Source organism: Ovis aries, chromosome Y, assembly GCF_016772045.2.
Source record: "Ovis aries strain OAR_USU_Benz2616 breed Rambouillet chromosome Y, ARS-UI_Ramb_v3.0, whole genome shotgun sequence".
NCBI classification, from domain to species: Eukaryota; Metazoa; Chordata; class Mammalia; order Artiodactyla; family Bovidae; genus Ovis; species Ovis aries.
The window spans coordinates 24,446,881-24,518,969 of record NC_082741.1 but is presented as its reverse complement, the minus strand read 5'-3'; positions in this window follow the sequence as shown (position 1 = coordinate 24,518,969).

Here is a 72,089-nt window from a genome sequence, read left to right as displayed (position 1 = left end):
CGAAGAATTGAACTTGGTCATATGTCACAGCACTGGACACTGGTTGGTACCACTTATTGACGATGACTGACCTGAGTGGGAAGAGAGCCTTTGAATTGTGCCACACCCACTGCACTAAAGAAATAGAGGAAACAATAGAATGCGAAAGACTAGGGATCTCCTCAAAAACTTAGAGATACCAAGCAAACATTTCTTGCAAAGATGGGCTGAATAAAGGACAGAAGTCGTATGGGCCCAACAGAAGCAGAAGATATTAAGAAGAGGTAGCAAAAATACACAGAAGAACTGTACATAAAAGATAGTCATGACGCAGATAATCACGATGATGTGATCATTCACCTAGAACCAGACATCCAGGAATGTACACTCAAGTGGGTCTTAGGAAGCATCACTACAAAGAAAGCTAGTGGAGGGGATAGAATTCCAATTGAGCTAGTTCAAATCCCAAAGGACCATGCTATGAAAGGGTTGCACTTAACATGGCACCAAATGTGGAAAATTCAGCACTGGCCACAGGACTGGAAAGGGGCAGTTTTCACTCCAATCCCAAAGAAAGGCAATGCCAAAGAATTCTCCAAATACTACACAGTTGCACTCATCTCATATGCTACTAAATTACTGGGCAAAATTATCCAAGCCATGCTTCAGCAATACAGCAACCAGGAACTTCCAGCTATTCGAGTTGGTTTTCCAAAAGGCAGAGCAACCAAGATCAAATTGCCAACATCTGCTGCATCATTGAAAAACCAAGAGAGTTCCAAAAGATCTACTTCGGTTTTATTGAGACTTTGACTATGTGGATCACAATAAACTTTGGGAAATTCTGAAAGAGATTTCAGGGAATACCAGACAACCTGACTTGCCTCTTGATAAACTTGTATGCAGGTCAGGAAGCAACAATTAGAACTGGAAATAGAACAACAGACTGGCTCCAAAAAGGAAAAGGAGTACCCCGAGGCTGTATAATTGCCACCTTGCTTATTTAACTTCTACACAGACTACATAACGAGAAACACTGGGCTGGAGGAATCTCAAGGTGGAAACAAGATTGACAGAGAAATATCAATCATCTGAAATATGCCGATGACACCAGCCTTATGGCAGAAAGTGAAGAACTAAAGAGCCTCTTGATAAAAGTGACACGAGAGAGTGAATAAGTTGGCTTAATGCTCAACATTCAAAAAACAAAGATCATGGCATCGGATGCCACCACATCATGGCAAATAGGTGGGAAACAGTGGAAACAGAAGATGACTTTATACTTCTGGGCTCCAAAATCGCTGCAGATGGTGACTGCAGCCATGAAATTAAAAGACGCTTCGTCCTTAGAAGGAAACTTATGACCAACCTAGATGATTAATTATCATTATTGATTATTGCTGATGATTGATTATTATTGATTATTATATTCATATTGAAAAACAGAGGCTTTACTTTGTCAAGAAAGGTCCATCTAGTCAACGCTACGGTTTTCCCAGTAGTCATGTATGGATGTAAGTTTTGGAATATAAAGAAGGCTGAGCACTGAAGTATTGATGCTTTTGAACTGGGTGTTTAAGAAGACTCTTGAGAGTCCCTTGGACTGCTAGGAGATCCAACCAGTCCATCCTAAAAGAAATCAGTCCTTAGTGTTCGTTGACAGGACTGATGTTGAAGCTGAAACTCCAATAATTTGGCCCCGTGATGTGAAGAGCTGGCTCATTTGAAAGCATCTTGTTGCTGGAAATGATTGAGGGCAGGAGGAGAAGGGGACGTCAGAAGGTGAGATGGATGGATGGTATCACCGACTCAATGGACATGGGTTTAGGTTACCCATGTGAGTTGATGATGGACAGGGAGGTCTGGCTTGCTGCGGTTCATGGGATAACAAAGAGCTGGACATGCCTGAGTGACTCAACTGAACTGATCACCCCTTAAAGAGTGGTTTTTTTTTGTTTCTTTTCCTTTTTCTTTTAAATAATCTTGGGCACATTTGACTGAAGCATGCCATGCAATGAAACGTTAAATGGTCAGTAACTACCAGCTGGGCTTGACATTGGATGGACGGAGAAGCACTGCAGGCATGTCACTGAACTTCAACACTGTATGGTGATAGCCTAGTGAATGCCTTTAAATGGGGAGAATGAACACACCATTGAAGTGGATCTTGGCATTGGAACTGGAGGTGGTGAATGTTATGGATGTGTTTGACGTGCGATAATGAGGAAGACTTGAGGAATGTCACACACAGTAAAACATTGGATGGTGTTAATGTTTGAGTGTGTTTGGCCTGGTGAGGATGGAAACGTCCTGGAATCTGCCATAAAATGGAAACATTCAATGGTCATAAGCTACTGCATGTGCTTCACCTAGAGAGGATGAAGAAGCACATGAAGCATGCTACAGGACTGAAACAGTGGATGGTGATAATCCACTGGGTGTGTTTTGTCTGGGGTTGTGAAGAAGCACTTGAGGCAAGTCCTCGAACTGAGGCATGGGATGCTGATAAACTGTTGGGTACTTCTGAACAGTGGTGTGTGGCAAAATTCTTGAAATATGTTACAGTATGGAAACATTGGATGATGCTAAACTCCTGGTGTGTTTGATCCAGGATGGGCAAGAAGCAATTGATGCATGTCAAAAACCTGAACAGGTGATAAACAACAGGGTGTGTATGACCCAGAGTGCATGGGGAAGTATCTGAACCTTGTCATCAACATGAAACACTGGATGGTGACAAACTGTTGAGGGTGCTTGATTCAGGGTGGACAGGAAGCACATGATCCATTTCACAGAACTCAAACGTGGACGGGGCAAGAGACTTGGAATGTTTGACCCAGGGAGAAAAAGAAGCTCTGGAAGCATGCTGTAACCCTGAAACACTGGATAGTGAGAAACCACTTGGTGTGATGACCTGAGGGAATGAAGAAACCCAGAAGCATGTTGCATAACTGAAACATTGGATAACGACACACTACTGGGTGTCTTTGACCCCGTGTACACAAAGGAGCACTTGAAGCATGTCACAGAACTTGAACACTGGATGGTGAAAAACTCCTGGGAGTGTTTGACTGGGTGGATGACGACGCTCCTCAAGCATGTCTCTGCACTAAGACACTGGATGAGGAGTGTGTTTTAGCCTCAGAAAATGAAGCACTTGACCTGTGTAACGGCACTAAAATAGAGTATGGCACTTATACCACTGGGTGATTAGTCCCAGGTGACAAGGAAACACCGGAAAGTGTCGCATGTTAATGCACTGAATACTCTACGGGGATAAAGTACTGAATGTGTTTGATCCGGGGTTGCGAAGAAGCAGGTAAAGCAGGTCCCTGGGGTGACACAAGGGATTCTGATACACTACTGGGAGTGTAGGAATTCAAGTGGAATAAGAAGCACTGGAAGCATGTCACATCCATGAAACAATAAATGTTGCTAAACTACTGAGTGGGAATGAGAGCCTGGGAAAGACTAGAGATCTCTTCAGGAAAATAAGTGGTATCAAGGGAGTATTTCATGCACATATGTGTATAATAAAGGGCCGAAAATGTGTGAACCTAAAAGAAGTGGAAGATATTAAGGAGTGTTGGCATGATTACATAGAAGAACTATCCAAAAAGTTCCCGATGACCTAGATAACCATGATGGGGTGATCACTCGCCTACAGCTAGACATCTTGGAGTGGGAAATCCAGTGGCTCTTAGAAAGCATCACTACCAACAAAGATAGTGGAGGTGATGGAACACCAGCTGAGCTATTTCAAATTTTAAAAGATGATATTGTTGAAGTGCTGCACTCAGTATGCCAGAAAACTTGGGAAACTCAGCAGTGGCTGCAGGACTGGAAAAGGTCAGTTTTTCGTTTGAAATCCAAGGAAGGGCAACACCACATGATGTTCCAAATATCACACAACGGCCATTATTTTACGCACTAACTCCTTTGAAGACAATTTATGAACAACTGAGATAGCTGGATGACGTCACTGACTCGATGGACATGAGTCTGAGTGAACTAAGAGAGTTGGTGACGGACAGGGAGTCTTGGCTTGTGGCGATTCATGGGGTCGCAAAGAGTCGGACAGGCTGAACTGAATTGAACTGAGACAGCATATTAAAAAGCAGAGATGTTAATGTGCCAACAAAGCTCCACCTAGTTAAGATTATGATTTTTCCAGTAGGCGTGTATGGATGTACCAGTGGAACTATAAAGAAAGCTGAGCACCAAAGAAATGATGCTTTTGAACTGTGTTGTTGGAGGAGATTCTTGAGAGTCCCTTGAACTGCAAGGAGATCCAACCAGTCCATCCGAAAGGAGATCAATCACGAATATTCATTAGAAGGACTGAGGTTAAAGCTGAAACTCCAATACTTTGGCCAACTGATGTGAAGAGCTGACTCATTTGAAAAGACCCTGATGTTTGGCAAGATTGAAAGCAGGAGGAGAAGGAGACGACAGAGGATGAGACAGTTAGCTGGTATCACCGACTCAAAGGACATGAATTTCAGTAAACTGCGGGAGTTGGTGATGGACAGGAAGGCCTGATTTGCTGTAGTCCATGGGCTCACAAACAGTCATACACAACTGAGCAGCTGAAGTGAATCGAACAAAGACATGCTCACAATTCTCCTGGCAAGACTTTAACAGCACATTAACCTAGAAGCTGCAAATGTTCAAACTGGATTTAGAAAAGACAGAAACCAGAGGTCAAATTGGCAACATCCATTGGATCATGGAAAAAGCAAGAATATTATTGAAAAAAAAAAACTATTTCTGCTTTATTGAGTGTGATAAAAATCCACTGTGTGGATCACAACAAACTGCAGAAAATTCTTAAAGACATGGAAATACCAGACTACCTACATGCCTCCTGAGAGACCTGTATCCAGGTCAAGAAACAACCAGTGAGAACCAGGTAAAGAAGAACAGATGGTTTGAAATTGGAAAACAAACAAACAAACAAACAAACAAACTACTACATGTGTCACCCTGTTGATTTAACTTATATGCAGAGCACATCTTGGAAAATGCGGGGCTGGAGGAAACACAAGCTGAAATTAAGAGAAAAATAGAAATATCAATAACTTCAGATATGCAGATGACACCACCGATATAGCATCAAGCAAAGAATAACTAAAGAGCCTCTTGATGCAGGTGAAAGAGGAGAGTGAAAAAGCTGGCTTAAGACGCAACATTCAAAACACTAAGATCTTAGCATCGTGTCCTATTATTTCATGGCAAATAGATGGGAAAACAATGGTAACAGTGAGACTTCTGTTTCCTTGGACTCCAAAATCATGGCAGGTGATGACTGCAGCTATGAAATTAAATGACACTTGTTTCTTGGAAGAAAAGCAGTGACAAACCTAGACTGCATGTTAAAGAGCAGAGGCATCCGTTTGCCAAGAAGCGTCCATATAGTCAGAGCTATATTTGTGTTTTTTTAAGCAGTCATGTGACAATGTAAGTTAGGCCATAAAGAAGGCTGAACATTAAGAAACTGATACTTTTGAACCACAGTCTTGGAGAAGACCCTTGTGAGTCCCTTGGGCTGCAAGGAAATCAATCCAGTCAACTGTAAAGGACATCAATCCTGAAAATTCACTGGAGGGGCTGATGCTGAGGCAGAAGCTCCAATATTATGGCTATCTGATGTGAAGAGTCAACTCGTTGGCAAAGACTCTGATGCCGCCAAAGATTGGAGCAGAAGAAGGGGACGATGGAGGACCAGATACTTGGATGGCATCACCGACCCAGTGGATTTGAGTTTGAACAAGCTCCGGGAGATGGTCAAGGGCAAGAAGGCGTGACATACTGCAGTCCATGGGATTTGGAGAGTTGGAGATGACTGAATGACTGAACAACCCATAACAGCCAGCAACAACAAATCTACAGAGTGCCTTTGACCGTGAGTAGTTTCAGGAGCTCTTGAAGCATGTCACAGATCTGAAACCCAAGATAGTGGCAAACCACTGAAGGTGTTTGACTTGGAGTTAGTGAAGCAGCCATTAGTATGTGCTACAACATTGAAACAATGAATGTCGATAACCTATATGGTGTATTTGTTGTGGAGTAAGTGAAGAACCCCTTGAAGTGGGTTTCATGACTGAAACACTGTATGTTCACACTTCAGATGGTCTGTGTTTGATCTTGTATATAGAAAGAAGCACAAGGAGCCTGTCACAACCCTGAAACTGGATCATGGTAAATCATTGTGTATGATGAGCTGTGGTAGTTGAAAAATCAATGAAAGTATGTACTAGCCCTGAATCAATGGATGGTGATAAACTAAGAGTGTGCTCAACCTTGAGTGGACAAAGGATCTTTTGAAGCATATGCCAGAATTAACACACTGGATTGTGATAAATTATTGGTTATGTATTTTCTGCAGAGAATGACGAAGCAGTTGAGCAGGAAACAGCCTTGAAACACTGGATGATGATAAACTACGGGGTTTGTTTGATACATGTTGAATGAGGAGAAACTGAAAGCATGGCACAGACGAAAACATGGGACCATCATAAACTTCTGAATGCGTTTTATCTAGAATGGCCTAAAGAAGGACTTTAAACTCAGCACAGAACCGAAACAGGAATTGTGATAAGCTACCTACCATATTTTATATGGAGAGGATAAAGGAGTACATGAGGCATGCCACAGTACTGGAACACTGGATAGTGGTAAACGACAGGGAGTGTTTGACTAAATGAGACAAAGGGACCCTTCAGGCCGGTAATAGCGCAGCATCAACGAATGATGAAAATGTACAGGGTGTGTTTTACCTGGAGGGGATGGAGGAGGCTCAAAACATGTCACAATACAGAAAAAATGGATGGTGATAGCTGTCACATTAATTTCTTCTGGAGTGGATTAAAAACCCCTTGAAGCATATCTAAAGTTACACACTGGATGGGGATATAATATTGTGTGTATTTAATGCCAGTAAGAAATAGAGGGAACAATAGAATAGGAAAGACGAGAAATCTTGCCCAGAAACTGAGAGACTGCAAGGGAATATTTCATGAGACATGGGCACAATCCAGGACAGAAGGGGTATGAACCTAGCAGAAGGAGAAAATGTGATGGAGTGCTGGCAAGAGTACACGAGAAGAGCTGTACCAAAGCAAGGTCTTAATCACCTGCTGCCGCTGCTGCTGCTGCTGCTGCTATGTCGCTTCTCTCGTGTCCAGCTCTTCATGACCCCATGGACAGCTCACTACCAGGCTCCTCTGTCCATGGGATTTTCCAGGCAAGAATATTGGAGTGGGGTGCCATCACCTTCTCTGCTTAATCACCCACGTAACCATAATGGTGTGATCACTCACGTAGAGCAGACAACCTGGGGTGTGAAGGCAAGTGGATCTTAGGCAGAAATATCACAAACAATGCTAGTCAAGATGATAGACTTGAAGCTCAGCTATTACAAATTGTAAAAGATAATGCTGTTAAAATGCTTCACTCAATGTGCCAGGACATTTGGAAAACTCATCAATGACCACAGGACAGGGAAAGGTCAGATTTACTCTGATCCCAAAAAAGGGCATTGTGAAGGCATGCTCAAACTGCTGCCCAGTCGTTCTCACTTCATATGCTGGCTGGGTAATGCTCCAAATGCCTCCATCTAGGTTTCAACAGTATGTGAACTGAGAACTTTCAAATGTACAAATTGGATTACGAAAGGCAGAGGAACCAGAGATCAAATTGCCAACATTCATTGGATCATAGAAAAAGCAGGGAGTTCCAGAAAATGACCGACTTCTGCTTCATTCACTATGCTAAAGCATTTGACTGTGGGGGTCACAGAAATTGCGGAAAATTCTTAAAGAGGTGGGTATACTAGACCACTTTACCTGGCTCCTGAGAAACCTGTATGCAGGTCACGAAGTAACAGAATCAGACAGGAACAATGGAGTTGTTCAGAATTGGTAACGGAGTAGGTCAAGGCTGTCTTGTTGTCACGCCACTTATTTAACTTACATGCACAGTATATCACGCAAAATGTCAGACTGGATGAAGCGCAAAGTGGAATCGAAATTGCTGGGAGAAGCATAAATAAACTCAGACATGCCCATGACAGAACGCAGACGAGGGATTAGAGCTCTTTGCTGAGATGAAAGTGGAGATTTAAAACGTTGACTTACACCTCTACATGCAATAAATTCAGAGCCTGTCATCCAGTCCCACCTCTTGATAGCAAATAAATCAGGACACAATGGAAACTGTGAAAGAGTTTTATTTTCATGAGTTCCAAAACTACTGTATGTATTTGAAAGAGGATAGTTGCGGAAGCACTTGTGCATTAATCAGCACTGAAAGAACGGATGTGTGTATTAACCCAGAGCAGTTAAGAAAGCACTGTAGTATGTCACAGCACTGATAGAATAAATGGCGAAAAAACAGGTGTTGAGTTTCACCTCTGGGGATCAAACAAGCGCCTACTAAATGCCACAAGTTACGGCCCTGAAACCTTGGCTAATGATAAAATGCTGGGAATGTTCAACTGATGTGGACTAGTAAGCACTTGAAGCATATCACTGTACTGAATATTGGATGATGATACACTAATGAGTATGTTTTTCAGGAGAAGATGAAGCACATGAAGCATATTACAGCACTGAAGCACTGAAGGGTGGTAAACTCCAAGGAGTGACGGGCCAGGATTGACAAAGGAGCATACGCAGTGATTCACAGTACTGAGATACAGATGTTGGAAAACTATTGAGTATTTGACACCAGGTGGACAAAGAAGCATTCGGAGCATGTCCTCTGTCAAGGCACTGAGCACTGCATGGTGATAAACTACAGAGTGTGTTTTTGCAGAGAGTGGATGAATAGGCACTTGAATCACGTCATAGCACTGAAACACTGACTTTAGTAAAGTACCGGATGTATTTTTCCAGTCTGGATGATACAGCAGTTTGTGTCACAGCTTGGAAGTGCTGGATGGTGATAAACGGCTGGTGTGTTTGATAAAGATGCACTTGAACTTGTGACAGCAGTGAAAAGCAGCAAGGGATAAGCTGGTGAGGCTATTTTACCTGGGGTGGAGAAAGATGTGGCTGAACCTCCTCTCTGAAGTGTGGATAATAAGCGACTTAGTATGTTTGACCTGGGGTGGATGGAGAAACACTGAAAGCATGTCACAGCAGTGCAACACTGGAGGGAGATACACAACAGGATGTGTTTGACCCAGGGTGCATGAAGAATAACTCGAGGTGTCACTGCACTGAAACAGTAGACGATGATAATCTACTGGACACGTTCAGCCAGTAATCAACGAAGAAGCACATGGAATGGCACTACATTGTGATAAACACCTGCTTGTATTTGACCAGTGTGGATGAAGAAGTTCCTGAAGCATGTCCAATCTTTGCAACCCTGGATGCTGATATGTTCCCATCAAGCAATGTGTCTCTTTCATATGAGGCGTAAAAGCAGGCACTTAGAGCATGTCACAGGGCCTCTCCTGGTGGTCCAGCGGTTAAGCATCCACCTTGTAGTGTAGGGGATGAAGGTTCAATCCCCGATTGGGAAAGGAACATCCCATATGCTACAGAGTAAGTAAACCTGCATAGCTGCAAATACTGAAGTTATCACACTCCCGAGACTTCATGCCATGGTTAGAGTTGGCTTGTCTCAAGGACTATCTTACGTGACACAACTGAGACCCAGCACAGCCAACTACATAAATGAAGAAGAATCACGTCTCAGGTGAAACACTGGTGACAAACTGCTGAGTATGCTTTACCTGGAGGAAATGAAGAAACGCTTGAATCATCTCTCTGCACTGAAACATGGGATAGTGATAAGCTACTGGGTACGTTTGACATGGGGTGCATGAAGAAGACTTGTGGGATGTTCCGCAGTTAAGACATTGGATGATGATAATCTACTGAGTGTGTTAGACCTGGAGTGGATAGAAGCCCGTCACAAAATGAAACACTAAGGGTGGTAAACTACTGTTGTGTTTAACTAGGGGAGGATGAAGAAACACTGAACCTGTCACAGCACTGAATACTAGATATGTTTGTCCCGGAGTGAGTTGAACAAGCACTCGAAACAGGTTACAGGACTGAGAGAAACACTGGATGGTGGTAAGCGACACAGAGTGATGACCAGAGATGAAGAAGCAATGGGAACATGTCATGACAGCGAAACACTAGCTGATGATGAACAGTATTATCAGTGGCAAGATGCCTGCTCCAGAGTTCCGGTTCAAGACGCAGCATGCTTGCACTAGAATGCGGGCTTAGTAAGTTTGTGATGCCCCCCCTAAAGTGCAAATTCAGCAGTTACCACAGCCTACCCTGGATCGTGATGTCAGAAGGGGTAAAAGGAGAGCTGGAGGCGGCAAGCTCAGAATGTGCACGACGTGCACTAGAATGAGGGCTCCTTGGTGGCTGATGCGTGCATTAGATTGCAAGTTCAGAAGTTGTGACATGGGTATCCCATATCACCCATGTTGTAAAACCTCACACTGGTCTTCTATTTTTTACATATGGTACCGTACCCATTTAAGTGCGCTTTTCTCAAGGCATCCCGCCTTCACCTTCTCCCACTGAGTCAAACGTCTGTTCTTGAGATCCTTGTCTCTTCTCCTTGCCTGTGTAGAGCCCATCTTTCTAAATTCCACATCTGTGCATTAATATACAGTTTTGTCTCTCTCTTTCTTAGTTCCTTCATTCTGTGTAATAGGTTTCGTGCTCTTCCCACTCATTAGAACTGACTCAAATGCATGACTTCTTATACCTGAGTAATACTTCATATGTATATGTAGCAAAACTTCCTTAACCATTCATCTGCTGATGGACCTCGTGGTCACTTTCACATCCGTGGTATTGCAAACAGTGCTTCAATAAACGTTGGAGTACTGTTTCTTACCATTCTCGTTTCCTTGAAGTTCATGCCTAAGAGCGGGATCGCTGGGTCATATGGTATTTCTCTTTCCAACTTTCTAAGGAGTCTCCATAATGGTTGTACCAGTTTGCATTCCCATCCACAGTGTAAAAAGGTTCCCTTTTCTCCACACCCTCTCCAGCAGTTATATTGTAGACATTTTAATGATGGCCAATCTGACCAGTGTGAAATGATACCTCAATGTGGTTTTGATTTGCATTTCTCTTATAATGAGTGATGCTGAGCAACGTTTCTGTGTCTCTTAGTAATCTGTGTATCTTCTTTGCAGAGGGCTTTTACCTATGTTTTGATTGGTGGTTTGTTTTGCTGAGTAGTATTTGTAGCTGAGTATTGAGATGCGTGAGCACCTTGCATATTTTGGAGACAACTTTTTTGTTAGCTTTTCAGTTGCTATTCAGTTCAGTTCAGTTCAGTCGCTCAGTCGTGTCCGTCTCTTTGCGACGCTGTGAATGGCAGCAACCCAGGCCTCCCTGTCCATCGCCAACTCCCGGAGTTCACTCAGAGTTGCTCTTATTTTCTCCCAATTCTGAAGCTACATATTCACCTTAATTATAGTTTCCTTCAATGTACAAATCTATACAGTTTAATTAGGTTCCTTTTTTCAAACATTTTTATTTCCTTTAGGCAATGGGCCACAGAGGACCTTGCTGTGACTTATTTTGTGGTGGTTATACCTATATTGTACTCTGAGGGTGGTATATTTTCTGGTCTTACTTTTCCACCTGTAATCCATTTTGAGTTTATTTTTGAACATGATGTTAGATAGCGTTCTAGCTTCTACACAGAGCTCTCCACTTTTCCCATAACACTTTTTTGAAGAAAATGTCTTTTTCTGTTGCGCATTTTTGCCTGCATCGTCAAAGATAATGGGGGCAGGAATCTATCATTGGACTTCATATTTGTTTTCCATTGGTCTATATTTCTATATTTGTGCAAGTTTCATACTCTCTTGATATCTTCGTAGTGTAGTCTGAAGCTAGAAAATTTGACTCCTCTCGTTCCATTCTTCTTTCTCAAAACTGCTTTGGCTCTTCGAGGTCTTATGTGTTTCCATGCAAATCATAAAATAATTTGTTCTAGTTTATGAAAAATACTGTCGGTAGTTTGAGAGGTATTGTATTGAATCTATTGATTGTTTTGGCTGGTATATTGATTTTAACTCTATCAGTTAGTCCAATCCAAGAACATGATATCTGTCTCCATCTATATATGTTTTGATTTCTTTCCTCAGTGCTTTCTTTCATCCTTCTGGGAAAGTGAAAGTTGCTCAGTCACGTCTGACTCTTAGCAATCCCGTGGGCTATACAGTGTATGGAATTTGAAATTCTCCACGGCAGAATACTGGAATGGGTAGCTTTCCCTTCTCCAGAGGATCTTCCCAACCCAGTCCTCAAATGCAGGTCTCACACATTGCAGGAGGATTTGTCACCAGCTGGGGCCACAAGGGAAGCCCAAGAACACCATAGTGCCTAGCCTATCCCTTCTTCAGGGGGTCTTCGTGACCCAGGAACCAAACAGGAGTCTCCTGCATTGCAGGCAGCTTCTTTACCAATTGAGCCATCGGGGACGTCCTTTGTCTCTTTATGCAAACTTATTTCTAGTTGTTTTATTCCTTTCATTGCAATGGGGAACAGGATTGTTCCTTCATTTCTCTTTCTGATTTTTCATTGTGAATGTGTAGGACTATAAGGGTTTCTGTGTATTAGTTTTATACCCTGCACGTTTACTGTATTCATTGATAAACTCCAGGAATTTTCTGGTGGCATCTCTTGGGTTTTCTTTGTAAAGGGTAATAGCATGTGCAAATAGACAGTTATACCTCTTCTTTTCAAATGAGGATTCTGTTCATATCTTTTTCTTCTTTGAAAACTGTGGCTAGAATTCCCAGAACGAGTACTGATGAGTGTGGGCACATTGTCTTCGTGCTGACTTTTAAGGAAATTTTTTCAGCTTTTCATTATTGACAATAATGTTTACAATGGTTTTGTCATATTTGGCTTTCATTATGTTGAGGTATGTTCCACCTATGACTACTTTGGCAGAGGTTTGTTTGTTTGTTTGTTTTTTCATAAAAGTTTTGGATTTTGTTGAATTCAAATGTGAATTTTGGTGGTTTTAGCCTCCAAATTTTTTGTGTTTCCTCTAGTTGTTGTTGTTGTTGTCGTTTTCCTGTGGTTGATATCTGATCGAACGACATTGTGATCAGAAATTATGCTTGCAAATAGTATAATATCTTGAAGTTTATTAAGGTTAGATGTGATCTAACCTTGGGTGTGATCTGTCCTAAGATAATGTTCCATTTGCACGTGAGAAAAAGGAGAAAAAAAGGAGAAACAGGTGAAATCTGTTCTTTGGCGGTGGGATGACCTGTAGATATCAATTAGCTCAAACTGGTCTAATGTATCTTCTAAAACCTGAGTTTCCCTTATTTCATTTTCTGTCTGGATGATCTGTTCATGTTATGAGTGAAGTATTAAAATCACCCAATACTATTGGTTAGTGTCTATTTCTGCTCTACTAGTTGTTGGCATTTGCCTCTTGTATTGAGGTGCTCCTACATTGGGTGCATGTAGCTTCTTCTTGGATTGATGCCTTGAATGTTCTGTAATGCAACTTTCTTTGTCTCCTATAGTGGTCTTTAGGTAAAGTCCATTTATCTGATATGAATATCGCTCCTCCCACTTTTGCTCTCCATTTTCACAACATAGCTTTTTCCTGGCCATCACTTTCAGGCTGCATGTGTCCCTAGGTATGAGGTGGTTTTCTTGCAGACAGTATATTCTTGTATGCATTCACCCAGTCTTTGCCTTTTCGTTGGAGCATTTAGCCCATTTCTGTTTAAGGTAGTTGTTGATAAGTATGATCTTCTTACCATTTACTATATATTTTGTGGCTTTGTTTTTATAAGCTTTTCTGTTTCCTATCTAGAAAAGATCCTTCAGCATTTGCTGAAGTGCTGGTTTGGTGGTTCTGAACACTAACTGCTTTTGTTTGTCTGTAAAGCTCTTGTTTTGTCTTTTGAATGAGAATACTATCCTTGTTCGATAGAGTAATTTTGGCTTTAGGCTTTTGCCTCTCAGCACTTTAGGTACATCCTGCCATTCCCTTCTAAGCTGAGGAGTTTCTATAGTAAGATCAGCTGTTATCCTTATGGGGATTCCCTTCTATGTTATTTGTTGTGATTCCTTTGTTACCTTGAATATTTGTTCATTCTGTATATTTATTTGTTTGTTTTCATTTTGATTAATGTGTGTTTTGACATGTTGTGTCTTGATTTTACCCCTGTGGGACACACTGGGATTTTTCATCTTAGGTGTCTTTTTTTTTATTTTTTTTTTCCCATTTCAGGGATGTTTTTAACTATTTCCTCCTCAAATATTTTCTCATGCCCTTTCCTTTTGTCTTCTTTCTCTGAGAAACCTATGATTTAAATATGGGGGCATTTAACATTGTCCCATAGGTCTCTGTGATTGTCTTCATTTCTCTCTTTCTTTTTTTTTTCCTGCTCTGCTTCATTTATTTCCCATATCCGATCTTCCAGCTCACTTAGTCTTTCTTCTGCCTCAGTTACAGTACTGTTCCTGTTGTCCAGAGTGATTTCTATCTCAGTTATTTCATTGTTCATTATTGATTGACTACTCATGATTTCTTCCAGGTCCATTTAAAACATCCCTTTCATCTTCTCAATCCATGCCTGAAGTCTATTTATCTGTCGATCCATTTGTTTCCAAGACATTGACTATTATTGTGCTGAACTGTTTTTCCTGTAGACTTCCTACCTCCTCCTCTTTCACTGCTTTGTTGATTTTCATTGTATTCCTTCATCTGCTGGATATGTCTCTGCCTTTTCATGTTGTTTCGATGACTGTCTTTGAGGTCTATTTTCTGCACACCGGAGGGCCATCATTGCTATTAATTGGGTGGTCTCCTCCAAGTGAATGTGGTGGGACCAGTGGCTTGTGTAAGTTTTCTTGTTGAGGGAACTTTTTGTTGTTGTTGTTAAAGAGGATGGCTGTTGATCTCACTTGTTCTGAGAGTCCATGCAGTGTCCATTAGGGACTTAGAAGGCTCTATTACGGCTTCGATTCCAGATGAGCTACTTCAAATCCTCGAAGACGATGCTGTGAAAGTGATGTACTCAATAAGACAAGAAATTTGAAAATCTCAGCTGTGGCTCAGTTGGAAATGGTCAGTTGTCATTCCAGTCTCGAAAAAGGCAATGCCAACGAATGCTCAAACTACCATGCAATTTTACTCATCTCACATGCTAACAAAGAAATGCTCAAAATTCTCCAAGCCAGGCTTCAGCAATATGTGAACCATGAACTTCCAGATATTCAATCTTGTTTTAGAAAATACAGAGGAACCAAAAATCAAATTCCCAACATCTGCTGGATCTTCACAAAAAAGCAAGCAAGTTCCAGAAAAACATCTAGTTCTGCTTTATTGAGTATGCCAAAGCCTTTGAGTGTACGGATCAAAATAAACTGTGGAAAATTCTGAAAGAGACGGTAGTACCACACCACCAGATCTGCCTCTTGAGAAGCCTGTATACAGTTCAGGAAGCAACAGTTAGAACTGGACATTGAATAACAGACTGGTTCCAAATAGGAAAACCAGCACCTCAAGGGTATATATTGTCACTCTGCTTATTTAACTTCTATGCAGAGAAATGTGTGGTTGGAAGAAATGCAAACGGGAATCAAGACTGCGAGGAGAAATGTCAAAAACTTCAGATATGTAGATGACACCCCCCTTATGGCAGAAACTAAAGAGGAACTGAAGAGTCTCTTGATGAAAGTGAAAGAGGAAAGTGAAGAAGTAGGCTTAAAGCTCTAAATAAGGAAACCTGAGATGGCATCCTGTCCCATCAGTTCATGACAAATGGATGGGAAAACAGTGGAAATGGTGGCAGACTGTTTTTTTTTTTTTTTTGGGGGGGGGGAGGCTCCAAAATCACTGAAGATAGTGACTGCAGCCATGAAATGAAAAGACGCTTACTCTTCCTAGACAGCAAAAAACAAGACCAGAGGCTGACTGCAGCTCAGATCATGAAATCTGTATTGCCAAATTCAGACTTAAATTGAAGAAAGCAGGAACAAACCACTAAACCATTCAGGAATGACCTATCTCAAATCCCTTATGATTACACAGTGTAAGTGAGAAATACATGTAAGGGACTAGATCTGATAGAATGCCTGATGAACTATGGACGGAGGTTCATGACATTGTATAGGAGACAGGGATCAAGACCATTCCCAAGAAAAAAGACACGCAAAAAGGCAAAATGGCTGCCGGAGGAGGCCTTACAATTAGCTGTGAAATGAAGAGAAATGAAGCCAAAGGTGAGGAGGAAAGTTATAGCCATCTGAACACAGAGTTCCAAGGAGAGAGAAGAAAGCCTTCCTCGGTGATCAGTGCCAAGAAATAAAGCAAAGCAATAAAGCAAAGCAATAGAATGGGGAAGACTAAAGATTTCTTCAAGAAAACCGGAGATACCAAGGGGGCATTTCATGCAAAGATGGGCACTACTAGGGACATAAATGGTACGGACCTAACAGAAGCAATAGGTATTAAGACGAGGTGGCAAAGAATACACAGAAGAACTGTACATCAAAGATCTTCACAACCCAAATAATCATGACGATGTGATCACTCACCTACATCCAGATACTTGGAATGTGAAGTCAAGTGGGCCTTAAGAAGCATCACTATGAACAAAGTGAGTGGAAGTGATAGAATTCCAGTTGAGCTATTTGAAATCCTAAACGATTATGCTGCGGAAGTGCTTCACTCAATATGTCAGCAAAATTAAAAAACTAAGCAGCGGCTCAGGACTGGGAAAGGTCAGTTTTCATTCCAATCCCAAACAAAGGCAATGCCAAAGAATGCTCAAACTACTGCACAATTGCACTCATCTCACACGCTAGTAGAGTAATGCACAAAAATATCCAAGCCAAGCTTCAGCAATACATGAACCATAAACTTCCAGATGTTCAAGCTGGTTTTGGACAAGTCAGAGGAACCAGAGATCAAATGAGTGTATGCACCACTACTTCTGATGATGCATGCAGCAACTACTGAGGTTGAAATCACGAGTTTGCATTCTGCTTTTACTAAGAATTGAATTAGGACAGGTGCACTACTTAGCTTGCACTCTGGCACATACATTACAACTCTAGAGCATAAGTATCACAACCACGTGCGTCTGCACTCCGGACCTGGCATGCGGCAACGACTGAAAATGCAAGAAGCTTTTCACAGTTACTGACCCCTGATTTGAAACCACTGCTGCTGCTGCTGCTAAGTCACTTCAGTCGTGTTCGACTCTGTGTGGCCACATAGATTACCAGCCCACCAGGCTCCCCTGTCCCTGGGATTCTTGGGGCAAGAATACTGGAGTGCGTTGCCACTTCCTTCTCCAATGCATGCATGCATGCTATGTCGCTTTAGTCTTATCCGACTCCGTGCGAACCTATGGACAGTAGCCCACGACGCCCCTCTGTCTACGGGATTCTCCAGGCAAGAATATTGGGGTGAGTTGCCATTTCCTTCTCTTATGTCAAACCATACATGCTACAAACACTGAGCTTGCCCTCTGGAATATGCGCTTGTTGATACTGAGGCTGCTATCTAGAGAACGCTCGCAGGAGCTACTTAGTTTCCAATCTGGATCACCCTTTCTGCCACTATTGAGACTATTAACAAGCTTTAGAACAAGTGCATTGCTGTCACTGAGACTGCACAGTAGAGCATACATCCCATCACTCCTAAACCCGGGTTCTTTAGGATATGGCCTACCACTACTGAGCCTGTCCCTAAAACATGCCTGTTGTAAACTCACATACACTTTTGGTGTATTACGCTCTGGATTCGGCATCCCTGCACTACTGAAATTGCCTTCCAGAACAAGAGTTCATCACCGGCTGAACTTTCACTCTGAAGCATGAACATCACAATCATTAGCTTGTTGCTTTATAGGTAAGTCAGGCCACTACTCAACCTGCACTGTAGTTCAGGTGTGCCTAAATAGTTACTGAACTTGCACTCTGAAGTTTCCTTCTGGACACAACTGAGCCAGAACTCCTGTAGACAGAGTGATTTTAAACACTGGAGGACATGATACGCCTCTCCTGAGCATGAACTCAGGTGCAGGCATCCGGGCTCTGCTGAGAACATGCTCTAGTTGCACACATGCCAAAGTAACTGAACGTGCAGCTGGGGGTACAGATCTCATGAATACAGAGTGAGCACATTTCATCATGGGTTTTGCGCTTCTGAGGTTTACTCAGAAGCATATCTTCCATCGTGACTGCGTGTGCCTTCAAGAGCCAATGTTCTGACACTACGGAGACTGTGCTGTAGAGTAAGAATGCCTGAACTACACAACTGCACACTGAATCATGCATCCCAGCAGTATAAATCCTAGCACTGCAGCACACTTGTCACTTCTGAGTCCTTACACTAAGCAGGCATGGCACAGCTAGTGAGCATGTGGTCTAGAGCATATGTGTGGCCATTACTAATTTCAGACTCGGAAGCCTGTGTCTTGCCACTTGTAAGCCCAGGCCCCCAAATATTCATGCTTCAGCTACTGATATTGCACCCTGGTACACTCCTTTATCACTGCTGAGACTGCATTACAGAGCATGAGTTCCACTACTACTAATCTTGCTCGATGGCCTGAGTGCTTAAACCTGTGAGCCTACACTCTGCAGCTGAAAATTGCCAATGACGTGGCTTGCCCTCTGTTGCATATGTTCCCCACGCTTCTTCCTGCACTCTGGAGCACCTACTCCAGGAGGCTGCTTTCTAAAACACATATCGTCTCCACGAGTGAACCATCATTCTAGATCAACTGTGTGACCACTAGTGACCTTGAATTTTGAAGTGTTATCTTAACTTCCTTGAGGTATTGCTCGAGAAGGTGTGTGCAACAATTACCCCCATGACATTTTATACCAGCCATTTTGCTGCTAGTCACCCAGCACTCTAGACTGTGCAAGCTGTGAGTAGTGTACCTGTATATCTGTGGATGACGTGCCACCACTATAGACCTGATGTATACTTCATATGTCCTGCCTCAATTGATCGTGCGTCACCATACACATATGCCACAACCCTTGCGCTTGCACTGTTGAGGGCTTGTCTTCCCACTACTGAGCTTGTGTGGCAGAGCAGGTATATCACATTTTCTGAATTGGATCTCTGGATATGCAACCAAAATTAAAAATCCAGCTTTCAAGAGAACATGTCCCTCTGCAGTCTGCACTCTTGAGCAAGGGCACTGCAACTCCTGAGACAACACTCTGAAGCACATGTAGAGCAGGCATGCTACATCTGCTGAACTTAGCTCTTCAGCATGCCTCTCAACAGTGAACAACACTTTAGGCATACCCCTCTTAATACAGACCCATGATCTAGAGCAGGCATGCTTCACATCCTGAATCTTGGCTTTCGAGAACACGTGCTTCATCTCCTGAGATGGTGCTTTTGCCGATTCTCCCCACCACTACTAAATCTGTGCTCTAGAGCGGGTGTGACACATTGGAGCCTCCATGCCTCACTACTGCGTCTCTGCTCTAGCCTGGAAGTACTGAAACAGCTTAGCTCGCAATCCGCAGCACACGTTCTGCCACTAGTGTGCTTGCACTTTAGAGCAGGCTGTCTGAAGCCATCCCATTGGCACTGGCAACATGCGTGCAGCCACTGCTGAATGCACACTAGAGCACAGTTCCTGCCACTATTGAGCATGTACTCTACCACAAGATGTCTAAAACTGCTCAGTTGCATTGCGGAGCATACCTCTTTCCACAAGTGAACTTGCATTCTACAGGAAATGGTACACAAACACTGACCTTGTGCTCTAGAATTGGCACACCATACATAATTTTCTTAACATTTGAAGCATATGTCTGGCCAACACTAAATCCACGCTTTAGATCAGCTGTGCTAAAATCACTGAGCTTGCCCTCAAGAGTATATCTGAACTCACATTTTATAGCCACACCTACTACCACGGTGGATTCTGTGCTCTAAAACTCTCGTGAGATGAGAGAACAAGATGGTGGAGCTATAAGTGGATGTGGAGTACATCTCTCCATGGATACATCAGGCATACACCTTCAGACACAGAAGAGTAATCAGAACATTACCGGAAAGTAGACAGGAGTACCTGACAAGTGGCAAAGAATATATAGAACCACGCAAAACTCAGTCGGGGGAAAGAACTGGGGGAAAAATCAGGAGTGTTAGTAGGACTGGATCTGCCCTGAGTGGGGGAAGGAACTGAAGCTGTGGTCCAATCCTACATTGGGTCAATCGTCTGAAGTGTAGAATAGACATTTAAAGCTGAGAGTGAAACAGCTGATCTGTGGAAAGCTGGGTGCAATGAGAAGCAGAGGGTCCTTGCTGCAGCCGTACATACCCCGTACAAGGACATCCATCCCCTGAAAGGCCCCGTGGCTGGCAGCTGCAGTTTAGGGACTTTGCGGCAATTCATGGGGAGGGCTGCTGTTTCGTGGGGAGAGATGGAGAGAGGGGGTTTGAAGGAGGACACTGTCGTAGGGTATGCCTGTGGAGGAAAGCTAGGCAGCCATGAAAGCAAGGCCATAACACCGAGTCACATGTCGGGGGTGGAGCAATCACCATAGCCTCTCTCTCCCACATGCTAGCATCAGTAGTTACTACAATAACGAGGCTGACCCTTCAAATGCTGAACACACTGAAATGCAGAGCAGGACACCACGCAGGGTCATCCATTAAGTGCCTGATGCACCATACTAGAGTAGAATCCCACTCAGGATGCTCCTTTAAGTGTCGGATGCACTGATTTACACAGGAGGACCCCAGCCAGGAAATTCGCTCTATGTGCTGACCCATTGAACGACAGAGAAGGATCCCAGGCAAGGAAGCCTTCTGAGTGGCCGAATAGGTGGAACTAGGGAGAAGACTGGCCAAAGACGCCTTCTTATCACCGGATACAAGGGCTCAAAAAAGAAAAAAAAAAGGCTCTGATAGGGCCTAACTCCTGTGGTGTAGTCAGTCTGTGTCCCTGCACCCTGCCCGTTTGACACCACCTGTGTCCCTCAAAGCCAAGCAGCTGCCCCACTTTCACAGTTAACTCTCATTGGAAAAAAGCTGCTACTGGTTAAAAAAACAAATCGTGCAACTATTTGCACAGGATTGCTTCAGTCCTGTCTAACTCTGTGTGGAACACATTACACCACTACAGAGAAGAAGCTCTAAAATGCATATACTGGAACAACTGATTTTTTCCAGTCTTGTAGCCACTGCTGAGTTTTCCAGATTTGCTTGCATATTGAGTTCAGCACTTTCATAGCACTCACTATCTATTAGGATTTGAAATCACTCAAGTGGAGTTCTCTATCTCCGCTAGCTTTGTTTCTATTGATGCCTCTTGCGGCCCGCTTGACCTCACATTCCAGGATGTTTGGCTCTAGGTGAGTGATTAGATCATGATGATTATCTGGATCATGGAGATCTTTTCTGCATAGTTCTTCAATCTTTGCGGTATCGATTTTTGCTACCTCTTCTTAATATCTTCTGCTTCTGTTCAGTCCATACAATCTCTGTCCTTTACTGTATCCACCTATGCATGAAATGTTCCCTTGGTATCTCTAATTTTCTTGAAGAGATCTCTACTCTTTCCCATTCTGTTGCTTTCCTCTATTTTTTGCACTCATCACCGAGGAAGGCTTTCTTATCGCTCTTTGCTATTCTTTGGTGCACTGTATTCATATGGGTATATCTTCCCTTTTCTCCTTTGCCTTTTGTTTCTATTCCTTTCTCAGTTATTTGTAAGGCCTCCTCAGACAACCATTTTGCCTTTTTGCATTCATGTTCTTGGAGATGGTCTTCCTCACTGCCTCCTCTACAATGTCATGAACCTCCAAATGTAGTTCTTCAAACACTATATTATGCCTAACCCTTAAATATTTTCTCATGTCCACTGTACCATCATAAGGGATCTGATTTAGGTCAAACCTGAATCATCGAGTGGTCTTCCCTACTGTCTTCAACTTAAGTCTAAGTCTATAGCAAATACTGAGCTTCCACTCTGAACCTTCCTTCTTACAAGTATTTGTCCACCATTTTAGAGCACTTTCGCTGAATCTCTTTATCGTCACTCTGAAACATACGTACCGTCACTCCTGAAAGGATGCTCAAATGCATGCATTGAACTCCTACTCAGCCTAAGCTCCACAGTAGTCATGCCGATCTACTAAGCTTGCATTCTGCCGCATGCATCTTTCACTATTTAGACTATGATACTGAGGTCATGCTGCAACTGCATAGTTGCAATCTCAAGCTTACCTTCTTCGACTTTCAGCTTTTATACCAGCACACATGTTCTGCCCCTCCTAAGCCCGCTTTCTTGAAGAGATATGAAACAACTGTTGAGGTTGTATTCTGGAGCATGTCCCTGTTATTTCTGAATGCATTCTTTTTGTATTTCTTCATATTTCTTTTAAAAAATGATTTAATTGGAATAGAATTATTGTGTATTACTGTGATAGTTTTTGACATATACATCAACATGAATCAGCCGCATGGATACATGTGTCCCCCTATCCTGAACACAACTCAAACCTCATTTATTACCCCACGCTTCTGGGTTCATCCACAGCACAAGAGTTGGATGCATCTTTCATGCATTGAACTTGCACTGGTCATCTCTTTTATGTATGGTAATGTACCTGTTTCAATGCTAATTTCTCAAATCATCCCATCCTTGAACTCTCCCATTGAGTCTAAGAGTCTGTTCTTTATATGTGGATCTTTTTTACTGGCCTTCATGCAGAATCATTGTTACTGTCTTCCTAAATCCCATTTGTACACATTAATAAACAATATTTGCCTTTCTCTTTCTAACTTTTTTTTTACTCTGAATAATAGGCTGCAGGTTGAACTGCCTTACCAAAAGTGACACAAATATGTGGTTTTCTGTAGCTAAGTAATATTATATTTGAATATATAGCACAACTTCCTTATATTTTCATCTGCAGATGTGCATCTAGATTACGTGCAAGTCATAGCTTTCGGAAAGAGAATTGTAATAAACATTGGCTTTTAATTCATGTTAGGTGTAATAGAAATGGGAAAACAATAAAACCCAAATGTAGAATGATTCAAATTCTACTCGATTGTTGAATATTATGTAAGTTGAAATACTTCAAAATCTGTTTCCTTGGCTGCATGTAACATATGAGGACTCTTTTATATCACTCACCTCTCTCCTTTTCATAAATATAGACCAATTTTCAAATGTTTGTCCAGTTTAATGACAAAATACTAACATAGACATATATATATATATAATATATATAAAATAGAGATATGTTTTCATATCATAAACTGTTGATAGCAAGCCTAGATTTTAGAATTATTTCCACCTCCATGCTCCATCTCAACAGGAAAGAGCCAAAGTTGTTGCTGACTTAATCACTCCAAGAGCTGGGTAACCTGAAAAAGAAATGGAACCTGCACTGAGATTTTCTGTCATATTTATGATCGAGCTCTAAGTCCAAGACTTGTTTTCCTTTATTGTACTAAGCAGTCCCTTCTTAAGATTGAAAAGCATGGAAATCGAGAGAGAGAGGTAGGAGATTGTAGACCTCCTCATGTTCAAAAGGAATTTTAATCAGAGAAGCTAGAAAAGACAGAAACTAAGGAAAACAATCAAGTGATAGACAATAATAATGATTTAGCCATTAATCAAACTCAAGGGTCTTTAGTCCCTCTTCAAGGGCCAGCGTGGAGAAGGAAATGGCAACCCACTCCAGTGTTCTGCCTGGAGAATCCCAGGGATGGGGGAGCCTGGTGGGCTGCCATCTTTGGGATTGCACAGAGTCGGACACGACTGAAGCGAATTAGCAGCAGCAGCAGCAAGGACCATCGCTGACATTCGGAGCAATATCCTGTGAACAATTTTAGAGATGCTAAAGCCCAAACCAGGCTGAAATGTAAGTGCATAGTTGGAACTAGACGGTCAATGATGTGGACTCCCAATATCCTCACTAATAGGCCATTAGTAGAATGTCCCAATATTGATCACAGACCCCATGCTCCACCCTCACTCAGCCATTAAAATAGTCCCCCTGAAAGTATTTGGGGATTTGTGTCTTTGAAGCACCAGCTGCTAAGACACCTTGCTTCGTCCTACAATAAGCACTTCCCCCCGCCCTCCACACTGAAACCCACAGTCAATTCATAAATTTGTTTGCACAGAAGCAAGTAGACCATATATGCTAGGGTAACAGTACTGAATATTAAGAATGTGTGCATAGAAGGATGATAAATCACTTTTATTTCAGAAATAAAGTAGATTTATTGATGTGAGTTTTCGATAACCCTGTATGCGAGATAGCAAAAGAGACACAGATGTATAGAACAGTCTTTTGCACTCTGTGGGAGAGTGAGAGGGTGGGATGTTTTGGGAGAATGGCATTGAAACATGTATAATATCATATATGAAATGGGTCTCCAGCCCAGGTTCAATGCATGATACTGGATGCTTGGGGCTGGTGCACTGGGATGACCCAGAGGGATGGTACGGGTTGGCAGAAGGGAAGGGGTTCAGGAAAGGGAACGTGTGTACACCTGTGGCGGACATATGTTAATGTACGGCAAAATCATTACAATAATGTAAAGTAATTACCCCACAATTAAAATAATAAATTTATTTTTAAAAAAAAGGAAATCTTCTAAAAAAGCTCCACACCTACATTGAAACCAAGCACGACCAAGAGCCAACAAGTTCCACAGGAAGACATACCATGCCAATTCTCCAGCAACACAGGAACAGAACCTGGAGCTTCAATACACAGGTTGCCCAAACAGCAAACCCATAGACATCTCAAACCTCACTACTGGACACTTCATTGCCCTCCGGAGAGACGAGATGCAGCTCCACCCACCGGAACACTGACACAAGCTTCCCTAACCAGGAAACCTGACAAGCCCCTCGTCCAACCCCAGCCACAGGGAGGAACCTCCACAATAAAGAGGAACCACAAACTGCCAGAAAGAGAAAGACCATCCCAAACACAGGAACCCCACCCCCACCCAAAAAGAAAAAAGGCCAAATTGACTAATGAGATTTTTGCATGCTTCATGGTTTTGGTTACTATTTCTGCCAGCAGTCTGTATTTTAAGTTGATGCTGAAGTAAACACTTGGTTGAACATTACCCTTCAGTTGCTAGGAGACCAGTGACTTTGTCATGTCACAACTAACCTTCGATTGCTAGGAGACCAGTGATTTTGTGATGTCACAGCTGTTTGACTGGGGGGATCTCTGTGATTGTCCAGAGAGTTTCTCTCTGTAGGCCAGCCAAACATCATTTGAAGTTGCATTGTGTAAAAGCAGACAAATGAGAACATTATCTGAAGAAAGATTTCCCTGAGATGGCACATATTTCTTCAGAAATTCAAGATGGACCTCCTAAAGGTGAGTCCACTGGTTCAGAAACCTCCATTCGATCTTACTGGTATGATTATACAACTGGGGACTCAGTTTTGAGATCTATGATTGAAGAACATGCTTTTCAGCCTTTGGCTGAGGATCTGGTGATCAAAAGGCCACACTACACATATTCTGTCTCTGAAACAGATGATGTGAATGATTTTCTTTCACTCACATTTCCACAAAAACTTTGGAATATAGTGGAAAGTGATCAGTTTGAGTCTATTTGGTGGGATGAGACAGGCACATGTAGAGTGATCAATGAAGAACTCTTCAGGAAAGAAGTCTTGGAAAGAAAGGAGCCTTTCAGAAAATTTGAAACCAAGAGCATGAAGAGGTTAATTCGACAGCTTAATCTTTATGGAGTTAACAAAAACCGACAAACTGTTCAAAGATCGGCTGCACTACCAGTCTTTCTGGAAGAAGAAAACAACATCTCTCTTTTGAGAAAGGTATTCCAAAATTTTCACTTTTTGGCAATGGGTCAGATTCAATCATGTGACCTAGAAAGCATGTTCATATATGTGGCTAAAACGGAGTTTAAACTTGAGATAACAAATTATTGAAAAAGTTGTAACTTTTTGAAGTTGAGAACAGCTGGAGGTTAGAATATTGGATGTTCAACAAACCTTCCTAGTGACTTGAAACCAGATACAAGTTCTGAAGCTACTTAAAGTGGTATTTACTGTATATATACAACATATTTGTAGTTGAGCATATACCTTCTAACATGTTACCTGTTAAAACTACCAACAGAGGTATTTTCTTTGATGTTATTTCATTGCTTCCATGAAAGGAAACTTATAGTGATATGAAGGAATGAAATTAGTAAAGAATGAAAAATGAATATAATGGAGAAGTGGAGAAAAGGGAACCCTCCTACACTGTTGGTGGGAATGCAAACGAGTACAGCCACTATGGAGAACAGTGTGGAGATTCCTTAAGAAATTGCCAATAGAACTACCTTATGACCCAGCAATCCCACTGCTGGGCATCCACACTGAGGAAACCAGAATTGAAATAGACACATGTACCCCAATGTTCATCGCAGCTCTGTTTATAATAGCCAGGACATGGAAACAACCTAGATGTCCATCAGCAGATGAATGGATAAGAAAGCTGTGGTACATATACACAATGGAGTATTACTAGCCGTTAAAAAGAATTCATTTGAGTCAGTTCTGATGAGATGGATGAAACTGGAGCCAATTATACAGAGTGAAGTAAGCCAGAAAGAAAAACACCAATACAGTATACTAACACATATATATGGAATTTAGGAAGATGGCAATGACGACCCTGTATGCAAGACAGGAAAAAAGACACAGATGTGTATAACGGACTTTTGGACTCAGAGGGAGAGGGAGAGGGTGGGATGATTTGGGAGAATGGGAATTCTAACATGTATACTATCATGTAAGAATTGAATCACCAGTCCATGTCTGACGTAGGGTGCAGCATGCTTGGGGCTGGTGCATGGGGATGACGCAGAGAGATGTTGAGGGGAGGGAGGTGGGGGGGGGGGTCATGTTTGGGAACGCATGTAAGAATTAAAGATATTAACATTTAAAAAAAAAAACACGTGGGGGGGGGAAATAACATGAGTTGAGGAAAATAAAGAAAAGGTATTAAAAAAAAAAAGAAAAGAAATATTGTAACAAAACCAAAACTTTATTCTCCCATATGACTACCAGGAGACTTCCAGCAGAACAGAGCATTTAAAAAACACTCTGTAAAGGGCCAAAAAAGAAATATGTTAGGCTTTGCGAATATGACCATTGGCAATTAAGTTTTCAGGCATAGAGGATAACCAAAGAAGCTGGCAAGTTCCTCTTCCACCTTTAAGGACTCCGAAAACTGAATTACACACAATTTTCACGTCAGAAAATAAAATTCTTTTCGGTTTTCCTCAGCCATTAAAAGTGTAAAGCTCTAAAATTAAAAAGAAGAAGAAGAAGTAAAGCTCATTCTCAGCTCACAATAGACAGTGCAAAAACAGGGGCAGGCTGCCCTGCCTTGATTGAAATGGAATTCCAAGAGGAGAGGCGCCAAGATCCACTGTACGGTCAAGTTCCTTAAGCAAAGAACTGGCTTAAGGGAGGTCACCCCTGAGGGCTGTGAGTGCCGGACACCATCACTGGACTCCCCTGGTAGACTCGGAGGCCGTTCTCAGCCCTGAGCCCTGGCGACTGTGCCATCTGTTTTTTCTTTCTTCGCGTTTGGTGAGCTGAGCAATCTTGACCCAAGATCCTTGACATTCAGATTCAGCCTGACCACGCCTACAGCGGCTGCTTTTATGGGGGCAGGGGGTGTGGGGCGGGCTCATCGCGCGCGCATGCGCCCAACTCGGCCTCGCGGCCAATCCGATGGCAGGTGCCGACACCTGGCAGCCAATCATCGGAGGCAGCCCGCAAGCCTGTAGGGGGAGCTGAGGCGGCGCCCCAGACGTGAGGAGGCCTGGTCCCCGCAGGCTCGACTCCTCGGGGTTAATCTTGGAACTGCCTAGGGCAGGTGAGCTGCCAGCAGTTCTGTCTCCTCCCTCAATGGGGACCGGTAAGGACTGGAGCGTGGTTCAGCCAAAGCAGTGCCTGACGGCTAAAGGGAGGGTTTCTCGGGTCCCCACTCGCACGAGGCCTTGCTCCGAGGGGCGGCTGGTGAGGGCGGTGAGAGCTTGCGGCAGGATCCACAGGCTTCAGGCTCCTTTCGCCCTCTCCCCTCTCTAGTCTGGGCGGGCTCTGCTCTCCAGCAGCTTTCCTGCCCAGGGGCGGGACAAGCCAGCTCGCGGAAAGGGCCTCTTAGGCCCCTGGCCCCTGGCACCACCCCCAGCTCTCCTGTGGAACCTAATGTATTTAAACACAGATGCACAAATCTTCACGGCCCAACCCGGTTCTGCACCCAGGCACAGTCAGGCAGGAGCAGCAAAAAAACAAAAACAAAAACCAAAAAAAACATCTATCTAGCAGCCTCTTCACTGCCCTGGTGCTTTAGTCGTTTTCCTGTTTCCTCTGCCTCTCCTCAGACTCCAGGGCTGCCCCGTCCCTGGGGGCCCCGAGATTCAGGCCTTTGGTTCGGGAAGTTGGCAGATGAGGTATTTGTTTGTTTGTTACTGAGAGAAGGGAGGTGGGAGGAAGAAGCTCAGGGCAAAGGAGTTCAATCACTTGGTCTGGTTGAGTGTGAGACGCCTGGTAAGCATCAGTAGGGTAGGACCAGGTAGGGCCTGGGGGGATAGAATGTTCCCAGAACAGGGGACTCACCCTGGCCGTTTCCTCTGCTTGTCCCCAGGATGTGACCGTGTGCTGCCTGGGAGGTCTCAAGCGCTCAGGACTTCAGTGGGCCCCTGAGGTAAGGTGACAGACATCTTTACAACAGGGACAAAGGTGTGGCTTTCTTACTTTGCGTTTTTCTCCTTTCATTCGTCGGCTGACACGTTGCTGTTGAGAGAGAGTATTCCTGATTGGGGATTACGTGACCCTGATTGCGGGTGCTGACTTCAGGGCCATCATGGTTTCAGGTTTGCAGCTTTCTGAGTGGCAAGCGTAAAAACAGGCATGGTGACTTGCTTTCGCCTGCCTTCTTGAAAGAAAAAAAGTAAGAACACCATGGGTCTTAAGCTGTGTAGAGCTGACTCCTACCACTTGGTGAGGCTAAAATGGGGCAATGCACATATCCTAAGGTTTTAGCTGGCAAAGCAAAGCAATGCAGGTGTGGGGGTTCCCTGGTGGCCTGGTGATTAGGATTCTGGGCTTTCACTACAGTGGTCTGGATTCAATCTCTGGTCAGGGTACTGGGACCCCACAAGCCAAACAGCATGGCCAAATGAATGAGTGAATCCAGTGGTACATTCAGAGAAAATATCCTGTGATTTAACATGTTCACATGAGATTGCTTTCTCATTTCTGTACCCTTAAGGGCTTTTCTTCATTAAGTAAGTCAGCTCCACTGGATGGGGGTGAGGCACCATCTGAGTTCATTTCATGCGAGTAAACAAGATATTAGGAAGCTCTATGCCCAGCCACTTGTGCCTACAGCTGTGTTGTATACTTATCTTGCTGGTACAGCTTTGACTTCACAGCATGTTTTGTTTTGGTCACAACATGTGGCTTCATAGGACATTAGTTCCCCAGCCAGGGATCGAACACAGGATCCTGGCAGTGAGAGGGCTGAGTCCTAACCAAACCACTGGGCTGCTAGGCAACTCCTGTGTTTCGGTGCTTTTGATTGGGTGAGTGTGTGTGTGTGTGTGTCTGTGTGTGTGTGTGTTTTGATTTTTGCTATATTTATAGGAGAACTGCTCTGTGTGTAAGTATGATGTGAATGGTATTAAAACTTGAAATGTTTGTGTTGTACCTATGATCTCAAAATGGAATAGTTTGAAAGAACTTACCACTTGTTATCTCTTGACTTAGGATCTCTCCTGAGGTAGTTAGTAGTCAAGCTTTTGTCTGGCTTGGCAACCTCTGAAGACTTAGCTTGTTGAATCTAAGCTCTCTCACTTGTCTGTACTCTTGAAGCCTCAGTTCCTCCTTCTGTGGGCCTCTCCAAGGGGCTTCTCTTGTGGAGGCTGCTGTCTTTTCTCAGAATGAGTGATTCAGGAAAGCGCTTGCACCCATGATAAAGTGCAGAGTCTTTTTTGAGATGTTACACATCTTCACTTGTGTATTTGCTTAGTCTCACAGGTCTACCCTGTGATAGATTGAGAGAGAACTACACAGGGGTGGGAATATTAGGAGATTGAATTCACTTGAAGGCTGGTTACCATACCCATTAATCCACTATGCCAGCCTTTTTTTTATATGATCTCAGCTCTGTCAATGTGAGCAAATTATTTGGCTTGTGTACCCTTCTTGTGTGCTGCTACTGCTGCTAAGCCACTTCAGTCGTGTCCGACTCTGCAGTCTCATGGACAGCCACACACAAGGCTCTCCCTTATCTGGGATTCTCCAGGCAAGAACGCTGGAGTGGGTTGCCATTTCCTTCTCCAGTGCATGAGAGTGAAGTCGCTCAGTCGTGTCCGACCCTTCGAAACCACATGGACTGCGGCCTACCAGGCTCCTCCGTCTGTGGGATATTGCAGGCAAGAGTACTGGTTTGGGTTTCCATTGCCTTCTCCAGCTTGTGTGCTCTCTGGCCTGATGTACTCAATTTTGATCTACTCAGTTCTAGACCTACTCATTTCTTGAAGTTCTAGCAAGTCTCCTCTTTGCCCTGGATTAAGGTTTCTGTTTCTCTGGATGGTTCCCATCAGCAAACTGACTGACTATAATGTGACCTGTCGTTACAAATCCATCTTTTGGTGACACATCCTGCTTCTGCTGCTTTTATTTCATATTTGCTTGTTACAGACCTCTGCAGAGTTGTTCCTAGACTTTGTTATCTCGAGTTCTCTCATTTTCCTATAAAGCCACTCTTGTCAAGGCCACAGGTGAATTTCTAATATTCAAATGTCTTCCTGCAAGGTAGGAGACCTGGCATCAATTCCTGGGTGGGGAAGATCGCCTTGAGAAGGAAATGGTAATCCACTCCAGCACTCTTGCCTGGAAAACCCATGAACGGAGGAGCCTGGTAGGCTACAGTCCATGGGATTGCAAAGAGTCGGAAATGTCTATTCAAATTCTTTTCCTGGTTGTTAAATGCTTTTCTGTTTTTAATTGTTGTAGAAAACATCTAAGTTAAATTTTTACCATTTTAACCATTTTTGCATGCTAAGTATTTTGCACACTTTCATCAGCCTTTTGGAGAAAGAAATGGCAACCCACTGCAAATCTGATGGAGAAGGGAACGTGGTGAACTTTAGTCCTTGGGGATGCAAAGTTGGGCACAACTGAGTGACTAAGACATATACACACACACAGTCACAGTGTTGATTTGTTGTTGTTGTCATTGTTTTAGCTGTGTTGTGCAGCTTGAATGACAGTTCCCAGGCCCCTGATAGGACACTGTGGAGTCCTAACCTCTGAACTACCAGGGAATTCCTTATCACATTGTTATGAAGCAGATCTCTACACCTTTACAGCTTGCAAAATCGAAACTCTGTACCCATCACTTGTCCCATTAAACGGCAAGTCCTCTTTTCTTGCCCGTTGACCTAGACCATGGACTCCATCATTCTTTTTTGTTTCCTTTCTATTGCTTGACTGTGTTAGCTATTTCATGCAAGTAGAAACTTACAGTATTTGTCTTTTTGTACGACTGGCTTATTGCATTTGGCTTGATGTCTGAAATGATCATGCATGCTGTAGCATGTGACAGAATTTTCTCTATATGGCTAAATAATATTTCATTGTGTGTATATATCACATTTGATGGACATTTCGATGCTTCCACCTCTTAGTTGTTGTGCTTCGTGCTGCTGTGAGCACGGCTCTGCAGATATCCCAAGACCCCATGTTAACTTCTTTTGAATTTATATCCTGAAGTGGAATTGCTGAATCATGTGTCAGCTCTAGTTCTTTAATTTTTCGAGGAGCCTTTAAACTGTTTTCTGTAGCAGTTGCACCATTTTAAAATCTATCCGTAACACACAAGGATCCAGTTTCTGTACGTGCTTGCCAACAGTTGCCCTTTCCTTTCCTTCATATGTAAACACACACATATGCACACACAATTTCTTTCATACCCTTTTCCATGATTGTTTATCTCAAATTATGAATATAGTTCCTTGTGCTATACAGTACGCTCTTGTTTGTCTATTGTATATATTATGCTTTGCATCTGCTAATCACCAGCTCCCAATCTGTGCCTGCCGTACCTTTCCCTCTTGGGAATCACATAGTCTGCTCTCTATGTCTGTGAGTCTGTTTCTCTTTCATAGATCAGCTTATTTGTGGCATATTTTAGAGTCCATGTAAGTGATACCATACGATATTTGTCTTTCTCTCTCTTTTTTTTTAATTTTTATTTTTACTATGTTTTATTTTACAACACTGTGTTGGTTTTGCCATACATTGACATGAATCCGCCACAGGTGTACATGAGTTCCCAATCCTCACCTCCCTCCCACCGCCCACCCCATATCATCTCTCTGGATCATCCCTGTGCACCAGCGCCAAGCATCCTGTATCCTGCATCGAACATAGCCTGGAGACTATCTTACATGATAGTGTACATATTTCAGTGCCATTCTCCCGTATTATCCCACCCTCTCCCGCTCCCTCAGAGTCCAAAAATCTGTTCTATACATCTGTGTCTCTTCTGCTGTCTCTCATACAGGGTTATCATTACCATCTTTCTAAATACCATATATATGTGTTAGTATACTGTGTTGGTGTTTTTTTTCTGGCTCACTTCACTGTGTATAATTGGCTCCAGTTTCATCCATCTCATTAGAATTGATTCCTATAAAGTCTGCAAGCAATAATGCTGGAGAGGGTGTGGAGAAAAGGGAACCCTCTTACACTGTTGGTGGGAATGCAATCTAGTACAGCCACTATGGAGAACACTGTTTATAATAGCCAGGACATGGAACAACCTAGATGTCCATCAACAGATAAATGGATCAGAAAGCTGTGGTACATATACCCAGTGGAGTATTACTCAGCCATTCAAAAGAATATATTGTCTTTCTCTTTCTGACTTCCTAAGTATTCTTTTGAATGCTAGTGTAGATTCAAGTATTTACTTAACAACATTTGTTGCTACTGTATAAAATGTGGTTGACTTTTAAAATATTTGTCTTCTATTCTGCAAGCTTTATATTAATTCTAATACTTGTGTTTCTTCAACATTTTCTATACTAAATTATCTTATGTCTAATATACTTTGACTTCTTCCTTTCCATTCTGAAGGCTGTTTTTTATTGTTTTTTGTTTTTTCGTTTTTTTTTTTTTTTTTTTTGAAACTACAGCAACAATTCTCTTTTGTTACCTGATTGCTCTGGTTATAGAACTGCCAGTATAATGTTGAGCCAAAGTGTGTAATAGACTTCCTTGTGTTGTTCCCAGTCTTAGAGGGAAAGCTTTCAGTTTTTCATTCTTTAGTATGATGTTAGCTGTGGGTCATTTTACAGGTGCCCTTTGATTGAGAAAATTCTCTTCTGTTCTTAATTATTAAGTGTTCTTTTAACCCCGGTTATGAAAAGGTGCTAGATTCAGGGAAATGCCTTTTCTTCAGGCAGATGTGTTATTTGTTTTATTGTTTTAAAATGGCATAATGTTGATTGACTTTCCTATAATGAACCAACTTTGCATACCTCCCTAAATCGCATGTGATCATAGTGTACAGTCTTTTTTATATGCTGTTGGATTTTGTTTGCCAGTATTTTGTTGAGGACTCTTTCACCTGTATCCATAAGGGATATCAGGTCTGTGTGTGTTTGTGTGTGTGTGTGTGTGTGTGTGTGTGTGTGATGTCTCTGTCTGATATTGGTATGAGAGAAAGACTGGCATCATTTTGCCTGCTATGTGGGGAAGAGACGTGTGGCATAAAGATGAAGCATTGTTGGATTGAAGTTTAGCCAGGATTAGAGGGAGAAATTTAGGATATATCTGTGTGGAATTGGGGTGAGATTATCAGAGAGCTCATTCTCAGTTTCCTAGGCCTGAATTAAGTGCTTGACATTGAATTATGCTGTTTGTTAACTAGGAATATATAGATTATACTTTGAATTTGCTACCTATTTTGTTTGTTAACATTTATGAAATTAGAATTTATGGATCAGTTGTAATGTGCATTTAAGATCCATTTTCTTCCATTTTTACTACAAAACAAGATGCCATTGAATAGCGGATGCCTTTTTAAAAAGCTGTTAACCTTAAGTCTAAGAAATAAGCATGTTTGTCTTTAAGATACAAAAACACATTTAAAAGTTACAAATTTGCCAAAGAAGACGCAACTGGTGTGTGGTTAAGTTAGAATTCCAACTTAATCTCCTATGACTCCAAAGTCTATGCTTCGAAACGCTGTAGAACAATGCTTTTGTAAAAATACTCTCCTTTACATGTGATTTCACGTAATGATCAGTGTGGCGTTTTGTTTTTTTTCCCCCTCTTTATTTTTTTAAGTAGAAGAGGTTAAAGTGAACATGCGACAAAGCTATGATTCTAGAGCCATGTAGACTTGTAGTCGTAGGTTTTTTAGCTGTCATTGAGTCTGGTTGACACTCAGTGTCTTTGTAAGATAAGGGTGTGTATAAGTACTCTAGAGTTTTGGAGATAATCAAATAGCCCATTTTTCTGTACTTAACTAATCTGTAGTATGTTTACACTTAGGTGGCAGTTTGTATAAAGGAAGCACTGGGACTTGTGACCGCACCCTCTAAGAATAAAAAAGTATTAAAAATATGGAACTCCCACGTATGTTACGTGAAGAAGAACAAGAGCCAGAAGTACGGAAAAGGGAGGGAGAGACGAAACAAGTAGATGATGTTGATGATGATGAAGTGATCTTGGTTGGAGTGGAACATGGAAATGAAGATGCTGACGTGATCTTTGTTGGGATGAGCTCAGCTTCAAAACCAGTCGTTTCAAACATACTGAACAGAGATACCCCACGTTCTTATTCAAGGAGAAAAAGGTATGGGTCACTTCAGGAAAGGTAACGCTCACAGATTACAGCCTGTTAGTCATGTGACTCCTACATCAGAAGCAAAGACTGTCTTGCCAGTGTCTGACTCTGACTCAAGATCAACAGGTAGTCCTATTATTATTGAACCTCCGTCTCAAGCTGATTATAAAATTCTTTCACCACAAATAGTGCCTGACGGCTTTTCGAAGGAGTTATGTTCTTCTTTGATTACCTTCACAAGTTCCTTGCAGCATCCAGTAGAAACAGCAGTTTCTGCAGGAGATATGAATAAAAGTCCTCATGTATCAAAGCGAGTTTCCCCTTGTGAAACAAATCGCAGAAATCCCAGAAGGCCTAAACTCAGTGATGGCATTGTAGGGGAACATTCTTTAGGTTTCTCCCCGTCACGTTTTTTTCATACAGAGACCACTCAGCAAAGCACACCAGACCGTGTCCATACCTCACTAAGCCATGTTCAGAATGGAGAACCTTGTCCAACACCTTTTCCAAAGGACAGTGTTCATTGCAAGCCTGTAAGACCTTTAGGGGAAAGTGGACAGACAAAAACTGATTTTCCAAGTTTGGCAAGTCCAAACAAAATTGGTGATCCCACAGAAGGAAATCTGATTGTGTTACTTCGTGACTTCTACTATGGCGAGCATGGAGGAGTTGGGCCGCCAGAAGCGAAGACCCACACGGCGTTTAAATGCCTCAGCTGCTTGAAAGTTCTAAAAAATGTCAAGTTTATGAATCACATGAAGCACCATTTGGAACTTGAGAGGCAGAGAGGTGACAGCTGGAAAACCCACACCACCTGCCAGCACTGCCTCCGCCAGTTTCCTACTCCCTTCCAGCTGCAGTGTCACATTGAAAGTGTCCACACGGCCCAGGAGCCCTCCGCAGTCTGTCACATCTGTGAGTTGTCCTTTGAGACAGATCAGGTTCTCTTAGAGCACATGAAAGACAATCATAAGCCTGGTGAAATGCCCTATGTATGCCAGGTTTGCAGTTACAGATCATCATTTTTTGCAGATGTGGATGCACATTTCAGAGCATACCATGGTAACACCAAGAATTTACTTTGCCCGTTTTGTCTCAAAATTTTTCAGACTGCAACAGCATACAGACGTCATCATCGAGGGCACTGGGAAAAGAGTTTTCACCAGTGTTGCAAATGTCGGCTACAGTTTTTAACTTCCAAAGAGGAGAGGGAGCATAAGACCCAGTGTCATCAAATGTTTAAGAAGCCTAAGCAGCTAGAAGGATTGTCTCCTGAAACAAAAATTGTTATTCAGGTATCACTGGAACCCCTTCAGCCAGGATTGGTGGAAGTTGCATCCGTTACTGTGAACACATCTGATTTTGAATCATCACCCCCCAAATCTAAAAGGAGGAGGTCAAAAAAAGAAAAATAATAGTTAATTCTGCCTTCAGTAAGTCTGAAGCAAGTATTTCAGTCAAAGTTAAAAATCCCATTAAAAACAAAAAGATCAACTTATAGCATTATTCAATAATATCAAATATAGGGAAACCGATGGGTAATTTATGTGATTTTGTTTTAAATAGAGGAAGTACAGTTTTGTTTGATCTTCATATTGAGCTGCTATTTAAAAATCTATGATCTGTTTTTCGTGTAATTGTCTTAACATGTAAAAAGGATGTGTGCATGTGTGTGTGAGAGAGAGAGAATGAGAGAAGTGGAGAAAGGAAAAGTAAGAACCTATTTTGGTATTTGATGTTACTTGTAAGTTCGAAAGCTCTCCTATACATATAATCTGTAGAATGTTTTACCAACGTAATTTTGAAGTGTTTTCATGCCTTGCAGATCTCAGTATCAGCTATATAGCCAGATTTGAATGTCACTCTCTGAAGTGCCTCTTGGGCTGATCTAAGATAACCTGGCTCTGAAAGCGTGCAGTGGAGGTTGATGGAGAAGCTACGATGTGAGTTTGGACCAGACACGGGATTTAATCAGTGAAGAGCTGTGGCTTCGTGTCCCAGCTGAGGAAGAGGCATACATTCACTGCAGGCACAGAGCCAAGGGAGAAGGAACACTGTCTCAGAGTGCTTTCACCTAGCCCATGGACATCTCAAGGAAGCCAGCCGTTAAAATGCCTGTGTTTGGTGAGAGACCCTGGCAAGCATGAAGCAGGCCCTGTGTAGCACTGACTGCAGTTGGAGAAGCAGAGATAGTTAATGAGACCTGGTGCCTGTGGACCTCCTGTTGAGTGATCAAAAGGGGAATTTAATTCATTCTGTCCCCTTTCCCATTTGGCTGGCCTGTAGTCACAGTGAGGTCGGCATATCTGTGTCAGACACAGTAGCAAAGCAAGTTACAATTCCCAAAGGAAAAAGATCCTTGACGTCCACTTTGATTTGCGCTGGACCCATAGTTGTAGCTGAAAAGGATCAAACAGAGGAAATCTGTTCAGCTTTTGAATTGGGCTAAATTGACTTCTCTTACCCTTAAGCTACAGTGGAGTTGTCCAAGAATCGTAAATATAGTGGATAAAAATAGTCCAGGGTGATGAAAGCCTTTTTGGAACTCTTGCTCCCATTTTCCAGTTACATGTGTCTTACCCGAGTTGACCATGTGAAGATTTCGGTTCTGTATCTTATCTTGCCTTGCACACAAATGTAGTACAGTTAACAGCTAATTCTTTGCGTGTGTAATTTCCCATTGTATCAAACTAATTGAGTTTCCGCCTTTCTTGACACAGTCTGATGTGCAAGAATTGTCTCATGTATTTCAGTAATTATCAGGTCATAGAGTTATCCTTCCTCTAATCTATCCAACCATGTAATCTGTGATTATACTTGTGGAAACCTTCTTTCTTGCGGTCTCCAAGGGCTCTTTCACAGACCTGTGGGGTACCCTCTAAGTATCGGTTCCTGAACATCAGCACACTTGGCTGCCTCTGTAGGTTCTTGGAGTTGAGTCTCCTCCTGGAGGTGAATGTCACCCCTTCTCCACTTCTGGCACGGATACCTAGCAATCTCTGTGCACCATTCCAGGAAGCTGGGATTCTGTCTGTAGACCTATGCCAGGAGCAACTCTCCGTTTCCTCTTCCTTTCTCCTCCTCTTTGTCTCTTGCCACTCTCCCCAGGCCTCAGTTTCTTTAAGTCCTCTAAGCTTTCACAAAATGCTGGAAAGAGATCATCACCAAGCGGTTAGCATCCTTCTCAGAACTGAAGAGGAAGGACTACAGATGATGAAGCTGTAGTGAATCTGTTGTCTCCATTTTAGGTAATTTCGTGAGTGTAAATTCAAATTCAAATAAATTGTGTTTATTTACTCAGAGCCTGATTGATATATTTGCACTTTGAATTCTTTACTAGGCCTTTCTCGTTAGTTTATTTGGCCAAAGCACTTTGCTAAGTGTCAGCTGAAACCACTTTTAGTTGTGTAAAGAGTGTGTGTGTGTTCTGGTCTCAGGTGAAAACTCTCTGTATAAATAAATATGCAGACTATTGCATTTGTATCTCCTTTCTTCGATTTCTATAGTAAAAAATACGAAATGTTTTAGTTATGTGCTTTTATTGTTGCTTAGTATTATCAACACTGTTGCTGTTAGTTGCTGTGAAGTATGCTCCTAAGGACTACAAGTTGTATTTATTGCCAAATTAAAAGGTTCCCGCAATATGGTCCCTGACTGCTTCCTCTCTTCCATTCTCTGTCTTCTACTCTACTTTTTTCCCCACTAATGTACTCTTTTTGACAACACTGGCCTTGGTTTTCCCCCATCAAATTCCATTTCTTCCCGATCCCAAGACTGTAAGTGCTGTTCTTCTGGAAATGCTCTTCCCGCAGGCCTGCATGGCTTGCTACCTCCCTTGTTTGAGCTTCACCAATGCTGTTCAAATAACACAATCAAATCTCCAACCCCCTCTCTTTCCTCCTCCTCCTTAAAGGTACTTGAAGTCTCTATCCTCTTCTTCCCTCTCCAGCCTAAATTTCCTAACTTTTCACAAAAAAAGAAAAAGAAAAAAGAAAAAAGAAGACATAATAACATCAGGGCTTTGCTTCTTAGAATTAACATGAGTCAGTTTCTGTGCCTGCAAATCAAAGATAGTTAATAGTGAGTTGAGTTCTTTCAGGAGCTTCCTCTGTTTTTCTTTTGATCCCTCTATATTTTGTTCACACAATGACACTTTGTTTTCTTTACAAATATATTGAAGATGTGTCAAGATTACTATTTTGCTACTGCCCTTTGTGAATTCCCTTGTCTGCCTTGCTTGTTCTTTCAGGGAAAATTTATTATTTTATTAATGTCATCTTAAAAGACTGGAAACTTCCCAAATCAGCAAGTTTTGTCCCCTGTTTTAATAATCTTTATCTTAAACATTGAAAAAAAAAATTCCCTTCATGTTTTACTACAGGCAGCAAGAAGAAACCAGGAGGCACTTTTGGCTGTTTGGATGGAAATCCTCTTAGATAACTCAATTAAGTACAGTTTGTTCTCCCAGCTCTTTAGGTGCATTTTCTACTTTTCATAAAACTGCAGATGTAGTCGACTTTCGTCTTCACAATCCCCAGGCTCTTTCCTCCTGCCTCTCCTTTCTGCCAAGCATCCTAGGTGCACGACTGTGATTCTACTTAGAACGTGTTTGCTTAGTGAGCAAACGGGGAGCGATTCCCTGGCTTCAGTGCTTCTGCTGGCCAGAGACTCTGTACCGTTCCCTAAGAACTTCATGGTTTCGCTGTCCAACTTCTATCACCTGGCTAGGTCAGTTGCAGTAGTTCATACTCACAAGTGAACTAGCAGGGATTACTACACGCACATGTGCAGAAACATACATGTGTACACAGTAACATCGCTGAGGGGAAACCTGTCCATATGCAGAAGTAAAGCTTTCCTTTCCAGGAACTTGAATTTTGGTAAGCACTCAAATTTCTGGACGCACACGTGCACAAACATGCACGTGTACTCAGTAACATCCCTGAGAGGAAACTTGTCCATATGCAGAAGTACAAGCTTTCTTTTCCAGGGACATTAGTTTTGGTAAGCACTCAAATTTCTATGTGCACATGTGCACAAATATATGCATGCACACAGTAAGATCGCTGAGAGGAAACTTGTCCATATTCCGAAGTACAAGTTTTCTTTTCCAGGAACATGAATGTTGGTAAGCATCCACATTTCTGTCCTTGTTTTTTCACTTGCTCATCGATTATGTCATGTTACACTTCTAACTCTGTGCCTTATCCTCAAAGGTTCCAAAACCTTGGCATTTGCTATTGATAGGGACTGGCCTGCAGAGCAGCAGGCAGCATTGGAAGTTCTTGCCATGAACAGCTGTATAACATGTGCCTGCCTTCTGCATTCTCCCATCACCTTGGACAGCTTCACAGTACCAGTCACGTTGGCCTGATCCATTGACTGTGCATTCCTTCAGGGGACCAGAAAACAAGGACCTCTGAGCTCAGCTGACTTGAAGAACTGCTTTCTCGGTGTGCACCTGTCTAGGTCATTCCGTGTCAATGTTGTGCCCCTCTTGGTAGCCTACCACCCGTTACAGCCCCCAGCATTCTGAATGAGGCCCCCTGTTCTTCCTATCTGTGGAGCGTTCTGTGTGCACCATCTACCTGTGCCCCGATGTGCTCTCTCCATGTGGCAGGAAAAGGCCAGAAACGCCTGAGCCTCCAAAAGCCCCCGGAGACTGTGACAGGCCTGGTTCTGATCCAAGGTTGTGAAGAAGGTACACATGGATGCAGGGTCTCTTCCGATACCAAGAATGGAACCAGAGGCCATCAAAGTAAGGTGGCATCCCTACACGTCTTCCTTTCTGTTTAACACTACCCATGCACATGGGAGTCCCCCAACAGATGATGCCCTGGGGAACCTGCAGGTTCTGGGCCCAGAGCTAATGCCTCCGTTGGACAGAAAGCAGCGTTACTATCTCAAATGGACCAAGAGGGCTTGAACCACCCATGCCTCAGTGATTTGCTAAATGCCAAGGCTCTCTTTCAGTTGCTCTCATTAGGCCCAGGTAGGACTCCCTACAGTCACGCATCCTTGCTTCCCTACACAGCACCCGTGCCAAGGAAGCCAGTGCGCGGTTGGGCCCAGGGATATACAAGACGGTCACCTGGAAGGCAGCATCCCTCTGTGTCACCTGGGTGCAGATCCCCTACAACGCAATCAGAGATTCTGCTCCAGCAAGACTACCAGAATCCTCCTTCAGGTACAGACGTGCACCTTTGACACTCAGGCCCCCAAGCCAGGGGCAAGACCCCAAAGAAAAGGAGGAATTCATATCAGAAATTTCAGCACAGACCATGGGGTATCTTTGGCAGGACCGCTACTGCCTAGAGTCTGGACCCTGAAAACCAGCAGGCCCTGAACTGCCCCAGGGGCTTCTCTGTCTCCACTCCCCTGAGGTCCCTTAGGACATGCAGTTTACCCACCGCCCTTGTCTTTTCTCTGTTCCCTCCCTCACAGGCATATCCCGGATAGGGTCACACAGGGAAACCCACTTGCACATTCCTTGCCTTTGGGCACTGCCAGGGAGGCAGGCTGGAAGTGCCTGGAGGCATGCCTTGCTTACAGACCATGTCTCTCCTAGGATGCCTGTGGTTGGCAGATACAGCATACTTTAGTGCATCTCATGTTTTGTGTCATATCGTGCCAGTGTGTGCCACCCTCACGGAGGGTGTGTGCTGGCTGCTGGGCTGATCTGGGCAGCACTGGCCCAGGACCTTCCCAGTTCTCCTTTTCACATGTGTGTGGAACAATCTCCAGTGCAGCAGGCAATCTATGACTCTTTCTCCTTCAGCTCTCTGCCCATCTCGGCAGGACCTTAGCCTCACCATCCCAGATCTTGCCATAGCCACGTCCCTCATTTCCAGAGGCCAGCCCATGGCCCCACACATGGAGGGCTCCACAGGCAGTGGTTTCAAAGCCCCACCCCACGTGATTTGCTCTGTGTGAATCCTTAGACCATGAAACCCTCTTCCTGATCCAAGCACACACAACAACACGGTAGAACTGATGAGCGTGTTTTGTATCTGGTCTAATTGCAGATATCTGGAGCCACAGTCTGGAGTTATCACTGGCCATCCTTTCCTTGTTCCCATCCTGGGCAGGGTCAATGCAGAGATGAGGCGACAGACCACCTTCAGCCTGGTCGCCTCATGACTCCACTTCTGGTTGCTCAGCACCTCCTCTCCTGCCACCTTCATCTCTGCCTCTGCCCTGGGCCGGACACACACACACACACACACACACACACACACACACACACACACAATCACAGCCAGCATAAATAAGCACACGTGTGTATACACACACATGCTCAGCACGGGGACACAAATGCAAACAACGAACATAGGTGTTTCAGGAGGTGAAGACGACCAAGGCCAGCAATGTCGGGGATGGCGACAGTAGGCACCATGGCCTGCCCTTGGGGCTCCCTGTTCACCTTCTCCACGAACTCTTCCGTATGTTCCCAAGGCAGCCTGAAGCCGCTTCCAGCGCAGCATGTTTGGTGGTTGTGAGACACTGAGTGGTGAATGTGGAAATTCACAGAAGATCCCAAAGTCAGCACACAGGTGCACTGGGACCCCGGAGAGGACAGCTTTTCAATGATAGGCCTTCCCTGGGTAAGGGGGGGTGGGGAGTGAAGTGCCCAGGCAATCTCAAACTCAGTGAGCAGCAGGAGGCCAGGGGATGAAAGGACCCACAAAGGATGATTCTGACAAAGATACTTAATACACACTGCCTCTAGTAGTATCACCTGGACTCTGGTGCTGCCACCTCAGCTGATTTGATGGAGACTTGCTTCACTCACGGACACACCAAGTCCCCAAATAAACAGTCTCAGGAGGTCACCTGCTACAAGCACGACCCAAACTCAGTCTCCACAGCCAGTTTGCATGAGTCTGAGCATCCCCATTTGGGAAAGGACAGTGTCCCTGTAGTATCACATGAGTGTCCCTTCAGGGCCCACCTTCAGACCCCATCTCCACACGTTTCTGTCAGTTACTCTCATGGAAGAACCTTCCTGCCCAGGGTACTACTTCAGGCGATCATCCCACACATCTTGGCCAACAATCCGCTGGCAATACGAGCAAGGTGAGCCAGCAGCCAAGAATCCGAAAGTGAATTGCTAACTGTGTTCAGGTCCAAAGCAACCACACCTCAGCAATCCTGTTCGACTCTGAGCAGTTGTGACCTGACAACCAGCTGAGAAAGTTAAGGCTCCTGGTGTCCACGCTGCGGCTGGATGCTCCCCGTTCAAAGTCCCAGAACCAGTGGACAGGAGTGGAACAACGTGCCCTATGCCCTACAGAAAGACGGGAGATGGGTGTGGATCCCACAGGTCGACACTCCACAACCTTGCACACCCACACTCATCACCCCAGGAACCACGTTTCACAAGTGATGTCAAGGTAATTCTACTTAGTGGTCACTGTGTTCAAGAAGTAGGGGGGTCCTGAAAGGAAAATATCAACTTGCAGTGGGACGATGGATGGCTCCGCAACAGCACCTGTCAGGATAGGGAGCAGGGAAAAGGTTCCTGCGCCGCCTCCTCTTCCTGAGCAGCAGACTTCAAAGAGCAGCAGAAAGGATACAGCTACGGCCCAGAAGCAAGGGATGCCCCAGGTGATGGCGATCCTCCAAGCCAAGTCAGGCTTCCTCCTCTGATGGTTCTTGCACATGAACTGGAAGTAGGCCCTGCAGTTCTTCTTATGCTCAGAGCTCAGTTCCAGCAGCAGGGCAGCCAGTGCCTGCAGCGCATCTTGCCCTGGAACTCAGTAGTGCTCATGCTCATGGTAAGGTCAGAGAAAGTATGCCTGGCACTTGGGAAGGATGGAAAGGCCCTTGTATCAGGGTGTTCAAAGGGCTGTGGGGTCACCCACTGTGGCTTCTGTGTCTGGGATTGCAACCTGTTCTGTGTCTCAGATCTTCTGCACTCTCACTGGTCACCCCCAGACACTTTATTCCTGCCTCTCCTTTCTGCCAGGCATCCTTGCTGTACCACTGTGATTCCATTCAGAACTTGCTCACTCAGTGAGATAACGGGGATCAGAAAGTATGTCTACATATGTTCTGTGGGTTTGTGTATGTGTGTGTGTCTGCGCGCGTGCACGCGTGTGTGTGACTCCCACATCTGTTATTTTCGGAATCATTCACCTTTACAACAATAACTGTCAGCTAAGGTGGCTCTGATGTACTGTCTCTGGTCATTTCTGACTCAGAGGCTAATCCTCCTCAGATGCAGGCCTCAAGGAGACACACAGAGTCATGGCTGCGACACTTACAGGTGTGGCCCTGCCCGGACTCTACTCAGCTGTGCCTTTGGAGCCTGCCAATTGCCCAGTACCACACTTCCTTCAGGGTCCACCATTCTGCCCCCTCGCCTCCACCCCTCCTCCTGCTCCTGCCTCTGCACCTCCCCCTCCTCCTGAGCACTGGACCACAACGAGTAGCAGAAAGGATACCACGTTGGCTCAGAAGCCAGGGATGCCCTGGATGTTGGCACTCTTCTGAGCCAAGTCACGCTTCCTCCTCTCATGACTCTTGCACATGAACCAAACGTAGGCCCTGCAGGTTTTCTCAGGCTTAGAGCTAAGTTCCACTTGCAAGGTCGCCAGTGCCTGCATCACATCTAGTGCCGGGAGCTCACTCGGGCCTCCAGGCCTTTCCTGGCACTGCTCCTCCAATGTCTTCTCCTCCAGCTCCAGGGAGGACCCCTATTTCTGTCATTCATCTGGCACAACCTCCACATCCTCAGTGATGTCCTCTGCAAGCAGCTGGAAACCCCGTCTGATCCCTGCCACGACTCCGTCCACCTGGGCCTCGCTGTCCTCTCCTGCCTCCACTCTGAAGAGGGTGGCATCTTCGCCTGGTGTGGCCACTGGTGGCTGCAACGTCCCAGCCATGCACAGCATCACCAGGACAGGCTGTTGCTGGCCAGATGCTAGGGAAGTAGGGAAAAACCCCACTGTTTGCCACGTTGATCTCCATTGTTCACGGACACCAAATGGGAAAGGGGACGGAATGAATCAAATTCCCCTTTTGATCACTCAACAGGAGGTCCTAGTCACCAGGTCTCATTCATGTTCCTGAAAAAGAAAGCTTGTACTTCAGCATATAGACAAGTTTCCTCTCAGCGATGTTACTGTGTACACGCATATTTTTGTGCACATGTGCACGTAGAAATTTTAGTGCTTACCAAAATTCAAGGTCCTGGGAAAGAAAGCTTGTACTTCTGCATATGGACAGGTTTCCTCTCAGCGATGTTACTGTGTCCACGCATATATTTGTGCACATGTGCACGTAGAAATTTGAGTGCTTACCAAAATTAATGTTCCTGAAAAGAAAGCTTGTACTTCTGCATATGGACAGGTTTCCTCTCAGCGATGTTTCTGTGTACACGCATATATTTGTGCACATGTGCACGTAGAAATTTTAGTGCTTACCAAAATTCAATGTCCTGGGAAGGAAAGCTTGTACTTCTGCATATGGCCAGTTTCCTCTCAGGGATGTTACTGAGTACACGTGCATGTTTGTGCACATGTGCGTGCAGAAATTTGAGTGCTTATTAAAATTCAAGTTCCTGGAAAAGAAAGCTGTACTTCTGCATATGGACAGGTTACCCCTCAGCGATCTTACTGTGTACACGCATATATTTGTGCACATGTGCACATAGAAATTTGAGTGCTTACCAAAATTAATGTTCCTGAAAAGAAAGCTTGTACTTCTGCATATGGACAAGTTTCCTCTCAGGGATGTTACTGAGTACACGTGCATGTTTGTGCACATGTGCGTGCAGAAATTTGAGTGCTTACCAAAATTTATGTTCCTGGAAAAGCAAGCTTGTACTTCTGCATATGGACAGGTTTCCTCTCAGCGATGTAACTGTATTCACCAATATATTTGCGCACATGTGTGTGTAGAAATTTGAGCGCTTACCAAAATTCACGTTCCTGGAAAAGAAAGCTGTACTTCTCCATATGGACAGGTTTCCCCTCAGCGATGTTCCCGTGTACACATGTATGTTTCTGCACATGTGCGTGTAGAAATCCCTGCCAGTTCGCTTGTGAGTATGAGCTACTGCAACTGACCTAGCCAGGTGATAGAAGTTGGACAGCGAAACCATGAAGTTCTTAGGGAACGGTACAGAGTCTCTGGCCAGCAGAAGCACTGAAGCCAGGGAATCGCTCCCCGTTTGCTCACTGAGCAAACACGTTCTAGGCGGAATCACAGTCGTGCACCTAGGATGCTTGGCAGAAAGGAGAGGCAGGAGGAGAGAGCCTGGGGAGTGTGAAGACGAAAGTCCACTACATCTGCAGTTTTATGAAAAGTAGAAAATGTACCTAATGAGCTGGGAGGACAAACTGTACTTAATTAATTGAGTTATCTAAGAGGATTTCCATCCAAACAGCCAAAAGTACTTCCTGGTTTTTTCTTGCTGCCTGTAGTAAAACATGAAGGGATTTTTTTTTCTTTAATGTTTAATATAAAGATTATTAAAACAGGGGACAAAACTTGCTGATTTGGGAATTTTCCAGTCTTTTAAGATGACAGAAGTTGTTAAAATTAATGACTCTCAAGCAAGATCATATCCAGGGCATTGAGATTAGGTGGTCTAAATACAACATTTTACACCACCGATAGGCCAGTTCTGCTTCATATTATTTTTTATAAACAAAGGTGTTCTAAAGACGAGTGTGACTGTAAAATTCTTTGTTAAGCCTCAGAAAGCTGGAAGGGGATGCCTCATGGCATTATTTAGTCAGGCCAATAGCCTCCAAAGAGTTTAGGGGTGTCACTCAGAGATCCTTTCAGTCACACAATAAGACTTCTACCAAGGTTCAGGGTGTTATCCCTCAGCTATCTCAGCAGAAAACCAAGACAGAGTAAGCCTTATTATGAAGACATGTGTGACTGTCGCTTTGGAGTGGGGTGCTTTGCCTTGAACACCAGTAAGAGTATCAGGAGACACACCAAGGTTTTAACATAACATATTTAAGTTCAGCTCGGACTGAAAGGACCAGCAATAGTACAAAATAGGAGCTCTGGACTTCTACCTTCTACAAGCAGGAAGCAGGCTAGGGAGACTGTTTCATGTAACCATATACTAGCCACCTTTCATGCAATGGCATCATGTCAGCGGGTAGAATGAAAAAATCAGAGACGGAAGCCTAGGAAGTGTCCAGGCCTTAAATACTAATCAAAGGACTGCCCGCAAGAACCCATGGGATTTCAGAACTGCTACTATTGACTCCCATCTCCCCTCCCCTTTCTGGAACAGGAGTGTCTATGAAGGTTATCTATGCCTGAACCACCACTGTATGTTGGCTGTGAAAGGGAGCAGATTAACTCATCTCTTTTGTTCACACATCCTCAGGTCTAGAGGAACTACACTTCTATAATTTGAACTGATGTGTTGCAGACTTGAGAGGCTCTTGGACTGCAAGGAGATCAAACCAGTCAATCCTAAAGTAAATCTCTCCTGCATATTCATTCGAAGGACTGATGCTGAAGCTGAAGCTCCAATACTTGGGCTATGTGATGGGAATAACCGTCTCATTGGAAAAGACCGTGATGCGGAAAAAGATGAAGGTAGGAGAAGGGGACAGCAGAGGATGGGATTGTTGGATAGCATCATCGACTCAATGGACTTGAGTTTGAGCAAGCTCCTGGAGTTGATGGACAGGGAAGCCTGCAGCGCTGCAGCCCATGGGGTCGCCAAGAATACGACACAACTGAGCAACAGAACACGAGATACTGTACACGTGGACCCTGATCCATAGCTGGACCTGACTTAGATGACAAGGTCCTGAACTTCAAGTTAATGCTGTAACAGATAAATTGTTTAAAAGCATTGGCAGGAAAAGGCATTTTGGACATACACGTATGTGAACAATTTCTGGCCATGTGTGTACCACGTGGTTTTAAATTATGTCCACGGTTCCTTCCTCCGCCCCTTCACATGTGTGGTGGGCTTAGTGGCTCACTTCTCATGTTAGAATACTGTAGAAACGAACAATGAAGCGTCTGAGACTAGGTCATAAAAGGCACTGCAGCCTCCTTGATCATCCCCTTGGATCACTCACTCTAGAAGCCAGCTTAGTCATATCTCGAGAGCACTCAGGTAGCCCTTTAGAGAGGCCCATGTGAAAGAACCGAGGCTTTCTCCCAACAGCCAGCAAGCAAACCGGTTTCATCAGCTAAGTGAGTAAGCCATCTTGGAAGGAAATCCACCAGCGCATATCAAGGCTTCAGAGGATGGCAATCTCATGAGACACTGAGCCACAACACTCAGCTGAATTACTCCTGGATTCCCAACTTTCAGCAGCAGTATGAAATAATATTGTTTTAAGCTGCTAGTTTTGGCTAACTGCTTATGCAGCACTAGTTCATTAATGCACTGCCAACTTTGGGCAATGTCTTTATTCAGGGCTGCCTGTCCATCTAGTCCAATCTAATCCAGAATCTGCTACTTCAGTTTAGAAAACATAGCCCACCCTTGATCTGACCACCCTCAGTATCCGATCAAATATCATTTCACTCACCGGAATATCTTATCAGCCTTGCCTAGCCTCAGCAATGATCCTCTCAGTTGAGCCAGAGTCCACCCTCACGCTTATAGTCCTCATTTTAATAAGTTCCATCCACTGACACCCATTCTGTTATTGTTGTCCATTGCTTTTCAGTCTCCCATCTCTGTCTGCAATCCCATGGGCCCACCCTGTTCCTTAGCTATAAATCCCAGCTGCACCCCTCCTGGAGTCACACATAAGCTCAATCTCTCTCCCATGTTATAATACGCCACTGTAGTACTCTTACCTTGAATAAAGTTTTTCTTGCCACCTTTCGTAAGTGTTATGAGTACTCTTTGAAAATTTCCAAGTTCTGTTAGTAAGGATTACTCTCAAAGGAATCTAGTTTTATATCTTTATTCTTTATACTATATTCATTCGGGCGAACAAATTTCTAGAATTAAAACATTTCATGTTTTTACCATACAAACAGAAAATATCTTTGAAAATACATTTACATATCTTAAAACATGTAGTAATCTGAAAAGGATGCGTATATAGACATGTCAGTGTATATACACACATACCCTCAGAGCTCCAAGGAAAACTTAATTCTCAGTAAACAATAAATGAAAACATTCAGCCTGAAAATAGTGAACTCTTTGGAATCAACTTGCCAAAAATCTTAGACAATGAAATTTTAATTAAAAAACATGGATACATAAAAATATTTGGGATTCAGACAAAATTGCTAAATAAAGATAGGTCAACCCCTAAATCATCTATGGAAAAAAAAAGAAAAGAAATCCTCAGTATCATGTAATAACCTATCATGGAAAAGGACCTACAAAAGAATAGATACGTATCTGCATAACTAAATCACTCTGATATACATCTGAAATTCAAAATTGTAAATCTAATATATTTACAGGAAAAAAATTGTGAAGAAACTTCTAAAATACAAAGGTATAAAGAAAAAAAATCCTAAAGAATGTAGGAAGTATCTATGAATTGAAACAAAAAGAGAAAACAAAAATAAAGCTTGTTGGGATAAGACGACAAGAGCTGCTTCTTGGAAAAAGAAAATCAGAAACATTGATACAACTGTGGCAAATCTAATAAGGGGACAGGGAGGTTAATTCCAATACTAGAAATGAGGAACGAAATGGCATTCTGAGAGGATAACATTCAACTCTGAGTGGAATGCCTTTTGTTTCAGGAAAGGTCCAGTCAAGCAACAACCTGGGGAAAGAAAGGGAAGGAAAGAAAGAGGAAGAGAGACAAGGGAAGAAAGCAAGAAAAAGAAAGGAGAGGAGAAGGAAGGAACAGTAAATGTCTCAACAAATGTTGTAAACTATCCAATAAAACAATTCTCTTCAAGATCTAAAAGCAGAAACGGAAATTTATTAAGCCAGATACTCATTGCTTTTGATGGTACTCAGAACAAGAAAGCCCACTTACACATCACTGTTTAGAACTGGCCAACACAATACGATTATTTAAAAAAAATAAAAATATGCCATGTTATTTGTAAAAAGACAGCAGAAATAATTTTTAAAACATTATTTCTACAAATACTAATTTTACTTACAATGTTTTGGCAACATTAATCAAATAATAAATTTTACCTGAAAGAACAAGCAAGGCAGACAAGGAAATTCACAAAGGGCAGTAACAAAATAATAATCTTGACACATCTTCAATAATTTGTAAAGAAAACAAAGTGTCATTGTGTGAACAAAATATAGAGGTATCAAAAGAAAAACAGAGGAAGCTCCTGAAAGAATTCAACTCACTATTAACTATCTTTGATTTGCAGGCACAGAAACTGACTCAAGTTAATTCTAAGAAGCAAAGCCCTGATGTTATTATCTCTTCTCTTTTTCATTTTTCTTTTTTTTTTTTTTTTTGTGAAAATTTAGGAAATTTAGGCTGGAGAGGGAAGAAGAGGATAGAGACTTCAATTGCCTTTAAGGAGGAGGAGGAAAGAGAGGGGGTTGGAGATTTGATTGTGTTATTTGAACAGCATTGGTGAAGCTCAAACAAGGGAGCCATGCAGGCCTACGGGAAGAGTATTTCCAGAAGAACAACACTTGCAGTCTGGATCGGCAAGAAACGGAATTTGATGGAGGAAAACCAAGGCCTGTGTTGTCAAAAAGAGTACATTAGTGGGGAAAAGAGTAGAGTAGAAGACAGACAATGGAAGAGAGGAAGCAGTCAGGGACCATATTGTGGGAACCTTTTAATTTGGCAATAAATACAACTTGTAGTCCTTAGGAGCATACTTCACAGCAACTAACAGCAACAGTGTTGATAATACTAAGCAACAGTAAAAACACGTAACTAAAACATTTCGTATTTTTTACTATAGAAATCGAAGAAAGCAGATACATATGCAATAGTCTGCATATTTATTTATACAGAGAGTTTTCACCTGAGACCAGAACACACACACACTCTTTATACAACTAAAAGTGGTTTCAGCTGACACTTAGCAAAGTGCTTTGGCCCAAATAAACTAACCAGAAAGGCCTAGTAAAATATTCAAAGTGCAAATATATCAATCAAGCTTTGAATAAATAAACACAATTTATTTGAATTTGAATTTATACTCACGAAATTACCTAAAATGGAGACAACAGATTCACTGCAGCTTCATCATCTGTAGTCCTTCCTTTTCAGTTCTGAGAAGGATGCTAACCGCTTGGTGATGATCTCTTTCCAGCATTTTGTGAAAGCTTAGAGGACTTAAAGAAATTGAGGACTGGGGAGAGTGGGGAGAGACAAAGAGGAGGAGAAAGGAAGAGGAAACGGAGAGATTGCTCCTGGCATAGGTCTACAGACAGGATCCCAGCTTCCTGGAATGGTGCACAGAGATTGCTAGGTATCCGTGCCAGAAGTGGAGAAGGGGTGACATTCAACTGCAGGAGGAGACTCAACTTCAAGAACCTAGAGGCAGCCAAGTGCGCTGATGTTCAGGCACCAATACTTAGAGGGCACCCCACAGGTCTGTGAAAGAGCCCTTGGAGACCGCAAGAAAGAAGGTTTCCACAAGTATAATCACAGATTAGATGGTTGGATACATTAGAGGAAGGATAACTCTATGACCTGATAATTACTGAAATACATGAGACAATTCTTGCACATCAGACTGTGTCAAGAAAGCCGGAAACTCAATCAGTTTGATACAATGGGAAATTACACACGCAAAGAATTAGCTGTTAACTGTACTACATTTGTGTCCAAGGCAAGATAAGATACAGAACCGAAATCTTCACACGGTCAACTCGGGTAAGACACATGTAACTGGAAATTGGAAGGAAGAGTTCCAAAAAGGCTTTAATCACCCTGGACTATTTTTGTCCACTATATTTACGATTCTTGGACAACTCCATTGTAGCTTAAGGGTAAGAGAACTCAATTTAGCCCAATTCAAAAGCTGAACAGATTTCCTCTGTTTGATCCTTTTCAGTTACAACTATGGGTCCAGCGCAAATCAAAGTGGACGTCAAGGCTCTTTTTCCTTTGGGAATTTTAATTTGCTTTGCTACTGTGTCTGACACAGATATGCCGACCTCACTGTGACTACAGGCCAGCCAAATGGGAAAGGGGACAGAATGAATCAAATCCCCCTTTTGCTCACTCAACAGGAGGTCCACAGGCACCAGGTCTCATTCTATTAACTATCTCTGCTTCTCCAACTGCAGTCAGTGCTACACAGGGCCTGCTTCATGCTTGCCAGGGTCTCTCACCAAACACAGGCATTTTAGCAGCTGGCATCCTTGAGATGTCCCTGGGCTAGGTGAAAGCACTCTGAGACAGTGTTCCTTCTCCCTTGGCTCTGTGCCTGCAGTGAATGTATGCCTCTTCCTCAGCTGGGACAAGAAGCCACAGCTCTTCACTGATTAAATCCCGTGTCTGGTCCAAACTCACATCGTAGCTTCTCCATCAACCTCCACTGCACGCTTTCAGAGCCAGGTTATCTTAGATCAGCCCAAGAGGCACTTCAGAGAGTGACATTCAAGTCTGGCTATATAGCTGATACTGAGATCTGCAAGGCATGAAAACACTTCAAAATTACGTTGCTAAAACACTCTACAGATTATATATATAGGAGAGCTTTCGAACTTACAAGTAACATCAAATACCAAAATAGGTTCTTACTTTTCCTTTCTCCACTTCTCTCATTCTCTCTCTCTCACACACACATGCACACATCCTTTTTACATGTTAAGACAATTACACGAAAAACAGATCATAGATTTTTAAATAGCATCTCAATATGAAGATCACACAAAACTGTACTTCCTCTATTTAAAACAAAATCACATAAATTACCCATCGGTTTCCCTATATTTGATATTATTGAATAATGCTATAAGTTGATCTTTTTGTTTTTAATGGGGTTTTTAACTTTGACTGAAATACTTGCTTCAGACTTACTGAAGGCAGAATTAACTATTATTTTTCTTTTTTTGACCTCCTCCTTTTAGATTTGGGGGGTGATGATTCAAAATCAGATGTGTTCACAGTAATGGATGCAACTTCCACCAATCCTGGCTGAAGGGGTTCCAGTGATACCTGAATAACAATTTTTGTTTCAGGAGACAATCCTTCTAGCTGCTTAGGCTTCTTAAACATTTGATGACACTGGGTCTTGTGCTCCCTCTCCTCTTTGGAAGTTAAAAACTGTAGCCGACATTTGGAACACTGGTGAAAACTCTTTTCCCAGTGCCCTCGATGATGACGTCTGTATGCTGTTGCAGTTTGAAAAATTTTGAGACAAAACGGGCAAAGTAATTTCTTAGTGTTACCATGGTATGCTCTGAAATGTGCATCCACATCTGCAAAAAATGATGATCTGTAACTGCAAACCTGGCATACATAGGGCATTTCACCAGGCTTATGATTGTCTTTCATGTGCTCTAAGAGAACCTGATCTGTCTCAAAGGACAACTCACAGATGTGACAGACTGCGGAGGGCTCCTGGGCCGTGTGGACACTTTCAATGTGACACTGCAGCTGGAAAGGAGTAGGAAACTGGCGGAGGCAGTGCTGGCAGGTGGTGTGGGTTTTCCAGCTGTCACCTCTCTGCCACTCAAGTTCCAAATGGTGCTTCATGTGATTCATAAACTTGACATTTTTTAGAACTTTCAAGCAGCTGAGGCATTTAAACGCCGTGTGGGTCTTCGCTTCTGGCTGCCCAACTCCTCTATGCTCGCCATAGTAGAAGTCACGAAGTAACACAATCAGATTTCCTTCTGTGGGATCACTAATTTTGTTTGGACTTGCCAAACTTGGAAAATCAGTTTTTGTCTGTCCACTTTCCCCTAAAGGTCTTACAGGCTTGCAATGAACACTGTCCTTTGGAAAAGGTGTTGGACAAGGTTCTCCATTCTGAACATGGCCTAGTGAGGTATGGACACGGTCTGGTGTGCTTTGCTGAGTGGTCTCTGTATGAAAAAAACCTGACGGGGAGAAACCTAAAGAATGTTCCCCTACAATGCCATCACTGAGTTTAGGCCTTCTGGGATTTCTGCGATTTGTTTCACAAGGGGAAACTCGCTTTGATACATGAGGACTTTTATTCACATCTCCTGCAGAAACTGCTGTTTCTACTCGATGCTGCAATGACCTTGTGAAGGTAATCAAAGAAGAACATAACTCCTTCGAAAAGCAATCAGGCACTATTTGTGGTGAAAGATTTTTATAATCAGCTTGAGACGGAGGTTCAATAATAATAGGACTACCTGTTGATCCTGAGTCAGAGTCAGACACTGGCAAGACAGTCTTTGCTTCTGATGTAGGAGTCACATGACTAACAGGCTGTAATCTGTGAGCGTTACCTCTCCTGAAGTGACCACACCTTTTTCTCCTTGAATAAGAACCTGGGGTATCTCTGTTCAGTATGTTTGAAACGACTGGTTTTGAAGCTGAGCTCATCCCAACAAAGATCACGTCAGCATCGTCATTTCCATGTTCCACTCCAACCAAGATCACTTCATCATCATCATCATCATCTACTTGTTTCGTCTCTCCCTCCCTTTTCCGTACTTCTGGCTCTTGTTCTTCTTCACGTAACATACGTGGGAGTTCCATATTTTTAATATTTTTTATTCTTAGAGGGTGCGGCCACAAGTCCCAGTGCTTCCTTTATACAAACTGCCACCTAAGTGTAAACATACTACAGATTAGTTAAGTACAGAAAAATGGGCTATTTGATTATCTCCAAAACTCTAGAGTACTTATACACACCCTTATCTTACAGACAAAGACACTGAGTGTCCACCAGACTCAATGACAGCTGAAAAAACTACGACTACAAGTCTCCATGGCTCTAGAATCATAGCTTTGTCGCATGTTCACTTTAACCTCTTCTACTTAAAAAAGAGGAAAAATAAAAAAAACCCGCCACACTGATCATTAGGTGAAATCACATGTAAAGGATGAGTATTTTTACAAAAGCATTGTTCTACAGCGTTTCGAAGCATGGACTTTGGAGTCATAGGAGATTAAGTTGGAATTCTAACTTAACCACACACCAGTTGCGTCTTCTTTGGCAAATTTGTAACTTTTAAATGTGTTTCTGTATCTTAAAGACAAACATGCTTATTTCTTAGACTTAAGGTTAACAGCTTTTTTAAAAGGCATCAGCTATTCAATGGCATCTTGTTTCGTAGTAAAAATGGAAGAAAATGGATCTTAAATGCACATTACAACCGATTCACAAATTCTAATTTCATAAATGTTAACAAACAAAATAGGTAGCAAATTCAAAGTATAATCTATCTATACCTAGTTAACAGACAGCATAATTCAATGTCAAGCACTTAACACAGGCCTAGGAAAAGGAGAATGGGCTCTCTTTGATAATCTCACCCCAATTCCACACTGATATATCCTAAATTTCTCCCTCTAATCCTGGCAAAACTTCAATCCAACAATGCTTCATCCTTTATGCCACATGTCTCTTCCCCACATAGCAGGCAAAGTGATGCCATTCTTTCTCTCATACCAATATCAGACAGAGATATCACTCACACACACACACACACACACACACACACACACACACCTGATATCCCTCATGAATACAGGTGAAAGAGTCCAAAACAAAATACTGGCAAACAAATTTCAACAGCATATAAACAAGACTGTATACCATGATCACATGGGATTTAGGGAGGTATGCAAAGTTGGTTCATGATAGGAAAGTCACCAACATTATGCCATTTTAAAACAATAAAACAAATAACACATCTGCCTGAAGAAAAAGCATTTCCTTGAATCTAGCACCTTTTCATAACCAGGGTTAAAAGAACACTTAATAATTAAGAACAGAAGAGAACTTTCTCAATCAAAGGGCACCTGTAAAAAGACCCACAGCTAACATCATACTTAAGAATGAAAAACTGAAAGCTTTCCCTCTAAGACTGGGAACAACACAAGGAAGTCTATTACACACTTTGGCTCAACATTATACTGGCAGTTTTACAACCAGAGCAATCAGGTAACAAAAGAGAATTGTTGCTGTAGTTTAAAAAAAAAAAAACACAATGAAAAAACAAAAAACCGCCTTCAGAATGGAAAGTAAAAATCAAAGTATATTGGAGATAACATACATTTGTATATAGAAAATCTTGAAGAAAACCCAAGTATTAGAATTAATATAAAGCTTGCAGAATAGAAGACAAATATTTTAAAAGTCAACCACATTTTACACTGTAGCAACAAATGTTGTTGAGTAAATACTTGAATCTACACTAGCATTCAAAAGAATACTTAGGAAGTCAGAAAGAGGAAGACAATATATTCTTTTGAATGGCTGAGTAACACTCCATTGTGTATATGTACCACAGCTTTCTGATCCATTTATCTGTTGGTGGACATCTAGGTTGTTCCATGTCCTGGCTATTATAAACAGTGCTGCGATGAACACCGGGGTACATGTGTCTCTTTCAATTCTGGTTTCCTCAGTGTGTATGCCCAGCGGTGGGATTGCTGGGTCATATGGCAGTTCTATTTGCCATTTTTTAAGGAATCTCCACAATGTTCTCCATAGTGGCTGCACTAGATTGCATTCCCACCAACAGTGTAAGAGGGTTCCCTTTTCTCCACACCCTCTCCAGCATTTATTGCTTGCAGACTTTATAGGAGTCAATTCTAATGAGACGGATGAAACTGGAGCCGATTATACACAGTGAAGTGAGCCAGAAAGAAAAACACCAATACAGTATACTAACACATATATATGGAATTTAGAAAGATGGTAATGATAACCCTGCATGAGAGACAGCAGAAGAGACACAGATGTATAGAACAGATTTTTGGACTCTGAGGGAGCGGGAGAGGGTGGGATAATTTGGGAGTTAATAGCACTGAAACATGTACACTATCATGTAAGGTAGTCGCCAGTCTATGTTTGATGCAGGATACAGGATGTTTGGGGCTGGTGCACAGGGATGATCCAGAGAGATGATATGGGGTGGGAGGTGGGAGGGGGGTCAGGATTGGGAACTTATGTACACCTGTGGTGCATTCATGTCAATGTATGGCAAAACCAACACAGTGTTGTAAAATAAAATAAAGTACAAATAAAAATAATAAAAAGGAGAGAAAGACAAATATCATATGGTATCACTTACATGGACTCTAAAATATGACACAAATGAACTTATCTATGAAACAGAAACAGACTCACAGACATAGAGAGCACACTATGTGATTCCCCAGAGGGGAAAGTTGGGGTAGGCACAGATTGGGAGCTGGTGATTAGCAGATGCAAACTATAATATATACAAGAGAGAAATAACAGCGTACTGTATATCACAAGGAACTATATTCATAATTTGTGATAAACAATCATGGAACAGGGTATGAAAAAATTGTATGTGCATATGTGTGTGTTTACATATGAAGGAAAGGAAAGGACAACTGTTGGCAAGCACATACAGAAACTGGATCCTTGTGTGTTATAGATAGATTTTAAAATGGTGCACCTGCTACAGAAAACAGTTTAAAGGCTCCTCAAAAAACTAAAAAACTAGACCTGATACATGATTCAGCAATTCCACTTCCGGATATAAAATCAAAAGAAGTTAACATGGGGTCTTGGGATATCTGCAGAGCCGTGCTCACAGCAGCACGAAGCACAACAACTAAGAGGTGGAAGCATCGAAATGTCCATCAAATGTGATATATACACACAATGAAATATTATTTAGCCATATAGAGAAAATTCTGTCACATGCTACAACATGCAAGATCATTTCAAACATCAAGCCAAATGCAATAAGCCAGTCGTACAAAAAGACAAATACTGTAAGTTTCTACTTGCATGAATTAGCTAACACAGTCAAGCAATAGAAAGGAAACAAAAAAGAACGATGGAGTCCATGGTCTAGGTCAACGGGCAAGAAAAGAGGAGTTGCTGTTTAATGGGACAGGTGATGGGTACAGAGTTTCGATTTTGCAAGCTGTAAAGGTGTAGAGATCTGCTTCATAACAATGTGATAAGGAATTCTCTGGTAGTTCAGAGGTTAGGACTCCACAGTGTCCTATCAGGGGCCTGGGTATGATCCTCAACCAGGGAACTGTCATTCAAGCTGCACAACACAGCTAAAACAATGACAACAACAACAAATCAACACTGTGACTACGTGTGTGTATATGTCTTAGTCACTCAGTTGTGCCCAACGTTGCATCCCCAGGGACTAAAGCTCACCACGTTCCCTTCTCCATCAGATTTGCAGTGGGTTGCCATTTCTTTCTCCAAAAGGCTGATGAAAGTGTGCAAAATACTTAGCATGCAAAAATGGGTAAAATGGTAAAAATTTAACTTAGATGTTTTCTACAACAATTAAAAACAGAAAAGCATTTAATAACCAGGAAAAGAATTTGAATAGACATTTCCGACTCTTTGCAACCCCATGGACTGTAGTCTACCAGGCTCCTCCATTCATGGGATTTTCCAGGCAAGAGTGCTGGAGTGGATTACCATTTCCTTCTCAAGGCGATCTTCCCCACCCAGGAATTGATCCCAGGTCTCCTACCTTGCAGGCAGACACTTTCCCTTCTGAGCCACCAGGGAAGCCCTGAGCAAAATGTCAATCAGTCTCACTGAGATACTACTTCACACCAGACTACTTCACACCCAATCAAAAGGACGAATAATAACAAGTGCTGCAGAAGATGTGGAGAAAAGGAATCTTCATGATATTGTTGAGGTAATTGCTGTAAAATGGTACAACCACTCTTGCAAAAGTGGTTGGTCAGTACCTCAAAAATTAAATGTAGAGTAGAGATATGATCCAGGAATTTCCCTCTTTTGTATATATGCACCAACACTGAAAATGTTCAGTCCATGCAAAATCAGTGTTCACAGCAACATTACTCGCAATAGCCACAAAGAGTACACCATCCACGTATTATCCATTCATTGACGAATGGATAAACAAACTGTGGTATATGCTCAAAATGGACTGCATGGAAGCCATTTACCATATTCATATACCATATTCAGCCATAAAAATAAAATAAAAACATTCACTGCTATACAAGCATGAACACGATGAATCTTGAAAGTACACAAACGAGGGGACTTTCCTGGCGATCCAGGGTTTAAGACTCTCCACAGGTGCCATCCCTGGGCTGGGAACTAAGATCCCACATGCCACATAGCTAAATAAATAAATACTTAAAAAGAAAATACGACATCTGAATAAAGCCAGACACAAAGGTCACACATTGTATGTGGGGAACTGTAGGTGGAAGACAAGCAGGAAAGAGAAGCACTCTGTAATCCAAGTGAAACATTTTTTTCAGGGAGGAGGAAATGAACTACTCTGATAAAGGCTGCCAACAAATTAAATAAAATAACAATTAAAAGTTCACCACTGAGTTAAACATTTGAATTCACCTGTGGCCTTGACAAGAGTGGCTTTATGGGAAAATGAGAGAACTCGAGATAACAAAGTCTAGGAACAACTCTGCAGAGTTCTATAACAAGCAAATATGAAATAAAAGCAGCAGAAGCAGGAGGTGTCACCAAAAGATGGATTTTTAACGACAGGTCACGTTATAGTCAGTCTGTTTGCTGATGGGAACCATCCAGAGAAACAGAAACCTTAATCCAGGAGGACAAAGAGGAGACTTGCTAGAATATCAAGAAATGAGTAGGTCTAGAAATGAGCAGATCAGGAATTGAGTACATCAAACCACAAGAGCACACAAGCTGGAGAAGGCAATGGAAACCCAAACCAGTACTCTGGCCTGGAATATCCCACAGGTGGAGGAGCCTGGTAGGCCGCAGTCCATGGGGTTTCGAAGGGTTGGACACGACTGGGCGACTTCACTCTCATGCACTGGAGAAGGAAATGGCAACCCACTCCAGCATTCTTGCCTGGAGAATCCCAGAAAAGGGGGAGCCTTGTGGGTGGCTGTCCATGAGACTGCAGAGTCAGACATGACTGAAGCGGCTTAGCAGCAGTAGCAGCACACAAGAAGGGTACACAAGCCGAATAATTTGCTCACATTGACAGAGCTGAGATCATATTAAAAGAAAAAGGCTGGCATAGTGGATTAATGGGTATGGTAACCAGCCTTCAAGTGAATTCAATCTCCTGATATTCCTCCCCCTGTGTAGTTCTCTCTCAATCTATCACAGGGTAGACCTGTGAGACTAAGCAAATACACAAGTGCAGATGTGTAACATCTCAAAAAAACTCTGCACTTTATCATGGGTGCAAGTACTTTCCTGAATCACTCATTCTGAGTAAAGACAGCAGCCTCCACAAGAGAAGCCCCTTGGAGAGGCCCACAGAAGGAGGAACTGAGGCTAGAAGAGTACAGACAAGTGAGAGAGCTTAGATTAAACTAGCTAAGTCTTCAGAGGTTGCCAAGCCAGACAAAAGCTTGACTACTACCTAAGGAGAGATCCTAGGCCAAGAGATAACAAGTGGTAAGTTCTTTCAAACTATTCCATTTTGAGATCATATGTACAACACAAACATTTCAAGTTCTAATACCATTCACATCATACTTACACACAGATCAGTTCTCCTATAAATATAGCAAAAATCAAGACACACACACACACACACACATACACACACACATACACACACACACACACACACACACACACCCCTATCCACAGCACCGAAACACAGGAGTTGCCTGGCAGTCCAGTGGTTTGGTTAGGACTCAGCCCTCTCACTGCCAGGATCCTGTGTTCGATCCCTGGCTGGGGAACTAATATCCTATGAAGCCACAGGTTGTGACCAAAACAAAACATGCGGTGAAGTTCAAAGCTGTACCAGCAAGATAAGTATACAACACAGCTGTAGGCACAAGTGGCTGGGCATAGAGCTTCCTATGATCTTGTTTACTCGCATGAAATGAACTCAGATGGTGCCTCACCCCCATCCAGTGGAGTTCACTTACTTAATGAAGAAAAGCCCTTAAGGGTACAGAAATGAGCAAGTAATCTCACGTGAACATGTTAAATCACAGGATAATTTCTCTGAATGAACCACCGAATTCATTCATTCATTTGGCCATGCTGTTTGGCTTGTGGGGTCCCAGTTCCCTGACCAGAGACTGAATCCAGACCACTGCAGTGAAAACCCAAAATCCTAATCACCAGGCCACCAGGGAACCCCACACCTGCATTGCTTTGCTTTGCTAGCTAAAACCTTAGGATATGTGCATTGCCCCATTTTAGCCTCACCAAGTGGCAGGAGTCAACTCTACACAGCTTAAGACCCATGGTGCTCTTACTTTTTTTCTTTCAAGAAGGCAGGAGAAAGCAAGTCACCATGCCTGTTTTTAAGCTTGCCACTCAGAAAGCTGCAAACCTGAAACCATGATGGCCCTGAAGTCAGCACCCGCAATCAGGGTCACGTAATCCCCAATCAGGAATACTCTCTCTCAACAGCAACGTGTCAGCCGACGAATGAAAGGAGAAAAACACAAAGTAAGAAAGCCACAACTTTGTCCCTTGTTGTAAAGATGTCTGTCACCTTACCTCAGGGGCCCACTGAACTCCTGAGCGCTTGAGACCTCCCAGGCAGCACACGGTCACATCCTGGGGACAAGCAGAGGAAACGGCCAGGGTGAGTCCCCTGTTCCGGGAACATTCTATCCCCCCAGGCCCTCCCTGGTCCTACCCTACGGATGCTGACCAGGCGTCTCACACTCAACCAGACCAAGTGATTGAACTCCTTTGCCCTGAGCTTCTTCCTCCCACCTCCCTTCTCTCAGTAACAAACAAATACCTCATCTGCCAACTTCCCGAACCAAAGGCCTGAATCTCGGGGCCCCCAGGGACGGGGCAGCCCTGGAGTCTGAGGAGAGGCCGAGGAAACAGGAAAACGACCAAAGCACCAGGGCAGTGAAGAGGCCACTAGATCGATTTTTTTTTTCTTTTTTTTTTGCTGCGCTCGCCTGACTATGCCTGGGTGCAGGACCGGGTTGGGCCGTGAAGATTTGTGTGTGTGTGTGTTTAAATCATTAGGTTCCACAGGAGAGCTGGGGGTGGTGCCCGGGGCCAGGGGCCTAAGAGGCCCTTTCCACGAGCTGACTTGTGCCACCCACCCCCGGGCCGGAAAGCTGCTGGAGAGCTGAGCCCGCCCAGACTAGAGAGGAGAGAGGGCGAATGGCGCCTGAGGCCTGTGGGTCCTGCCGCACACTCCCTCCTGAGGGCCCGCGGGCCCTCACCAGCCGCCCCACCGAGCAAGGCCTCGTGCGAGTGGGGACCCGAGAAACCCTCCCTTTAGCCGTCAGGCACCTCTTAGGCTGAACCACGCTCCAGTCCTTACCAGCCCCCGTTGACGGAGGAGACAGAACTGCCTGCAGCTCACCTGCCTTAGGCAGTTCCCGGATCAGGCCTGAGGAGGCCAGCCGGAGGGGATGAGGAGGCGAGGCGGACGGGACGAAGCTTCCTCAGGTCTGGGGTGCCGCCTCAGCTCCCCCTACAGGCGACCGGGCTGCCTCCGATGATTGGCTGCCAGGTGTCGGCTCCTGCCATCTGATTGGCCGCGAGGCTGAGTTGGGCGCATGCGCACGCGATACACCACCACCCCCTCCCCCCACCCCGTAAAAGCACCCCCTGTGGGCGTGGTCAGGCTGAATCTGAATCTCAAAAGAGTATTGGGTCAAGATTGCTCAGCTCACCAAACGCGAAGAAAGAAAAAACAGATGGCACAGTCGCCAGGGCACAGGGCTGAGAACGGCCTCCGAGTCTACCAGGGGAGTCCAGTGATGGTGTCCGGCACTCACAGCCCTCAGGGGTGACCTCCCTTAAGCCAGTTCTTTGCTTAAGGAACTTGACCTTACAGTGAATCTTGGCGCCCCTCCTCTTGGAATTCCATTTCAATCAAGGCAGGGCAGCCTGCCCCTGTTTTTGCACTGTCTATTGTGAGCTGAGAATGAGCTTTACTTCTTCTTCTTCTTCTTTTTAATTTTAGAGCTTTACGCTTTTAATGGCTGAGGAAAACCGAAAAGACTTTTATTTTCTGACGTGGAAATTGTGTGAAATTCAGTTTTCGGAGTCCTTAAATTTGGAACAGGGACTTGCCAGTTTCTTTCGTTGTTGTCTATGGCTGAAAACTTAATCGCCAATGATCATATTCGCAAAGCCTAAAATATTTCTTCTTTGGCCCTTCACAGAGTCTTTTTTAAATGCCCTGTGCTGCTGGAAGTCTCCTAGTAGACCGTTGAGATCTCCTATGGGAGGATAAAGTTTTGGTTTTGTTACATTATTTTCTTCTCTAATATATTCATTTTTCATTCTTTACTAATTTCATTCCTTCACATCGCTATAAGTTTGTTCTGTTGCTCATCTTTACAACTTTTTGAGATAACTGTTTGTAACTCTCATTTCTCTTGTATCTAATGCTATAAATTTACCTTAATTTGTTGTTGTTGTTCAGTCCCTCAGTCATGTTGGACTCTTTGCAACGCCATGGACTGCATGCAGCACACCAGGCTTTCCTGTCCTTCACTGTCTCCTGGACTTTGCTCAAACTCATGTCCATTGAGTTGGTGATACCATCCGAACATCTCATCCATCGCCGCCCACTTCTTCTCTTGCCCTCAGTCGTTCCCAGCATCAAGGTGGTTTCCAATGAGTTGGCTTTTCCCATCAGGTGGCCAAACTATTGGATCGTCAGATTCAGCATCAGTCCTTCCAGTGAATATTCAGAGTTGATTTCCCTTAGGATTGACTGATTGAATCTTGCTGTCCAAGGGACTCTCGAGAGTCTTCAACACCACAGTTCAAAAGCATCAGTTCTTCGGCACTCCACCTTCTTTACGGTCCAGCTGTCACATCCATACATGACTGTGGGGAAAAGCATAGCTGTGACTAGATGGACTTTGTCAGCAAAGAAATGTCTCTGCTTTTTACTAGGCTGTCTAGGCTTGTCATAGCTTTTCTTCCAAGGGCCACATATCTTTTAAGCTCATGGCTGCATTCACCACCCACAATCATTTTGGACCCCAAGAAAATAAAGCCTGTTACTCTTTCCATTGTTTCTCCGTACAACTTTAACTGTGTCCCGCAATTTTTGCGAATAGGCTGTTCATTATCATTCACGTCCGAGTATATCCTAATATTCTCTTCTAAAGACAAGCCTAAATATTGCATGGGCTTCCCTGGTCACTCAACTGGTAAATCGCTTTCCAGCCAATGCAGGAGACACAAAAGGCCTGGGTTCGATCCCGGGTCAGGAGGATCCCCTGGAGAAAATAAGGACAATCTGCTCCAGGATTCTTGCATGAAAATTCCATAGAGATATGTTAGTTAAGATAGTTATTTCTATTTTCCAAGTGAATGGCATTTTCAAAGACGTTTCTTGGTCAATTTCTCATTATTGCATTATAGTCAGATGACACAGTCTAAATATTATTGATCCTTTGTATTCGAAGATTTCCGTTAAGTATGCCGTACTTCAGATTTCCATCTCCGTGAAGTCAAAATGAAGTGGGTGTTGTGTAGAGAAAACACTTGCAATGTCTGAAATGTGTGTATGTGAAATGACTTCCTTTATGCTTCACAATTATTCCAGCATCTTTCAGTAGGGTACCTTTAACTAAGTTCCAGGGTTTTCTCAAATTTTACCAGTTTTTCCACAAATGTTCTTTCCTAGTTTCATAGTCCCATATAGGATACTGAACTGCATGAGAATATAGAGCAAGAAGCTACAGATACCTCCCTTAGCTTACTCTGGTCTATAGCTGTTTCTTAAACTTTCCTTGTTTTTCAAGACTTTTGACAGTTTTCAGGAGTCCTTCAGGGACAGGTATTTTGCAGAATGACTCTCTATATGGGTTTGGGATGTTTCTCCTGATTGCCCTGGGGTTTATATAATTGTAGAACTATACCTCCAAGGCAAAATATCTTTCTCATCATCTCCCATCAAGGATTCATACTATCAATATGACCTACCACTAGTTCGTCTGCTAGAAAGTTGTCTCCTTCCTGCTGACATATTCTGTTCTTGGAAACAAGCCGCTAAACACAGCCTACATTTAGGGAGGGGCATGGAATCTCATCTTGAGGAAAATATCGAAGAGATACACAAATTACTGAGTATACAAGTTAATTGAAACTCCTTTGTAAGGAAGATCTGATCCTTCTAGCCATATCTTTTAATGTTAAATTAATTAAAGTAAAGATTTAATAGGTTTCCCAGTTGGTGCTAGTGGTAAAGTACCTGCCTGCCAATACAGGAGATGTAAAAGATGTGGGTTCAGAGGAGCCTGGTGCGCTACACTGATGGGGTTGCAAAGAGTTGGACAGACTGAAGCCGCTGAACACACACAAAGATTTAATACCGCAGTCACACTGGCTACATTTTAACATTTGCAAAGTGGCATATTAGATACGGACATAGAAAATATATTTTACTGAGGATTCCTTAATGATCGGGTTGTTAGAGATTTGTGCTTCCACTGCAGGGGGCAGAGAGTCAACCCCTGGTTGAAGATCTAAGATCCATTAATCCTCACCGCAAGGCAAAAAAAAAAAAAACAAAGAAAGAAAACAAACCCTGCTGGATGAATACTCCATCTGAATATACAGATAAAGGATATAAACAGAACACCTCACAGAAAAGAAAAGAAACATAAGCATTTATATAAGTGAAAAGCTGATCGCCCTTATGAGGGAATATATGTAACAATTATGAAAATGTTTTCTATTGCTGCAGAAAGGTCTGTGAATAGCACTGACTTAGGTCATTGTTTTTCCAACCTTTCTTCTTTTCAAATGTGATGCATATTAACACATGAAACTGCTTTAGCTCTGTCTCAAAAATTTGCTATTTTCACTATCATTCAGTTCAAATAATGTTTTTCCCATAACAATTTCTCTTAGGAGCAATAAGTTATTTAGGTTCAGAAGCAGGAGAAGGAGAAGCCTAAACCACAACATTAAAGAGGCTTGTGAATTGCAGAGGTGCCGCTTTTGCACTTTGGGTTCCTGGCAATCCTTACTCTATCCTCAGCCTGTGTGCAGTGCCATTGCTTCATTTTCAAACTTTGGGAGTTCTGTACTCCTCAGTTATCTTTCTGGGGTTTTGTTTGGTCATGCCACAGAAGCTGTGGGATCTTAGTTCCACAACCAGGTGTTGAACCCTGGCCATTGACCGTGAAAGCATCAACTCCGAACCACTGAAGCAACAGGGAATTCTCATACCTCTTTCTTTCTTTCTTTCAAATATTTGTTCATTTACTTGGCTGTGCTTGTTTTTAGTTCCAGCACAAGGACCCTTCAATCTTCATTGTAGCATGTGGGAGCAGGAATTTTAATTGTCACATGTGGTATTTTTAGTTGCAGTATGTGGGATCTAATGCCCGGACCAAGGAATGAACTTGGATGCCCTAATCTGGGAGCACCGAGTATTTCCACCGGACTACAGGGATGTCCTTCCCATGAATGAACCCAGGTCTCCCACATTGCAAGTGAATTCCTTACTGTCTGAACCACCATAGCTTTGACTATAAGAATTTTGGTCAGCAGAGTGATGCCTTAGCTTTTTTTTTTTTTTTTTTTCTTTTTTAATGCTGTCTATGATTGCCATAGCTTTCTTCCAAGGAGCTAGCTTCCTTTGATTTTGTGGCTACATTCACGATCCTCAGTGATTTTGGAGTCCAAGAAAATCAAACGTGCTGTTATTTTCAGTTGTTCACCATTTCTTTGCCATAAAGTGATGGGACCAGACGTTGTGATCTTCGTCTTTTGAAATTTGAGTTTTAAGCCAGCCTTTCACTCTCCTCTTTTGCCACCATCAAGAGGCTCTTCACTTTCTGCCCTTAGGGTGACATCATCTGCATATCTGAGGTTGTCGCTGTTTCTCCAGCAATCTTGATTCCAGATTGTGCTTCATCCAGCCCAGTGTTTTTCATGATGTACTCTGCGTTTAAGTTAAATAAGCAGGGCAACAGTATATAATCCTGACGTACTCCTTTCCCTATTTGGAACCAGTCGCTTGTTCCATGTCCAGTTCTAAGTGTTGCTTCTTGACCTGCATACAGATTTCTCAGGAGGCAGGTCAGATGGTCTGGTATTCCCATCTCTTTAAGAATTTTCCAGTTTGTTGTGGTTCACACAGGCAAAGGTCTCATCACTTCATGGAAAATAGATGAAGAAACAATGGAAAAAGTGACAGAATTTATTTTCTTGAGCTCCAAAATCACTGCAGATGGTGACTGCAGCCACGAAATTAAAAGATGCTCACTGCTTGGAAGAAAAGTTGTGACAAAGCTAGGCAGTGTTTTAAAAGAAAGAGACATTACTTTGCCAACAAATGTCCATAAAGTCAAAGCTATGGTTTTTCCAGGAGTCAGGTACAGATGGAGGAGCTGCACCATAAAGAAGGCTGAGTGCTGAAGAATGGATCCTTTCAAACTGTGGTGCTGGAGAATGGAGAAGACTCTTGAGAGTCCCTTGGACTGCAAGGAGATCCAACCAGTCAATCCTAAGGGAAATCAACCCTGAATCTTCAGTGGAAAAACTGATGCTGAAGCTCCAATACTTTGGCCTCCTGAAGGGAAGAGTCAGCTCATTGGGAAAACAAAACAAAACAAAACCCTTGATCCTGGGAAATATTGAAGGCAGCAGCAGAAGGCATGACAGAGGATGAGATGATTGGGTGGCGTCATCAACCCAACGGAATGAGTCTGAGCAAGCCTCAGGGGATGATGATGGACATGGAAGCGTGGCATACAGAAGTTCATGGGGTCACAGGGAGTCAGACACGACTGAGCAACTGAACAACAAAAGCCAGGCAGGGTCTTTATGTACAGCTGGCTGAACCTCAATGGGGCTTTTCTGAATTTCTGGAGGTGGGTAAAACATAATTTTTTAGCCAGATCCCATGCTGCAGCATGTCTGGAATATTTTGTGCTCGTAGTCAATCTTTTTTGTGTGTTTTCTGGGTGGCACTTGGGAGTCAGTGTTCCTCACAATGATGGATGCTGTCTCTCTCAGTCCCAGCTGAACTGAACTTTGGATCATGACCTCTGTTTCAGGAGGCAACCCTGGCAAGTGCTCTGGCTGTTTGAATGACTGATGATTCTTGGTTTGGTGCTCGGTCTTTTCCTTCACGTTCAAACTTTGTAGCCAGCACGTGCAACATGGAAAGACCCTCCTGTTGCAGTTCCTCCGAGCGTGATTTACAAAGGATGTCACCTATTTGAACATTTTGAGGCAAAACAGACAAACAAATTGTTCATGTTTCCATGCCATGTTCTAAAATACGCCTCTACATTGGCAAAGGCTGACAATCTGTAAGTGCAAACACGGCAGACATAGGGCATTTTGCCAGGTTTGTGACTGTCCTTCAGGTACTGTAAGAGAACCTGATCTGTTTTGAAGGACAATTCACAGATATTACAGACCGTGGAGGGCTCCCAGGAAGCAGGGACACTTTCCATGCGACACTGCAGCTGGAACGAGGTGGGAAACTGGCGGTGGCAGTGCTGGCAGGTAGTGTGGGTTTCCCAGCTGTCACCCTTCTGCCTCTCAAGCTCCAGATGGTTCCTCAGGTGGGTCATAAACTTGACATATTTTAGAAGACTCAAGCAGCTGAGGCATTTGAAGGCTGTGTGAGTCTTCTGTTCTGGTGCCGTCTCTTGTATGCTCCAAAGTAAAAGCCATCAGATAACATTTACTCTCATCAGTGAATTTGATCCCAGATTTACTTTCATGGGATCAACAGTCTTGCTCTGACGTGCAAGAGTCAGAAAGTCCATTTTCTCCAGGCCTGACAAACTGCATGTTCCTTCTGGATCCATAAGACGGAAGCATGCCTGGCCATTGGTGCGAGTCCGTGAAAATGATGCCCCACCATGCACACGGCTTGGTGAGGTCAGGGAATCTTCCAAGGTCATAACCGTGTTTTTCCAGGAGGGATACCTGGAGGGGCCATGGTGGAGGCAGGTCCCCCTGGGATTCCATCGCTGAGTTTGGGTCTTTTGGGATTCCCACTGTTAAAATTCACATCTGAAGTGGGACACCGCTTTGAATTTAGAGGGCTTTCATCCTTGCCTCCTAATGAGAGAACGGCTCGAGAGAGACAGGGAGGCCACAGAGAGAACGATTCTGAATTGTGAAGGACAGTTTCTGGCGAGCTCGTTTTCTAATCAGGTTTAGATGAAGGCTCCGAAATAATAGAACTGCCTCTTCCTCCCCATACACACTGAGAAACTGGTGATACGGCAGCTGGCTCTGATGCTGGGGTCCTAAGATTTGCAGGTTGCCACCTGCAGGAGGGATCCGGATTCACGTGGTCCTTCATTCTTCTTGAAGATGAGTCCCTGGTCACTCTGTTCAAAACGTTAGAAATGACTGGCTTTGAAGTTGAAATCACTCTGACAAAGAAGGTTTCAGCATCCTCCTTGACGTGCTCCACTCCAACAAAGATGACCTCAGCATCGTCATTGTCCTCACCTCTGGATTTGGACACGGCGGTCTTTTTCTCGGGTTGTGGTGGTGCTTGTGCTTCCTCACACGGGAAGAGATGGGCCATTTTGCAACCACTTGTGGCTTCAAGTGGCCCCTTCTAGTGTTTTTCTCCCCCTAAAAGCAATCACCAGGCAAGGTCATCCCCTCTGATCTCAGGTGTCAGTCTCTGTGGTTTCAGGTCACCCTCAGTTGGTCACCGAGAATATTAAATGGAAAACTCCAGAAATATACAACTTACGCATTTTAAGCTGCAGGTAATTCTGAGGAGAGTGATTGGAATCTCACACCATCCTGCTTCCTCCTGCCCAGAATGTGAATCGTTCCTTAGTCCTGAACATCCCACGCGTCTGTCACTCGGTTACCACAATGACTGTTGAGATGCCACAGGGCTTGTGACCAAGTTTTCCTTACTTTACTCAATAATGGCCCCAAACCGTAAGTGGAGGGATGCTGTCCATTGACATATGCCAGAGAAAAATCCATTAAGTGCTGCCTTTCAGTGAAAAGATCCAAGTTCTCAATTTGATATAAAAGAGAAAGAAACAATGTATGCTGAGGTTGCTAATATCTGTGGTGAATGTGAAGAAGAGAAAATAAATCTGGGTTAGTTTTGCTGTCAAACCTCCAACTGCAAAAGGTATGGACACAGAGCGTAGTAAGTGCTTAGTTAGGGTGAAAAAAAATCGCTCAATTAGTACAGTAGTATATTTTACATAGCGACTACACTCACAACACTTTTATAAAAGTATATTGTTATAATTGTTCCATGTTATTATTACACCTTCCCTGGTGGCTCAGATGGTAAAGTGTCTGCCTACAATTCGGGAGAGCCAGGTTCAATGCCTGGGTCAGGAAGATCCTGTGAAGAAGGAAATGGCAATCCAGCCCAGAATTCTTGCCTGGGAAATCCCATGGACAGAGGAGCGTAATAAGCGGCACTCCATGGGGTCGCAAAGAGTTGCACACGACTGAGCGACTTCACTTTCACTTTCCTGTTCTTTTTAGGCAGTGGCTATCTCTTACTGTGCCTCTATACAGTAGACTGCATCACAGGTGTGTTTGTATAGAAGAACCATTGTGTACATAGAGTTTGATACTGTGTGAGGTTACCGATGTCCCCTGGGGGTCTTGAAACTTACTGTCTGCCGATAAGTGGTGATGATTATATTTCTTTCAAAAGACAAAATTAGTACCTGGTTGAATCACTGGCTGAAACATTGAGATAACTATTAGCACCCTTAGACATAAGGAAACATCTCAAACTCAGTGAAATGACATGACCGTTTTAAACTTCCTTCTCCAGCCAACACTTTTGCCTTGACTCCCCATGGTGGCCCCCGTGTTCCTCTTAAACTCTGCAGGAGAGTTGGTAGGCACCATTTTGCTTACAGATCTACAATCTCACTCAGAAATGCTGACCGACAGAAAATGTCCAAAAGAGCCCCCAGCTGTCACTTGGGGGTGCCTCTCACTCCCTCCACTTTCCGAGTCCAGAAGGCACCATAGTCTATACATGGATCCAAAATATTTTCTTTAAATCCCAGCCATTTCTAATAGCAGGACTTGAACCTGCCTCATGCTGGCAACTCTCTCTCTCTCTCTCTCTCTCTCTCTCTCTCTCTCTCTCTCTCTCAGAGAGGGAGAGCATTTACACTGTACTTGAAACTACTTCCACAGCATCAACATTGTATTAGGTATTATACGGATGTGGAGATGATTTAAAACATGTGGGAGTATCCCCTTATGTTACATGCAAAGACTGTACCATTTTATGTAATGGACTTGATCACCCATTAATTTTGGTGTCTCCAGGTGCAGGGTTCCCAGACCCAATCTCCCAAGGGTACCAAGGAGGGAGGGACGGGACTTCTCAAGACTTCTACTGCTCCCCCTGCCTTGGATGCTGTCTCAATTACCAGCACCCAACTCCTGAGCTGCCTCGGTCCACAGTTTCTCTGCCAGGCTTTCCTGAGCATGATGTCAGAGATCACAGCCTCCCCCAACTCACATGCCATTTTCCCCTCCAGAGCTATCGGGCTGCTGTATTTTGGTTTCTAGAACAACATGGAGTGTCTGTCAGTGCTACATGCCTGCTGCAGAAATAAACAGTAACTGTTATGAAACAATCATTTACCTGTACCTCAAGCTCGGCCCACTCATTCCTGGCTCCCCAGGTACTTACACTTGATCTTAGCCAAAAGGCTGAGAAGCAATTTCTCCAAGCATTTGATGACTTCCAAATCTGAATGGATTAAAACTATCAGGCAAGAGAGAAAGTCAGCCAGTATGTAGCTGGATGCTGACAGGGGCAGCGGTGCTCCTTGAAATTAAAGGTTTGTAACACAGTTTCTCTCCATATAATACATTTGTTGATAGCTTCCATGCCATTAACACGTTTCGTAGACATTAAAGGCCATTCTAAAGTTTACATTTGGCCATTTGTGATACCAGATCACATTTCATCAGTAGCATATCATAGTTTGTTTGCTTGTGTGTAAATGATGTCCCTAGCGGTAAAGGTCCCTCCTGCCAATGCAGAAGACCTAAGAGATGCAGGTTCCATCTCTGGGTCAGGAAGACCCCCTGGAGGAGGGCATGGCAACCCACTGCAGTATTCCTACCTGAAGAATCGTATGGACAGAGAAGAATCGTGGGCGACAGTCCATAGGGTTGCAGAAAGTCAAGCATGACTGAAGCAACTGAACACACATGCAGACATATGTATATAAATATATATTTTATAGT